At 44.0% G+C, this 67767-nt stretch overlaps 2 protein-coding genes across 2 annotated transcripts in view; one reads left to right on the forward strand and one right to left on the reverse strand.

The window, feature by feature from the left end:
• best1 (bestrophin 1) overlaps window positions 1–6312 on the reverse strand; it is a gene marked incomplete at both ends in the record, with an annotated part of 44662 nt that extends 38350 nt beyond the window's left edge. Inside the window, 3 exons of the mRNA XM_083764069.1 lie at window positions 3120–3353; window positions 3452–3546; window positions 6161–6312. Of these exons, the coding sequence (XP_083620195.1) occupies window positions 3120–3353; window positions 3452–3546; window positions 6161–6312 (481 nt within the window). The remainder of the gene's footprint in view (window positions 1–3119; window positions 3354–3451; window positions 3547–6160) is intronic.
• Window positions 6313–22340: 16028 nt separating this feature from the next.
• On the forward strand, window positions 22341–60685 carry rab3il1 (RAB3A interacting protein (rabin3)-like 1). The gene is made up of 10 exons (XM_083763598.1): window positions 22341–22600; window positions 29517–29706; window positions 30241–30336; window positions 36571–36648; window positions 37248–37460; window positions 47771–47932; window positions 50945–51054; window positions 52559–52658; window positions 54702–54768; window positions 58566–60685. The coding sequence occupies exons 2-10, from the start codon at window positions 29551–29553 to the stop codon at window positions 58649–58651; spliced, it is 1068 nt and encodes a 355-aa protein (XP_083619724.1). The 5' UTR covers window positions 22341–22600; window positions 29517–29550; the 3' UTR covers window positions 58652–60685.
• Window positions 60686–67767: the final 7082 nt, after the last annotated feature.

The raw sequence follows: 67767 nt of genomic DNA on the forward strand, positions 1-67767 counted from the left end.
TTAAGGAGATAATAAACCTGACCTTGTTAATAATATACCTTGGTGTCACATACTCTCTCTGACCGGGGATACTTGGGTGGTCAGCTCACAGCCCACAAACCCAACCAGCAGAATATTTAATATGGTCCTTCGAGCGGGATTAGCTGACTACCCAAGGGTGACATTGAGGTCCATCCAGGATCTACCCACCGTGGTAGAATCCATGAGGAAAGCTGAAACTGAGGACAACTATCAACTGGAACTCATGAAGAGCAGAATGACGGAGCTTGATAGGAGAGACGGGGAACGACGAACATTGTTAAAACACATCAGCACATGGCTGGTGTGTGATCAGCTCCAACATGGAGAACAAGGGGGAGCACCTCCCCATCACCATTTGACTGCACAGAAGCAGATCATGGTGGCCATATGCACACCGGTTCAGGTGGTGCATTCACACCCTACTCTTCCCCAGCTAAGCCCGGCCTATTCTCAGCCATTTCTGCCACTAAACCAGCTCAGTCCTCCACCTGTTCCAGCACCTCCAGCCCTGGCGCCTTTTGCCGCACCTCCAGCCCTGGTGCCTCGTGCTGCGCCTCCAGACCCGGCGTGCGCATCGCCTCCAGACCCGCCGTGCGCATCGCCTCCAGGGCCGGCGTGCGCATCGCCTCCAGACCCGCCGTGCGCATCGCCTCCAGACCCGCCGTGCGCATCGCCTCCAGACCCGCCGTGCGCACCGCCTCCAGACCCGCCGTGCGCACCGCCTCCAGACCCGCCGTGCGCATCGCCTCCAGACCCGCCGTGCGCACCGCCTCCAGACCCGCCGTGCGCACCGCCTCCAGACCCGCCGTGCGCATCGCCTCCAGACCCGGCGTGCGCATCGCCTCCAGACCCGGCGTGCGCATCGCCTCCAGACCCGGCGTGCGCATCGCCTCCAGACCCGCCGTGCGCATCGCCTCCAGCCTCGCCGTGCGCATCGCCTCCAGGGCCGGCGTGCGCAGCGCCTCCAGGGCCGGCATGCGCATCGCCTCCAGACCCGGCGTGCGCATCGCCTCCAGCCTCGCCGTGCGCACCGCCTCCAGACCCGCCGTGCGCACCGCCTCCAGACCCGCCGTGCGCACCGCCTCCAGACCCGCCGTGCGCATCGCCTCCAGACCCGCCGTGCGCACCGCCTCCAGACCCGCCGTGCGCACCGCCTCCAGACCCGCCGTGCGCATCGCCTCCAGGGCCGGCGTGCGCATCGCCTCCAGACCCGGCGTGCGCACCGCCTCCAGCCTCGCCGTGCGCATCGCCTCCAGGGCCGGTGTGCGCATCGCCTCCAGGGCCGGCGTGCGCATCGCCTCCAGGGCCGGCGTTTGCATCGCCTCCAGGGCCGGCGTGCGCATCGCCTCCAGACCCGGCGTGTGCATCGCCTCCAGACCCGGCGTGTGCATCGCCTCCAGACCCGGCGTGTGCATCGCCTCCAGCCTCGCCGTGCGCATCGCCTCCAGGGCCGGCGTGCGCATCGCCTCCAGGGCCGGCGTTTGCATCGCCTCCAGGGCCGGCGTGCACATCGCCTCCAGGGCCGGCGTGCGCATCGCCTCCAGGGCCGGTGTGCGCATCGCCTCCAGGGCCGGTGTGCGCATCGCCTCCAGGGCCGGCGTGCGCATCGCCTCCAGGGCCGGCGTGCGCATCGCCTCCAGGGCCGGCGTGCGCATCGCCTCCAGGGCCGGCGTGCGCATCGCCTCCAGGGCCGGTGTGCGCATCGCCTCCAGGGCCGGCGTGCGCATCGCCTCCAGACCCGGCGTTTGCATCGCCTCCAGGGCCGGCGTGCACATCGCCTCCAGGGCCGGCGTGCGCATCTCCTCCAGGGCCGGTGTGCGCATCGCCTCCAGGGCCGGCGTGTCCAACGCCCCCCAATCCAGCGTGGTCATCGCCTTGCCTAGTACCCCTTCTAGAGCCTCCAGTCCGGGGGCCCACAGCCACTACAGGTCCACGTGCACAGGATGCAGCAGATCCGCCTTCTGAGCCAAGCCAACCTGCCGCACTACTTCCTGCCCGGTCCTACCTGCATCAGCGACCTCCGGTGCGGCCCCGCCGAAAGCACCGGTCTCCCTTGTGGCTCCACTCCTCCAGGTATCCTACAGACCCTCCAGTACGGCCTCGCCAGCGTCAGCGGTTTCCAGTCTGGCTCCCCTACAGCGGTCGCCCGCCAGAGTGGTCGCGTCGACGGCCGTGGTCCCCTGGGTCCCAACCAACTGGTCACCCTCTGTACCTGCCTCGTCCTTCATTCCTGACTGGGGCGGCCAGTTCCGCTCCTATCCAGCCTCCGGGCCGTCCGCCCGAGGTAACTCCCTGTCACCAGCCGGAAGATCTGGTCAACACGGAACGGCTGATTGCCTCCCTTCACCAGCTCCAAGTTCTTGCTCCATGGGGCGGCTGACTGTCCGTCTTCCCAGACAACACCTGATCGTAATTGACAACTGAACATTTGTGTCCATCCCAGCACACTACACCGGTTGTCCCTGCACTACACTCACTGCCACCTCAACAGCAAAGACAATTCTCTATATTCACAGTAGCTGAGCTACTGTGGGGGCGGCTGTTGTGAATTATCTGCATGCTGTCTGACTGGCAGCCTCTGTTGGACACTCCCCATTCCCTGCATCCACAATCACACATGTGTTTGCCATCACACCACTCAACTCATTAGCCAATCACAGTCTAGGTGTGCCACATATAACCAGCAACTCACCCCACACACCTCACTCAGTCTCCAGCCTTCACACAGGCAACATGCAGCACCTACAGACCTCACTGAGTCTACCCACTACTCCAGCCATGCGTACTTGACCAAAGTAAGCCTTTGTTCCCATGTACTGTATTGACTTTAATATATTATTTGTACAACATGTTGATCGGTTATTGCTCACTTTGCCATAATGTTGAGATAATATGCTGTATTCTGAGTACTTTGCCATTGCACTAGGTGCTAATGTATTCCTTTGTTTGTTTGTAGAAACCATGGATTAAGGAGATAATAAACCTGACCTTGTTAATAATATACCTTGGTGTCACATACTCTCTCTGACCGGGGATACTTGGGTGGTCAGCTCACAGCCCACAAACCCAACCAGCAGAATATTTAATACTGCACGTACCGGCCTGCACCAGGTGCTCCACCGTGGGGAATCTCTTATAGACGGCCGTGCTGACCGAGCGGTAGATCAGGACTCCGGACAGGTTGGCGTAGCGCATCAGCGTGCGTCGCGTCAGACGTGCACTCTCGTCGGCGCCGCGCACGTGACCCCCCACCAGCGCGGCCAGCCGGTCGGGCCACGGGACGCTCTCGAACTGACCCCACCACCTGGACACCACCAAGGTCACGTAGAAACCTGGAAACAATATGGTCATATTTTTACAATTAAAAAACACACATGTAAATAATATATACACACACGCATGTGTGATGTATTATGACATCATAACTCACCTAGAATGAAGGACACAGGGATCAGTTCTCCATAATGGTTGCAGTAGAGAGAGAGCTTCTCAAAACATCTCTTCTGATCATCAGCCAACACAAACCTACAACACACGCATGCACGCACGCACGCACCCACGCACACATCATCACCATCATCACCATGTGACGAAGCACATTTCAATGTTTTTCTGCTTTATTTTCCCTATGCATGTTATTGTTTATGAAAAGAAATATGTGTGATGCTCAATACTTAAATAGTATAATCTCTATTCACTCTATTCACAAGAATGGTAATGGGCCTGTACAGGGGTGATTGACAGCTGTCAGGGACTGACGTCGTCACCCACACTAAGGTTTCATATGGAGGGAGTGGCACACAGGGAACGGGGGGGAAACTGCAAACAGAGGTGTAGGCCTACACAGGAGAGAGGAGCACCAGAGGCACCAGATAACAGTTTAATTCACAAACAGAAGTGTGAACGTAGTGTCTGCAGGCGAAAAGAAGGACCGCCGAGGCCATCGGGAGAAGTGACGTGCTGGTTGCTGCCGTGGTGAATCGTGGTGAATCATAGTTTGGATTAACCATTGCCGGCGTGCGTGGTATGTGGCGGAGCCGGCGCTAATGGTGAGATCGTTCCAAACTTTTCTAATGGGATTGTGACTAGAGGGGTACCCCAATCGTGTTTTTCCGTTGGATCATTCAGAACGGATATTTTATGTTTCTTTGGACGCCTAGGAACACACTATCGTAAACGGCCGCGGACGCGCGCTTCATTGAGGAAGAGGACGAACACGGACTTTATTTATTTATTGAATACTTAGCGCGGTTTTGCGCACTTGACTTTGGGGGGATTGTTTATTGTTTTGTGCCTTGCGAACGTTGTGGCGCAGGACGCTACAGAGAGCGTCGGGACTTGTTTGGGGCGGGAGGGGTTTTGAAAAGAGTATTGTTTGGTGATTTCAGTTTGTTTACTTTGTTTACCTGTTTATTTCTTTATGGTATAGGGAGAGCGACAGGGACAGACGCACTCTACCAAGTGCATTGATTTAAGTGTACGCCGTTTGTTTGATAATAAACTTCTGCTGCATCTCTATATAAATAATATAAACTATAATCCTACGATCCTGTTGTTTATTTTTCCTTAGTTAATGGTTTTCCTTAATTGATAAAGGGCAATTGTTACAACCATCATCATCATCATCATCATCATCATCACCACAAACCTACAACACAAACATATCCTACACAGTCCCTTCAATTCAACAGTGTCCGTGGGCTGGGCTGTGGCTCAGCAGTCCAGGCACCTTGGCCGGTATAGTCCGAATCTGGCAGTGTGCCGCGGGCTCGACTCCCGATCCCGACGGCCTTTACTGCATGTCAATCCCCCATCTCTCTCCCCCATTTCCTGTCAGTCTACTGTCTGTCCCTCTATAAAGAATATAAAATAAAGGCGAAAGCCGCAGAAAAAAAAGAACAGTGCCCGTTGGTCACCGGCCTACTCGGGAACGACGCAGACATAGGGAACACATGCCCCGCCCTATTATGCAATAGCCGTTATATCCGTTGTCAGGATGTGTGGAGACTGCACACTGAAGTGGACTGACAAACTAATCAAATGGCACGTGTGGGGAACTTGCTGAATACCCATGTATCCGACCGACTCAAGGTCGACCACTCCCTGTCGTGTTGTGGAACTTGGATTTGAAGTCGGTGGGGCGAAGGATTCTCGGGTTAGGACTACAGACGTACACATGTACTTATACATGCAGTACATACATGCAGAGATTCGGTGCATTTATTGTAAGATAGTGCCAAATCAGAGACATGCGGATCCCTTGACTCCTTCAAAACCGCTCTCAAAGGGCACCTACGGACGGCCGCAATTTGAAACTGGCCCCCGTAAAATCTGAATCACCCACCCACCCCTTTTACCCCTCACTGTATGTTTTCTCTTTTTACATCCTTTATGATGATGATTTCCTGTTTTTTGGCTATGTTGAAGTGTATATTTGTCTCTAAATATTATGATGAATTGAACAAGGTGGACCCTTTTGTAAGTGCAGTGCTTTATTGGGTTCATAACAGTTTTTTGTATTGAGTTTAAATGTACTGTAATTCTGCAAACTATTAATAAATACTTCAATCAATCAATCAAAATCAAAAGTACCTGCAGAAGAATTTCATATAATTTAATTCTACTATAAATGCGCCACGTCTGTGTGTGTGTGTGTGTGTGTGTGTGTGTCTGCGTGTGTGTGTATGGTTGTAATGCACGTAACTCGAGAACCGTTTGCCCCACCGGCTTCATATTCGACACATTCCACACCCCTGCAGGGAGTGCAGTGCCAGGTATCGAGTCGGTCGGACCCACGGTTCTCCAGAACCACCACAAAAGGCTCTGGTCAGGCTCTGCCAGTGGGCCTAGGCCTAATCAGCCTAAATCCCCTCACCTGTGCAATTTCCAGCCTATGCCTCAGCCAATTGATTGCCATGGCAACCCCACCTGCAAATTGAATACTTAACCACTCCACTTTTCACAGTCAGTTTGCACTCTTCAGAGTGACACAGGCAGACTGGCAGATACAGAGATCTCCATGTGGGACACAGACAGACAGTTAAAACGGGCGCTATGACAAGTTGTCTATGGGTATTATTAGGTTCCCAAGTTGCATCGCTCTCAAGTAGGCACGTAAGGTCTGGTATAATATAATTACCTGTAGAAGACTCCTAACAGGTAGTACAAAGAGATGAAGATGATCAGCTCTCTGTAGAGCAGCTTGTAGACGCTTCCCTTCCAGCGCAGCAGGAGGTGGAAGAACGTCCCCAGACCGGCGTCGGCCACCTGCCGAGAGTACGTCACCGTCATGACCTCTGAACTTACCGCCGCTCTGCTCTGTCACCAGTGTCAGCACACAGTTCACCTCTGTCACCGGATAGTTGTCACCACAGAGTTCTGCTGCTATGTCACCAGAACATTATTCCACTCTGTCAGCAGATAGTTCGTCCACTCTGTCACCAGATTAATTCACTCTGTCAGCAGATAGTTCGTCCACTCTGTCACCAGATTATTTCACTCTGTCAGCAGATAGTTTGTCCACTCTGTCACCAGATTACTTCACTCTGTCAGCAGATAGTTCGTCCGCTCTGTCACCAGAAGACCCACTCTGTCACCAGATGGTTGTCACCACAGAGTTCTGTTGCTATGTCACCAGAACATTATTTCACTCTGTCAGCAGATAGTTCGTCCACTCTGTCACCAGATTATTTCACTCTGTCAGCAGATAGTTCGTCCACTCTGTCACCAGAAGACCCACTCTGTACCAGATATTTCATCCACACACAAAGTGAGTTGTGTGCTGTGGTGGATGTTCTCTGAGTGCACAGTTTCCTCGTCAACCTCCTGATCACATGTCTGAAATGGAAACGTTAATGTGGTCAATAGTGCCATCTCCCTTTAGAGAACATGTCTTAAATAGAAACATTAATGTGGTCAATAGTTCCATCTCTCTTCAGAGAACCTCTAGGGGTTCAAATCCACCACCGCCATCTACACTCTATATCACTGGTTCCCAAACAATGGGCCCATCTTTGGGTCACGGGGTTATGGGTTGCGAGTAAAATATATTTTTGTCAAATGGAAAAAATACTTAACCCTTGAATTGACGGAATTGACAGATTTAATCAATAAATCCAAACCTTCCGTTGACGGAATTGATGGGTTGTCCCTATAATCGGGGGTTTAATGTGGCATAATGTAGCAACTTTTGGCTAGTTTGGTCGATCACGCACGTGTGCGGTCTTTATGTGCATCGCTGCGTAAAATGCGATATTTGGGGCTTGATTAGAGTTTAATTTGACGTAGATATAAAAATATACAATGTTAGCTTAGCATCCCGGACATCTGACTGTGTCGCTCTATTTGGTCAAAATCGGCATAATGGTGAAGTTACCGCCACCATCAGGACTGGGTATAATACTAGGATTGCCATGTTGTTCAAATGAGATATGTGTATGTCACGGATTTTTCTATTGGCATTAAAATGATGAATTAATAATATGAATAGAGCTGGCAGGAGGCACTGAAAAGCTGCTATTGGGCTGGCAGTCCGAGGGTTTAAGGTAAAATTGAGGAAATCTCCACTATTATATCTCTTGGGGGCAGACCCAAACGTAAGTATGAGCTAGGAAACTATTTGATCTATTTAGATTCTTGGCAAAGAAATGTATCTTCATTTTATGGAAGACAGATGACATACCTTCAGAACATATGTGGACGGCCCAAATAATGTCTATTACCACTGGAGAGACTTAAATATGAAATACAAGATAAGGCAGATGTATTCGTAGAGGTATGGACCCCCTTGTTGGATTATATCGAAGAGTGCAGTTGATTCTGTGTAAGACGGAACCCACCTTCACCTGCACACATGCATCACTGCATTTCACAACCCTGTACCTACCACTTGGAAAAAAATATTATAATTTTTCTTTTCTCCTGTAACTTTTCTTTTCTTTGTTTTCATTGTTGTTAGTATTTTATATGTACACTGTCTTGTACGTAAGTCTGTTGTGTTGTCCTTGTATCTATGTCAAAAAGGAGCCTCGTCCTAAATGGTGCACTTGGCTCAGCTTAGTTTTTTTAAAAGAACATTTAGTCTGGAGACAGATAGTCTTTTACTAAGCTTTTGAAGCGAGATAAACAAGCTCTTTTTCAGAGCAGCAGCTCAAGGTCTTTTCTTCTTAGATATGGAGAGAAACGTAGTATTGCTACAGTAATCTTTCAGGCATGCCAAACACCTGGCCTGTTATTTACTCTCAGCATTCTTCAGGTGGAGGTAGAGCAGAGAATACATTCTCTATTTGCTCTATGTAGTCTATATGTGGGACACAGTCAGATATTGTAAATGATCTACAACATAATTTGACGGTCCAGTTATTGTGGCTGGCCGATACTTCTTGCTGAGGGTGTGTGAGTCTCCTTATAATTATAACATGAAAACATCACTATAATACTTCTCAGTTCTCACTGAGGATGTGATTTCTCCTTGTAATTATAATGTTATACCGTCTAGTAAACATATCACACATGCAAACATTATCCTTATATGCCCGTCTACTTATCATAATGGGAGACTAACACCCAAGAAGAAGAAAAAAATGTTTCAACATGAAAACGATTCAATCAAGTAGGCGATACAGTTGTCCTGCCATTGGCAATTCAGTAGATTGTCAGTGCATTGCCAGAAACAGAACAATTCAGTAGATTGTCAGTGCATTGTCAGAAACAGAACAATTCAGTAGATTGTCAGTGCATTGTCAGAAACAGAACATCGTCAGTGAGACAGATTCCCTGAATAGATAAAGTTCCTCTGCTGGACTATAGGCCTACTTTTCAGTAGCAAAGCAGTAGAATTAGGCTTATCAGTGAATAAAACCTACATTTTCAGAAAACCTTCCAGAAAAGATCAGGAAAGCATGACGAGTTGGAATGGAACAGCTGTATATTGTTAGCACTAAAAGGAAGTCAAGCAAACAGCCGTATAAAACCAAGACCGGTGTGGAATAATTCAATAGTGAACAACCACAAGTTGAATCATTTCTACATCATAAGACACTTTGTTTTATACACTCAATACGCTTTTGTTCTTCTTGTGGTTATTAAATATAGTTTAAACCCTAACAAGAGTTTCATAATTAATTCCGATGGTGCACGCATAACACATGTCATCGTTTTGATTACATTTATTACACTCTCCGTGTTGAATGTACACAACTCCAAGGTTTTACTGATCTGACAATGTGAGTGAGTGAGTGAGTGAGTGAGTGAGTGAGTGAGTGAGTGAGTGAGTGAGTGAGTGAGTGAGTGAGTGAATGGATGGATGGATGAATGAACATACTTACTGTGACTTGATGTGTTGTTTGTTGACAGCCTCTGTAGTGAACGCAGAGGAAAGAGAAGTGTGTGGTGTGTGTGTGTGTGTGTGTGTGTGTGTGTGTGTGTGTGTGTGTGTGTGTGTCCGGTCACTTGACGTGCTAATCTGTCCTAACAGAGCTGTATTGTGAAACTATTCCAGTTAATCTGAACCGCAAACATTGCAAACACTTCACTATTATTTCACTGCTAGGTAGGAAAATGAGCCTATGATGTTCTTTAGTCTGGAGATGTCCTCATGGACACCTCGGAATGGAACCTGGGACCGTCTGTGTTTCCCAGGTAACCTCTCCCTATACCCAATCAACTATGGCTGCCTTTAGTTGAATTAGTCGCAGTTGGTAGCGCTGTCACTTCACAACTAGAAGGTCCTGGGTTCGATTCCCGCCGGGGACGCTCATACCCAAGGTGTGGTTGGCGAAAGGGCCTTTCTGTGTGGAGTTTGCATGTTCTCCCCGTGTCCCCTATAGGTATAGGTACCCTCACAAAAAAAGATTATGGTAATCCTGGTCTCTAAACTACCTCCCCCTGGCCAGCCGAGGCGCCTGATGGAGGGGAAAGGAACTGGTCAGAATAATGTGTACCTTCCACGTGCTACGTCCGGCCAGGTAAACTCTCCCCTGAAAAGAAAAAGCTTGGACCTCTCATGCATGGAAGGAAGCATGAGGTCAGTCCGCTGCCCTCCCCAGGTTGGCAGAGGAAGTGTAGCGCCCAGGAATACATTAGATAATTGACACTTGGTGAAAATTGCAAAAATTGTGGGATAAATATTATTAACTCACTAGGTGGTAGCATAAGCACACCTAACCGTCCGCTCTCACTCTACGATCCTTGTGTAATTTCCGGGTTATCAGTGAGGTGGGGGCTGTTGTTGTGAGGACATTGATCGGTATCCGTAAGCTCATACCGCTTAGCTCTCGTTAGAAGCAGTTACACGTCCGCAGCGATGTTCACAAATAAGACGATGATTTACAATCGTCGGGATGCAGCTCACCATGGACAGCGCTCGAAGCTTTAGCAATACAAGGCTTTGAAAATCCTGTTATAATGGAGGCTCAATGGATCTGGATTTAAAAATCCCATAGCTGGTGGGGACGGAGGCTCTCCATTCAGTATTTAAGTCCGACGTCATTTTGTAGTGCTACGTTACGTCCGGGTCCAAGTGGCACCAGCTCCCGTCCACATCCCATTGTAAATAGAATATCTAAACGCGTGAATCTTTTTAAATTGACGTTATTTTTCAGAAAGGAAGCCATAGAGGGTTAAAATGGGTCTTAATGCTTCCAACTCGAGTAGAATTATTAATGTTTTGTACAAGTGTCCATGACAACAAAAATATATGATGTGGAGACAATAAAGACTATTATTTTCATTATTATTGAAGGTGGCAACAGTCCATTTGCTCGGTAAAATATTTCGGGGGATATTTACAATGTGTGCAGGCTTGAGTATGTTGAATCTAGTTTGCATTAATGAGGATTTAGTTGACACAATCAAATAAAATGGCGATAGTATTCCATGTGGGGCAGACGGCCTGTCAAAGCCAGATTTTGGAGAGCAGCTTTGTTGTTGCGAGGAAAGCGGTAAAATGAGACTTTCGTGGTTGTTTTCGTCTCAGATTTAGTCCGACGGAGCGTCACAGTATAACTCCATGGGGACACAAAAGCGACACAAAAGTAGGACCCGGAAGTATCTCAGGAGGGGGCGCTCACGTCACAGCTAAAATACTGAATAGCAACCGGAGCAATACTAAAAGGTTGTCTACGAACATGTACGTAGTTAGCACATTTATTACCCTAGCCTAGGGGGTAGGCCTACGATTATAATTGTAGATTGTTAAAAAGTAAAAAAAAAATAATAATAATAATAATAAAATAAAGTGTTAACGAAACGGTAGAACTGTAACTTTTGAACTGTAACCAATGTGGGGGGGGGGGGGGGGGGAAGCTTCACAAGAATCCATAGATTCATAGATGAAAGGAAAGGAGCCAGAGTCTTTGCTGCGCAACCTCATCATGTACATTAGCAGTCAAGTCAATGTGCAGGGATTCTTTTCTCCCTTTCTTGGTATATTGTTGTAGTTGAATGGACTTCACATTGTGTGTTTTTACTGTGGGTTTCAGTGACTTGCTCAAGGGAACTTTGACACGGAGAGGGAAGGAGGGAGGAGCCAGGCAGGGATTGAGCCGGTAACCCCCCCCCCCCCACACACACACACACACACACACTGACACTGCCAACCTGTTTGATTCCTGGACCAGAGCTCCGCGGAGACGGCCGTACCCGGTACCAAGCAAACTTCCTGTTAGGTGTGTGTGTGTGTGTGTGTGTGTGTGTGTGTGTGTGTGCGTGCGTGCGTGTGGGTCTGTGCATGCTTGTGTGAAGGAATGCGTCCTGCAGACGCAAACTACAGTGTTATCCATTATTAACCCTTAGTTTCCTCACAAGGCTGAAGGTTAACCTGCTGAACTGTAGCTGCACTTCAGAGAGAACTTCCAACAAACCTCCTTCCTCCTCCTCTTCTCTTCTCTACATCTCCTTGCTCTTGGTGAGTTTAAATCGTCCATATTTATAACTTATCTGGTGTTTTAATACTTTTCTAACCTTTGCTAAACATTTGTGTTGAGATGTCAACTACTGGGTTTTAATTGCAGTAAAAATGTTTTGTGTAAAACAATGGATGTGTTTTTGGGCGAATCTAGGGACGAAACAATGAGCCACTGACTGCTCTGTGGTAAGTTAAACCCTGACGGAGTCCCTCGGGGGTCTGTACTAAGCCCCCCTCCCCCACCTAAACCTGCATCTTGTAGATCTGCTGTGTTCGTCACACAATAGCGACACAAGGGTTTAAGAGATCAAGTCGACCTTACAGAAACGGCGCTGTGTTAAACATCGAGCTAACAGCTGAACCACTTGAACTTTAGCTTAGCATCGCTGATCCTCGCAATGCATGGCGTGGAGGGACCAAAAAGCATTATGTTATACATAGCTATCAAAATATAGCAGATCTACAAGAACAGATTTTCAGATGGGGGTCCGCGACCAAATACATATAATTCTGGGGGTCCTTGACGTGAAAAAAGGTTGAGCACCACTGACATAGAAACATAGGTTTTTGTGAAAACTTTTAGGATTTAGAAGACTTATTTATGGACTTCTAAATGGGTTCAAAGAATTAAAAGAGGCAGCAGACCTGCCTAGTTTGTTCCAGATATGTGGAGCATATTTAGCGTATTCACTGTATTTTTGTTTTTGTCCTCAAGTAACCTCAAGGTTCAAGGATACTTCAATTTGTCTCCCGAAGGAGAAATTTGTCTTGGAGGACCCGCACTGCAGCATACATACATACAATACACATACAATATACAATACATTGCAATTAGTATATCGAATTAGTATATCGAAGTATATCGAAACGTAAACAGCAAATATTGTATGGTATCGTATGACTTTGTATTGTTTTAAAATGAAGATAATCGGTATCGAATCGTTTTGCAATGTAAATAACCAATTGTATCCATACTAAGTATTTGTGCATTGTATTTAGCAATTTTAAGAAGAAAAAAATAATTTGTTTATGTCAAGGCGTGGGTTTGTCCATATGTGTTCAAATACAATGACCATCTATTTGCCAGAGAATCACTGTGTTTACTCATTTATATCCGCAATAATAAATATGTCCTTTAAAAAACCTGCACTATACACAAGTTTCACACATTTGCTAAATTGTTACTTTATCGATTTCAAATCATTGAATCGTATCGTATCGTATCGCCATAATGAACCAATATCATCCATGTATGGTATCGTCAACCGCATGTATTGTGATACGTATCGTATCACTGTTAAAATGTATCGTTACACCCATAATTACAATACAATACATTTCAATACAAGACAATAGAGGTACACAGTAACTCGTACAACATTTAAATAACACACACACCGACATACCAATAGTGTGTGGAATAATATGGAAAAATAGAGCACTTAAAAAGGGGGGGGGGGGGAGATTCACACGCAGAGCTCATGCACTGCACCTGTGCTCGGTGTAGCTATGGGTAGCCATTGATTATTGCGGCAGGGTTCCGTTGCGGAATCCCTGCTTCATTTCTTCTGTCAATGGTCTGTGTTACAACATTGCCGTATGATCCGGTCAGAGGTGGACGATATCGTTACGTCATGTTGTAGTCATTGTTTTGTAGTCATCAGGCCAAACCAATCAATCTGGAACTTCCTTTCCCTCAAACAAATCAAATAAAAGTGTGGCATTTATCGGGAAAAATCGGTTTGAGGGAAAGGAAGTTCCAGATGTTGGTTCTGCATGGCCTAAATGACTACAAAACAAAGACTACAAGATGACGTATAACAATGTGATCCGCTCCCGACCGGATCATGAACCCGAAAAGGAATGGTGCCCTGCACTGCCCAGGCTATAGACCCCCTGACCAGTCTGACCACTGCCCTGCAGACCTGGAAGAAGACAAGCTGCTTCTGAGCCATGGAGTCTCTGGAGGGTCTCCACAGCGTGCAGCTGTCGTCCTCGCCTCCGTTCAGACCCTCGGCTCCGTTCTGCCCCGCGCCCAGCCGCGGCTATGAGCTCGTCAGAGCCGGAGGGGCCGGAGGGGTCTCCGTCTACTCCAACAGCGCCACGTTCTTCACACGCTCCTCACAGGAGAGGTGCACTGTGGGAAGGTAAGTGTCACGCCAGAGGAGTGGGAAGGTAATCATATGGTGGCGCGTGGGTTTTTATACCTTTGACGAGGTTGTAAATTGCATTGGGGACAAATATCCCGAAATCATTTATTTATCTATTTATTCCCGCAAGAATTATTTAGCATAATTTGTCCAATTCATTACCAATCTCGTACAGTACACCATTGCTCACGAAAGCAAGATCCTTGACCCAATTATAGCCACTGCATCTATACCTTTTTAAAGTAGTCTGAGGAAAAGGAACGGCATGGCCGTGGGAAGATATTTACAGTAGGGGGTGCTGGATGGTCAGCAGGGGTGCGTGCATTTTAACGCGGAGAAGTGGCTTAAACTTTCCCTCTCCACATGCATGAGCAAAATAACACAGGCAATTAACCAGGATAAGGTGCCGATACTGTGATACAGCATATTCATATAACAGAAATCTGTTATATGAATAAAATAAAAATAAAATAAAATAAAATAAAATTATTTTTTCCCCCCCTCCTGTCCGGGGGGGGGGGGGGGGGGGAGGGGGCACCAGCACCCCTACTTCCCCCAGCCATGAGGAACAGTTCTGTTTCCCCAGGAATATGTTGGCTGAGATGGGTCTGTCTGTCTCTTTCTCAAGTCTCAGGTCAGTGTGGAGATTACCCGGCGGGGCGCGGCACTGTGGCTGCCCCTCCCGGCTCATGGCTCCACACTTGACATCCAGGCACGTGCACACATAGACATCACTGCCCTTTTACCCCATTCTGTAAAAACAACTGCCCTTAACCAGACCACGAATGCAGCATTTACTATGGTGAAAGAAATGCAAATGCCCCTCCCTCTCCATTCCATGCCATATACCGGAAGGCAGGATAATTGCCTTTTTTTTAACTAATTTGTTTCGAAATCCATGTTTTGTGCAGTTACACCTCATCTCCAGTAAATAAAGACTGCTGGGTTTGCGCCCCCGAAAATAGCTGGTTCTACAAGCTATCAACGCGCCGCATGCAACACGTTGCGAGCTTATGCTGTAGATCTACTATTTTCGCTATTTTTATTCAAAAGTCCCTGCAGCACCCTACAGACAGCAGCCTCTCCGCTGACCGTGTCCGCTGACTCATATGCATATCGTATATCCATTTAGCTTTTTGCTGTTTTTGCCAAAACAAAACGGCCGCCGCACTATACTGTTTGCTGCAAAACGACTGGAAGGTGGAGGTTTACAGACATAGTAGCCAATCACAATCCTGTTCCAGCCGGTTGCTGTATTATTACCCGATTGTCAGCAGCAACAACACGCACGCGCGCACGCTGGCACGCACGCACGCACGCACGCACGCACGCACACACACACACACACACACACACACACAGGTCACACACTATAGCTTATATAATGCTGTGCACATCATTGTATATATTTGGGGAAAAAAATCACACCCGTGTGAAGTGAGGAGCACTCTTATTATCGTACATCATCCAATAAAAAATGAACTTCCTCATTAATTCATTTGTACGTATGTTATTATTATCTTTTAACCATTGTCAATGACATTTAATGTTTGTGGTACTGTAGCCAGCCTGCATGGATGGAAATCCCTGAGGCCATCAATAATAAGCCCATATATGGGAATGCCCATGTATGGAGAACACTGATCATCAATATTGGCCAACAACTCTACATCTGACGTCAAACCTAAAACCCTTAGATCTCCATATAGTATAGAGCTGACCTGTTCTGACATTCCATATGTTGATCCTTCCCCATCCATCCTTCCTCTTCGATGTCTTATCTCCCTTTTGACTGAAACCTGTCCATTTAAACTCTAGAGGGGCTGGCCCAAAGTTATTAGTGCAGCCGCGCCCGGCAGCCAACTAAAGTTGGCTCAACAGGCCCGAAAATTAAGGACCGGCCCTACCAGGGCCCTCATCAAACCCCGTACACTCAAGACACTGCCCCCGCTGCCACCCATAGATCTCCATATTATATGGAGCGGATCTGTTCTGACATTCCATATGTTGATCTGACCTCATCAAACCCTATACACTCAAGACTCGCTCCATACATGGCCAGTACATAATTCATTCTATATGTTGATCTGACTCCCCATGCCAAAGCGCCACCAACGTAATCAAAAAAGTCAATCAAAGAACAAGATTCCTTTACAGGATCTCCTCACTGGTCAGCAAAAACACCTTGAAGACCTTAACAGGAGCCCTCGTACAAGGTTTCTTTGACTATGCATCCACCTCTTGGTACCACAGCACCTCAAAGGCCCTTAAAACAAGGCTCCAGACCTCCCAAAACAAACTGGTCAGGCTCCTACTTGGCCTCACCCCCCGAACCCACCTCACCCCTGCCCACTTTGACAGGCTGGGATGGCTTAGGGTCGTCGACAGAGTACAGCATCTTGCAATGGGTCTGGTCCACAAGATTCGATACACCACCAAGATACCCATGTACCTGTCTAAATACTTCCTTAATGTAAACGAAGTCCACACCCACAACACCAGAGGGAGTGCAACAAACCATGTACAACCCAGATTCGGCACAAACAAGGGACTAAATTCTTTTCGCTCCTATGCCACCAAAATGTGGAACGCCCTACCAACAGTCATTAAGACATGTGAATCCCTTGACTCCTTCAAAACCGCTCTCAAAGGGCACCTACGGATGGCTGCAATTCGAAACTGGCCTCTGTAAAATCTGAATCCCCCCCACCCCATTTCCCTCACTGTATATTGTATATTTTCCCAGTGCTTGTATATTTTCCCTTTTTTGCTTCCCATATGATGAATTCCTGTTCTGTTCTTTAGCTACATAGAAATGTCTATTTGTATGTCTCTAAATGGTTGTATGTCTTTAAATGTTTTGATGAATTGAACAATGTGGACCCTGTTGTAAACAAGTGTAATGCTTAATTGGGTCGTCCACTCACAGTTGACAGTCTTTGAATTGAGTTTGTGCTTAAAATGTACTGTAAATTCTACAAACTGTTAATAAATATTTCAATCAATCAATCAATGCGCTTGCCCAGCAGTCTGCTGTCACCCAGGCGTGCTTCTCGCTCTCAGGGCGTCTTACGGGTAGATCTACTATTTATTTATTTTGTGCTAAAAATATCAATCCTGCAATATATAAAAAAGCCTTGACGATCGTCTATTTTCAAAATAATTATAAAATAATCATATTTATGGCTGAAGTGGTTAACGTATGTTTTCTAATACTAATACAAATCTACAAAGTAACTGCGTTTTCAAATACATATAGTGTATACAGTGGATCTGAGATGTAGTGGAGTAGAAGCAAAAGTACTGGAAATTGGAAATACTCAAGTAAAGTACAAATACCTAAACATTTTACTTAATTAGAGTACTTAAAGTAAATGCACTCAGTTACTTTCCACCACTGGTCAAAGGTGGTGTATGTGATTTGTTGAGTTATACAGAGTTTGTCCAGCAGGGGTCTCCCTGTCCCCGCCTCTCCAGGTTCATTTTCAGGTCAGGATACCAATGTAATTTAATCAAGAGAGATAACTCATAACAGGATAAGTGACTTTGGATTAAGTCAGGGGTTCTTAACGTTTTTGGCTGGGGACCCCCGGAAATGCTTTATTGGCCATGTCTCGCAATTAGACTCCAAATCCCCCTACCAGACGGCAATTCTGGTCAAAACAACACTCACTGCATGGAGCCTGTTAAGTCTCAAGAAGGATAGAGACTGAAATTATGTAAAAAAATATAAAAAAAAAAGTTTTATGCACATTGTATGCACATTTTTTATAATGATTAAAATAATAATAATAATAAATTAATAATTTACATTTGGGAGATATCTTTCACAATAATAAATAAAACATGTGCTAGACATTCTAATGATCACAAATACAAGGTTACTACAGTGGTTTTCAACCTTTTTCATATCAAGGACTGTAGTATTTGAGGCACAGACCACCATTTTACATTCTCTAATTGTGCAGACTTCTTGTAAATTAACTAAAGTAATGCATGTAGTGTTTAACAACCATTGTACTCTTGAGTGTGAAATGAAACCAAATGGACCTGTAAGTGAAATAGACAATTTCTGGAAGTTTCCGCCATGTGATGATGATGACGCAACATTGTAGCATTACTGAACAGAATGACACTTTGAAACATGTGACTGCCAAGCATGTGTGTGTGTGTGCGTGTGCGTGTGCGTGTGCGTGTGCGTGTGCGTGTGCGAGTGCGAGTGCGAGTGCGAGTGTGTGTGTGTGCGCGCGTGTTCATTTGAGGGACAGAAGTATCACTTTTGTGGGACAAGTGGGACGGGGTTAGCAACGTATCTTAATTTGCTATTAAATTACTTGATTTATAGCAATTCATTTTGTTATTAAACCGCTCTTGCGTCTCACGTTTTGTTTTAAAATATAGGTTTTGGTCATGGGTGTTATTCTAACAGGCTTAAAAACACATGTTGCTGGAAGAGATGGATGAGAGAGCCAACTGTTAGTGGACTAACTATTAGGGAATTTGAACACTGTGATGCCTGCCAGTCACAATGTGGCTATGTGGGATGATGTGTGGGATGCCTGAAAAGTCTTGGAAATGAGGCACTGCGTGTGTGTGTGTGTGTGTGTGTGTGTGTGTGTGTGTGTGTGTGAAACATGTGACTGGTCACTGGCAATCATTGTGCATGTGCATGTGCATGTGCATTTGCATGTGCATGTGCATGTGTGTGAAGACATGTTGAAACATGTGACTGGTCACTGGCAATCATCAATGTGTGTGTGTGTGTGTGTGTGTGTGTGTGTGTGTGTGTGTGTGTGTGTGTGTGTGTGTGTGTGTGCGTTGCGTGCGTGCGTGAGTGAGTGATCATGTGACTATTCTCTGTCTAAACCAGGGGGTCAGTGAGGCTGGATTTGTGTGAAGCCAGTAGGAAATCCTGACTTCCTGAAAGTTCATATAATGGCCTGTTGTGGCGCTGTCATTGGGCCCCAAAAAACCCCATAGCCCCATAGAGGTCCATGTATTTGGGCCCAACTTCACCTAGACTGTATTACCTTAATAAACATTAAACATGGTCATGAATACTTTCTGCTTCCAGTTTAAAGTCTCATTTCTCATGTCATAATATTCTTTTTGGAAAATGATGTTCCCATTTATTTAAAAAATCACAATGAACTGAGTGGTGCAGCTCCCCCCCCCCCCCCCCCCCCCTCACCACCACCTCTCTCTCTCTCTCTCTCTCTCTCTCTCTCTCTCATCAGCAGGCAACATTGCAGCACTATCTCTCTCTCTGTTTCTGGCGCCCCCTACTGGTACCCTATAGTCATATACTCGTGCTCATGGCCACATACAGTAGGTGGGCACATAGGTAGCCACATACATAGGTGTACACGGACATTGCTGGTTGTAAGAGTGGTTGCACCACTCAAAAAAATGACCATAAAGTCGAGTATGTTCTGAGGGGCGTGGCTACCGTTACAGTCTATGATCGGGACCACCTCCCTGCTCGAGTCAAAATAAAAACCAACGAAGGAAAAGGGGGGAAGTCCCGCCTCGTTGTCTGGGCCAGCCCATGGCCAGCTGGGCCCAAACGGATCTAGAAAGATGGCGATTTACTGACAGGCTTCATCTTACGTCCATATCAGATTCGGAGAACGCTTTGTCCATATTTTTTTACAGTCTTCTATGGTCTAAACAAAGTAAACAGGAATATGTTAAAACGTATTTAAAGGCGTAGTGAAATGAAAAAGACGTTTTTCACACTTTTAGACCATATCCGTGGTCATCATATGGGCATACCTAACAATGGATGCCAAAAAAATTGAAAAATTCTCATTTCTGTGTGTTTTTATATCAAAAGTCCATAAAACGATTGTATTATTTATTTATTAAAACGAAAACGTGCTGCGTGATGACGTGTAGAGATACACATCGATAAAAGCCAATAAAAATGAAGCTCACCCGTTTAATTCCCCATATCTGCGCAATCGTCCAACACAGCTGTTACTGATTGAAGAGATCCTCAGTTTTTATTCCCATTCAAGATAACATCCAGACAGTGTATTACTCGGTTTCAACTTAATCATCACGCTAAAATATGTATCTGAAAACATTATAGGGTAGAAATAAGCCACATAACAGTAAACTGGTTGTGCTGGCTGACCATATGATTTATAAACAAACACACGCCACGCTGTTGCGCATAGCTACCGTCCCTAGCTACCGTCCCATCGCCTGAAGGGATGCGACACTCTGATTGGTTCAGAAACTTCAGACCGGTGTTTCATGTTGAAACACCATTTTCATGTTGTTCACCATTTCCATTTCACTACACCTTTAAAGGGATTGTGACATTAAAAAAAAGGTTTTGGAATTGTTCTTATTTTTTTTTAGGTTTTCTAATCTCAATTGCACCCAAAAAACATGAACTTTTAACATTCAGTAGATTTTCTGTGATCTGGGGTTTTCTGGCTCAAACAGGTGCTCTGATTTGCCGGCAGTAAGTGATGTAAGACCCTGCAAATCCCTATATGTCAATGGGATTTGCCAGCAGATGTCACTGTTTTCACTGTGTTGCCTGTTTTCATTGTAGCTCAAAAGGCTTCCAAACCCCAAAGAAAACTTCAGACCACAGAAAATCCAGTGAATGTTCAAAGTTCAGGGTTTTTGGGTGTAATTGTAAAAGGAGTAAAAAAAGGTGTAAAAAAAGACTGAGCTTCTCTTCTTCCCAGCTAAGTCCTTCCCTATGCAGGAGCTAACTATTTCCGTAGACAACGCCCTGGTAACGTCTGTCCCAACAGCCAGGAATCTTGGTGTTGTCCTGGACAGCCAGCTCTCGTTCAAAACTCACATCACAGCTGTCACTCGATCCTGTAGGTTCACACTCTATAACATACGACGAATTAGACCGTTCCTCACCCAGGAATCAGCCCAGCTCCTAATCCAGACAACAGTCTTGCCAAACTCGACTACTGTAACTCCCTACTGGCCTACCAGCATGTGCACTTAAGCCTCTCCAGCTGATCCAAAATGCCGCAGCTCGCTTGGTCTTCAACCAGCCAAATTTCTCACATGTCTCCCCCCTGCTCCGCTCCCTCCACTGGCTCCCGGTCGCTGCCCGCACAGAATACAAAACTCTGATGCTGGCATTCAAAGCAACCAAAGGTATGGCTCCCCCATATCTTGCAAGTATGATCGAACCCTACAAACCCTCCCGCGCACTCAGATCAGCCAACGCAGGGAAGCTGGAAGTACCCTCACTAAAAACGCCGGGACAACGCTCCACACGTCCCAAACTCTTCTCCCTTCTGGCTCCAAAACTGTGGAATGCACTTCCCATTGCAGTCAGAACTGCAGCATCACTCCCAATCTTCCGCCGTAGTCTGAAAACCCACCTTTTCAGAATCCATCATGGCCCGTAGCACTTACCCCACCCCCTTAGATAGCATTTCTGTAGACGTAGACAGCATTTGATACAGACTTATAGCATGTTATGTAGACAGCACTATAATTGCATTGTATGTAGTCATAGCACATCATAGTACATAAGTATAGCATAGTAGTATAGATGTATACTTTATATGTATAGTTTCATCATATAGATATTCCACTGTTACTTTCTTAGCTTAAGCATGTTTCATGATAAATGTTCTTATGTGATGTATTCCCATGCTTTTTTGTTCTTGCTTAATGTAAGTCGCTCTGGATTAAGAGCGTCTGCTAAATGCCTAAATTGTAAATTGTAATTGAGATCATAAAACCTAAAAGAAAAAAGAAAAAGAAAAAGAAATTAAAATGAATGTCATAAAACCTTTAAGGTAAATATAATCATGTAAAAATAAATTAATAATAAATGTAATGCAATGACACCATCAAATAGCTATAACATGTCTGGATTTACATAATAATAATAATAATAATAATAATAATAATAATAATAATAATAATAATAACAATAATAATAATAATAATAATAATAATAATAATAATAATAATAATAATACTTTTATTTTGATAAAACATTTGTGTAAACATTCCTAAAAGCAGACAAAACAGATATTGATAATAGAGTGTCAAATATCATAATTTTCCAACTAACAATGTGGAGATTCACCGGTTGTCCTGACAACCACATCTGAGCCAATCACAGCGCAGGGAGCAGAGAGCCTCCCTCTGGGCTGATGGGATCCTAGCATGGGCTCCACCAATCACAGCTGAGCAGAGAGCCTCCGGGCCGATGGGATGGGACTCCCACCGGTATGTCCGCATTCCAGCGGATCGCTTTCACCTTTCAGTTCCTCCTCTGTGAGAAGAGCAGATCTACAAGCTGTCTGAACGGCGCCACGCGACGCGACGAGAGCCTTGTAGATCTGCTCTGTGGAGAGAGAGCGAGGGAGAGAGAGAGAAAGAGAGAGAGCCGAGAGGAGTGGCGAGATGTGATTTAAACTGATCCTAGAGAGAGTAAAGACAAGTTCTGTGCGTCTATCTAACTGTCTTTCTGCTTTGGGTTGCTGGCCTGGTTCTGAAAAACAAACAAAAAACACACAGGGTAAGCAACGCACGCACGCACACATGACACACACGTACACACAAACTCACAAACGCACGCACGCACACACACGCACACACACACACACACACACACACACACACAATCACACAGGGCGTGGGGGCATTGCATTGTTTTGTTGTTATGGAATATGCATTGTCGGACACAGTGTGCCACATTTAGGCTCTCTTTGAGGACACAGTGTAAACATCCATTGTAGCACTAAAGGACACTTTGTAACTTTATTAGGACTGATTGTGACTTTATTAACTTTGGCACATTCAAGGACAGATTGTAAGCTTGACTCATATGACTTCATTAACATTGTAACAATAAGGGACACATTGTTCCATTGTGACATTACATTACATAATGTGTGACATTAAGCACACACTGTAACATTGTGGCATTACATTGTAACATTACATTGACACTTTTTAACATTGTAACAGTAAGGAGAGATTGTAACAATGACAGTGTAACAGTGTAACAGTAAGGACACAGTTATATTTACATTAAATGGACATTGTAACACTGTGACATCAAGGGCATTGCAACATTAAATTGACACTTTGTAACATTGTGACATATTGTTACATTACACATTGTGACATTAAAGGTATATTCAGTGATTTCACTCAAAAAACCTTAGGTTTCGCTTTTGGCTGTGGGACCCAGCCTTTCGTCCAATCAGGATAGAGAGTCAAAAACGAAACCTACGGTTTTTTGACCCCCAGGGGACAGGGAGGAACTCCTTATATGGCCAGCACACTCTATAGTAGGGAGGATTGTCACAACAAAACAAAAAAATAAGTGATATTTGAATTAAGTGAAATCACTGAATATACCTTTAAGGAGCTTGATTGATTTAGTGACCTGTGGCTGTATTTTGCGTGTCTTAAGTACCAGGTCTTATTACTTAACTTAAGACCTGGCGGCGTGGTCAATGCTCTTTGGCCACTCAGAATAGCCAAATGGCATTGATCACTCCTACAGGTCTTAAGTTAAGTAATAAGACCTGGTACTTAAGACACACAAAATACAGCCCCTAGGGTACTAGGTGGTAGTACTTGTGCTTTGGCACAAGTCCATGGGTGATAGTCTTTGGGAGTCATTAATATCACTCAAATTTAAAGACCTGGTGCAATGGCTATTTCGGTCATTGTATTTTAAAGTTTTAGCCTGAAAAGGAAGGCTGTACATTTCTGAACCAATCAGAGCATTGCATCCCTTCAGGCGATGGGACAGTAGCTCTGCTACAAGCGTGGCACATGTAGTTTGTTTATTTATTCACAAGTCAGACAGTCGGCCAGCTCTACCAGTTTGATGCTATGTGGCTTGTTTCTAACCTATAATGTTAGGAGGATGCTGATTAAGTTTAAAACGAGTCTGGATGTCATCTTGAAAGAAATGAAAGGTAGAGTAGATCTGTAATCTGTAGTTCTGTAATCAACAACAGCTGTGTGGAGTCAACTGCAGCAATGGGAATCAAACAAGCTTCATTTTTCGACACGTCATCACACCACACGTTTTTGTTCAAAGGAAGTAATTCAAATTGGCTTTTTATGGACTTCTGATATAAAAATGCACAATGGAAATGTTCCCATTGTTTGGCATCCATTGTTAGGTATGCCCATATGATGACGATTGACCACGGATACGGTCTAAAAGTGTGAAAAACATGTTTTTCAATCAACTAGGTTTTTAAGGATGGAGTGCAGTGAATTTTCTCCACCCTAAAACATGATCAGCAGGTATTATTATTGCAGAAGGAGGAATACAGTTTTTTTTTTTTTTTAAGATATTTTTTTGCGGCTTACGCCTTTTATTGATTTTTTAAGGGACAGATAGTAGGCTGACAGGAAACGGGAGAGAGATGGGGGGATGACATGCGGTAAAGGCTGTGTCGGGTTCGGGAGTCGAACCCGCGGCACACCGCGACTGGATCACCAGTCCGGTGCCCAGACCGTTACGCTACGGCCTGGGCCGGAATACAGTATTTTGACACGCCCACCAGTTCATTAAGTATGCCTGGTTTGCTTGATGGGTGGTGATCCACCTGAACTGAAGCCACACCCACAGCTGTTTTATGATAAAGGGGTTAGGGGAGGGGATGATATTGTGATATCACTATATCACTGTTTTTTTCATTGGCACATTTGACTGTCAAGGTTTCAGCCTCCAGCAAGAAACACTAAATACAAAGGGAAGACATCATTGCACATAACAACCACACCAAGGGATCTATTGCAGTACTGTCACCTCAAAAACAGTAACACATGAAAACACTTTAAAGACATACAAAAATCACGGCACTCCATCTTTAACCTCTTCAGATCCTCTTAGTGAAATGCCCTGTGTTGCTGTGTAGGCTACTTGGTGAGCTCTTCTTCCTTCACCAAATCTCCCAATAGTAGATCTGTGGCAGCAGTGGCTCAGGGGTAGAGTGGCCCCGTAGAGCGGCCGGGTGGAAACCACAAGGTTCCCAGTTGGATCCCGGGCTGCCCCCTGGCAGCATGGTGCGTCTCTCCCCATGACAGGTTCATTATGTTCCAGCTCTTGTGTCACCAGGTGGTTTTGGGCCTCCCAGGTTTTCTGTTGCCTGGCTGGTAGTGTAACCTGACTTCACCAGATGGTGGCGGTATTGATTCACAAGTTCACTACACGGCCTTCCTCTGGGATCACTCGCGGAGTATGGCGATGAACCGAGCTGGCTGCGGCTCGGACCAATCAGTAGCAGCTACGGGCGGGATCTGCCAATCAACTGCCAAGTAGCACAACAAAAGTGCACGCCTTCTTCAGCGATTGGGCTACAGTGATTCCCAGAGGGAAATCAGTTGTGAAACATAGTGTCCTTTTCCATCTGGCGGAGTCAGGTTACTGGTGTGGTGTCCAACTTAGCCCACACCGCACCAATGATTTGCAATACTTGCAACCATTATCCCCAATGGCAGGTGTAGTTGAAACTGATTTGTTGCAAATAGTTGCGGCTAATTGCATTGGCACAGTTTGGCCTTAGTGTTATCTCCTTGGCTCCCCGGGATACGAACTAGTGAAAATGGCAGATCTACAAGCTTGCGTTGTGAGCTTGTATATCGGCTTAATTGAAAAAGTTTAATTAAGGCCTGAGCACTGTACAGTAGTGCGAAGCCCTATTGAAATTGCAGTGATTCTTTATTATTCCCCCGAATTAATCGCATTTTTTTAGGCGCTAAACATACTCGAAAAGTATGGTGCGATCCAAACGGCAAGTCAGCCACATTGAATTTATTGTGGCATTTTGGCGCGATTTGTGCGATTTTCACGTGTCACACTTTAATGAACACCTCCTAGCAGGATGGTCAGTTCCAAATCAAACTCGGTCAGCGTACAGGCGGGCAGCAAGGCTTTATCCATCATGTAACTATATGGTTTCCATACGTTTTGGTATATTATATTATTGCAGTTGTTCATGTCGCAAAAACGAGGGCGAGGCCTGATTTCATAGTGTGTGCCAGATTGATGTCAGCCGTCACATTTATTAACGCTCGGAACAAAATTAAGGAAGGATCAGCTGTTTGGGATCACTTCATAAATGCCATGCCGACGTGAGTGTACTCCAAAACAGACGCTCGAATTTGAGGCAGATATTACACTCGATTGATCAATGAGGGCCTATGTATGATAACAATTTACAATTTACAATTCAAGCATTTAGCAGACGCTCTTAATCCAGAGCGGTTTACATTAAGCAAGAACAAAAAAGCATGGGAATACAAACTATACATATATACTATACTATGCTATACATATGTACTATGACGTGCTATGACTACATACAATGCAATTATAGTGCTGTCTACATAACATGCTATAAGTCTGTATCAAATGCTATCTAAGTCTACAGAAATGCTATCTAAGGGGGTAGGGTATAGTGCTATGGGCCATGATGGATCTTATAGTTTACTTATAGTTTACTGAGACACTACACTGTCTCTCTGCATTCTATGATCCTATAGTTTACTGAGACACTACACTGTCTCTCTGCATTCTATGATCCTATAGTTTACTGAGACACTACACTGTCTCTCTGCATTCTATGTGATCCTATAGTTTACTGAGACACTACACTGTCTCTCTGCATTCTATGTGATCCTATAGTTTACTGAGACACTACACTGTCTCTCTGCATTCTATGTGATCCTATAGTTTACTGAGACACTACACTGTCTCTCTGCATTCTATGATCCTATAGTTTACTGAGACACTACACTGTCTCTCTGCATTCTATGATCCTATAGTTTACTGAGACACTACACTGTCTCTCTGCATTCTATGATCCTATAGTTTACTGAGACACTGCACTGTCTCTCTGCATTCTATGATCCTATAGTTTACTGAGACACTGCACTGTCTCTCTGCATTCTATGATCCTATAGTTTACTGAGACACTACACTGTCTCTCTGCATTCTATGATCCTATAGTTTACTGAGACACTACACTGTCTCTCTGCATTCTATGATCCTATAGTTTACTGAGACACTACACTGTCTCTCTGCATTCTATGATCCTATAGTTTACTGAGACACTACACTGTCTCTCTGCATTCTATGATCCTATAGTTTACTGAGACACTACACTGTCTCTCTGCATTCTATGATCCTATAGTTTACTGAGACACTACACTGTCTCTCTGCATTCTATGATCCTATAGTTTACTGAGACACTACACTGTCTCTCTGCATTCTATGATCCTATAGTTTACTGAGACACTACACTGTCTCTCTGCATTCTATGATCCTATAGTTTACTGAGACACTACACTGTCTCTCTGCATTCTATGATCCTATAGTTTACTGAGACACTACACTGTCTCTCTGCATTCTATGATCCTATAGTTTACTGAGACACTACACTGTCTCTCTGCATTCTATGATCCTATAGTTTACTGAGACACTACACTGTCTCTCTGCATTCTATGATCCTATAGTTTACTGAGACACTACACTGTCTCTCTGCATTCTATGATCCTATAGTTTACTGAGACACTACACTGTCTCTCTGCATTCTATGATCCTATAGTTTACTGAGACACTACACTGTCTCTCTGCATTCTATGATCCTATAGTTTACTGAGACACTACACTGTCTCTCTGCATTCTATGATCCTATAGTTTACTGAGACACTACACTGTCTCTCTGCATTCTATGATCCTATAGTTTACTGAGACACTACACTGTCTCTCTGCATTCTATGATCCTATAGTTTACTGAGACACTACACTGTCTCTCTGCATTCTATGATCCTATAGTTTACTGAGACACTACACTGTCTCTCTGCATTCTATGATCCTATAGTTTACTGAGACACTACACTGTCTCTCTGCATTCTATGATCCTATAGTTTACTGAGACACTACACTGTCTCTCTGCATTCTATGTGATCCTATAGTTTACTGAGACACTACACTGTCTCTCTGCATTCTATGATCCTATAGTTTACTGAGACACTACACTGTCTCTCTGCATTCTATGATCCTATAGTTTACTGAGACACTGCACTGTCTCTCTGCATTCTATGATCCTATAGTTTACTGAGACACTACACTGTCTCTCTGCATTCTATGATCCTATAGTTTACTGAGACACTACACTGTCTCTCTGCATTCTATGATCCTATAGTTTACTGAGACACTACACAGTCTCTCTGCATTCTATGATCCTATAGTTTACTGAGACACTGCACTGTCTCTCTGCATTCTATGATCCTATAGTTTACTGAGACACTACACTGTCTCTCTGCATTCTATGATCCTATAGTTTACTGAGACACTACACTGTCTCTCTGCATTCTATGATCCTATAGTTTACTGAGACACTACACTGTCTCTCTGCATTCTATGATCCTATAGTTTACTGAGACACTACACTGTCTCTCTGCATTCTATGATCCTATAGTTTACTGAGACACTACACTGTCTCTCTGCATTCTATGATCCTATAGTTTACTGAGACACTACACTGTCTCTCTGCATTCTATGATCCTATAGTTTACTGAGACATAGCCCCGCTCTGAACCCAACGGTACGTAAAGTTTCTGACATTTGGATGACTTTACTACCCCGTAGGGTCCCGTGCCATCGGACACCGGCTATATGGTACGCAGACATACATAACTTCGGAAACGTCCATTGCTGCGCATTCCTGATGGGGGTCAGATGGTCCAAAGGAAGCATAATAGGAGCTATAGGAGACAACGGAAACGGCTGAGAAATTTCTTTGACCATTTTGGCAGCTCTGAAATGCAGTCTCTTCCTTCCTTCCTTGACTTCCTTATTGACATCCCATTGTACCGCCTCCCGCACGACAGTGGCTAGCTGTGACAGAGCAGATCAGAGGCAGGAACGTATAGGGACGCACGGCAAGCCACTGTCGGCGCGGGAGGCATTCTATGTCTCTGCATTCTATGATCCTATAGTTTACTGAGACCCTACACTGTGTCTCTCAGTGGCGGGACAACTTTGTACTGGGCCGGGGGGGGGTTGACCGCACGACCGGGCCTCGCCGAACCTGACTCCCAACCCCCCTTGTTTAATTAACGAGCTCCATACCTATACAATATGACTACAGTGTAATTGTTGTTTTGCGTTGTAAAGGTCATTACACACTGGCGAATTAGCGACGCGATATATTCGTGCGAATAATTCGCATTTAAAAAAAAACTATTGAAGTCCATGCAAGCTTCCACATCAGTGGCGAATGTGCGAATGTGCGAAAATGCGACCGTTTTCGCTTTTATTTGTTCGCTCTGGTGTCGTATTTTGCAGAGATTCGCAGGCGAACTGCAACATGCAATATTTCGCATTTTCAGATCGCTTATTCGCATCGCGTTGCTAATTCGCCAGTGTGTAATGACCTTTACTGTTGTCCTTCCAGGTTGGTGGATCTGGACCAATCGGATCGGCCCAGCATGGATGAGGGGGCGGGGCCAGGCCACCTACAGGCGGAGCTTCATCGTGAGGATGACGATCACCATGGCAACCTGTCGCGTCTGCGCAGCTCCTCGCTGGAGATCCGAGAGAGAGGCTCGGAAATCCTCCGAGAACAACTGGATACCGCACAGAAGGTGTCTGTATGCACGCACGCACGCACGCACACACACGCACGCACACACACACACACGCACGCACGCACACACACACAGACACACACACACAACTGGGCATTGTGGAACAAGACAATCACAACAAAACAATGTATGTAGAATTAAATGTGAAGAAAATGTGTAAACAAAGCTGTGTTTTCATATCAAGGTCTATTATTTGTTCAGCATTTGAGCCATGGACCACCAATGGATGACATTTAGCCACTCAGACCCAAGACTGTACTGTACCGTACCGTACTGTACTGTACTGTACTGTACTGTACTGTACTGTACTGTACTGTACTGTACTGTACTGTACTGTACTGTACTGTACTGTACTGTACTGTACTGTACTGTACTGTACTGTACTTTCACCTGGTATAAAATCACTCAATATCTTCCACTCACTCACTCACTCACTCACTCACTCAGAGCACCATGTAACGTGTGTGTGTGTGTGTGTGTGTGTGTGCGTGTGTGTGTGCGTGCGTGCGTGCGTGCGTGCGCCCACATAAGGAGTTGCAGGTGAAGGGGGAGGAGTGTCAGCGTCTGTCTCAGGTTCGAGAGCAACTGGAGGCGGAGCTGGAGGAGCTGACCGCCAGTCTGTTTGAGGTCAGTCAGCTGACACTGCAATGACCTTTTGACCTCTGTCTGTGTGTCTAGAATTTATGTTTAATCTGTCCATTCAGCAGTGTCACCTAGTCCATCCACCTGTCCATTCACACATTCACCTGTCCATTCATACATGAATCTGTCCTTTCACACATTCACCTGTCCATTCATACATGAATCTGTCCATTCACACATTCACCTGTCCATTCATACATGAATCTGTCCTTTCACACATTCACCTGTCCATTCATACATGAATCTGTCCATTCACACATTCACCTGTCCATTCATACATGAATCTGTCCATTCACACATGAATATGTCCATTCATACATGAATCTGTCCATTCATACATGAATCTGTCCATTCACACATTCATCTGTGCATTCATACATGAATCTGTCCATTCACACATCCATCTGCCCATTCACCTGTCCATTCATACATGAATCTGTCCATTCATACATGAATCTGTCCATTCACACATTCATCTGTGCATTCATACATGAATCTGTCCATTCACACATCCATCTGCCCATTCACCTGTCCATTCATACATGAATCTGTCCATTCACACATCCATCTGCCCATTCACCTGCCCATTCACACATTCATCTGTCCATTCATACACAAATCTGTCCATTCACACATTCACCTGTCCATTCACACATTCACCTGTCCATTCACACATCCATCTGTCCATTCACACATCCATCTGTCCATTAGAAAAAAGCAATGCCTCTTTATTCCAAAACTTAGGAATGCACCTTTATTTAAATGTTTCCCATATCCTGACGTAAACAGCTTGATTGTAGTATTCTTATTAAAAGAAAATCACACCCGTGTGAAGTGAGGGACACTCTCATCATCATACATCGTGACCTCACTTTTTATCCTCAATATGTACTTTGCTCAGCCAATCAAATCATCGCTAAAATTATAGAATTATAGAATTTGCAGCCTTCATCATTGCAGAATTGCAGTCGCTGTACCACACTGTTGTGACGGAAAGAGAGCTGAGCCAGAAGGCAAAGCTCTCCGTCTACCAAGCAATCTTTGTTCCTACTCTCACCTACGGTCATGTGGGTCATGACCGAAAGAATAAGGTTGTGAATACAAGTGGCCGGAATGAGTTTTCTTCGACGGGTGGCTGGCGTTTCCCTTAGAGATATAGGGTGAGAAGTTAAGTCACGCGAGAGAGACTCGGAGTAGAGTCACTGCTTCTTTGCCTGGAAAGGAGTCAGCTTAGGTGACCAGATGCTCAGGCATCTGGTCAGGATGCCTCTCGAGCGTCTCCCTAGGGAGGTCCTCGAGGCACGTCACACTGGGAGGAGACCCCGGGGCAGACCAAGGCGCCAGATAGAGGGATTACATCGACTCACTGGCCTTGGAACGCCTTGGGATTCCCCCAGGAGGAAGTCACTAATGTTGCGCTGGAGAGGGGAGTATGGAGCTCTCTGGTGGAGCTGTTGCCCTGCGACCCAACTACGGATAAGTTGTTGAAGATGGATGAATAAAATATAAAATTTTCAGGCATAAAAAAAACATAATTCAACATGATTATTATAAAATAAAATGTCTGCTAAAACCGATATATTATGTTGATATCGATTTGATACCGATTGCATTTAGCATTTTAAGGCCAATATTGGCCATCCCTACTCCCTACTGTCCATTCATACATGAATCTGTCCATTCATTATCCCATTCAGGACGGGAACCCCTTTTGGTGTATTAAGCATTTTTATACAGATACTTTAGTTATTGAACAATAGCAGATTAGTCCGGCAGCCGACTGGCTTATTTGGTTTAAAGTGGGAAATTTGGTATATAGTCTTTTTTATTGGCCTAAAATATTGTCTATATACATTTATGAATCCACTTGCTGACTGGCTGTCACTATAGGGCATTATTTTTATTGGGGTTTCTTGTGACCCTCCCATTAACATTCTATGGCAGGAAAAAATGTCAAAGATGTCAGTTTACTTTTTCTTTAAGTAGCATGTGACGTGTCAAACTAGGGGGTTTTCATGATTCTGAATGCATTCCAAGCATTAGTTCTGCACAAAAAATACTCCTTGGGCTAAAACGGCCATACGCGTAATGCCAAATGTGATGAGGTCAGCACAAAATGTGATGAGGTCAGCACATTTGGGCAAGCGCTTATGGCTGTTTGGCATGTGCTTATGGCAGTTTGACATGTTACATGCTACTTAAAGCAAAGAGAAAGTTTGACTTTTTTGTCAATAAAAAAATCCAACAGCCATTCAGCAAGTGGATTCATGAATATATGTATATAGACAATATGTTAAGCCAATAAAAAAGACTATATATCAAATTCCCACCCGTCCACCTCGACTGCCGGACTAGATCTACAAGCTACAAGCTACAACCTTGTAGGTCTGCATTTTTTTTTTTTAATAGTGAAAATGTGGCGCAAATCTTTATATATTCTTTCAGAGCACACATACGTTTTTAAAGGACAACTTTAGTTTTTTTCAACCAAGGTTCATGTTTTAGGTTGTTATTAGAGAAAGTAAAAGATGAGTCTTAATTTTTTTTTAAGTTGCTGCTTTCTTTCGTTTTAGGAATTTTTGCTCTTTTTGACAGGGGCGGGGGCATTACAGCATGGGGATAAATATGTATTTTTTTACAACATTTTATGGTGATTTATTTTTGTATTATTTACTTTAGTCCTAATAAACCCCAGGTATAAGCCTTATACTGTGTGTATAGGCTCAATATGTCAGTTTGTCACATTCAATAGATCCTGTGATCTTTTGTGGTCAGATGTAATTTCTTGGGGTTTATTAGGACTATAGTAAATAATAATAAAATGAATCGCCATAATATTTTGTAAAAGAATACATATTTAGCCCCATGCTCGAATGCCCCCGCCCCCCTGTCAAAAAGAGCTAAAATCCCCAAAACAAAAGAAAGCAGCAAATGAAAGAAAATTAACACTCACCTTTTAGTTTCTCTAATAACAACCTAAAACATGAACCTTGGTTGGAAAAAAACTAAAGTTGTCCTTTAATTCAAATCTTTGCTTTTGGGGTGTCCCTGGAACAACATATTTTCAGATGGGGGTCCGCGGCCAAATACATGTCATTTTTGCTCCTTTGCTGGTTGCTGTCGCTTATGTGCGAAGTTTGGAGCTGCGTGGGGTTGACGGCAGTGCGCTTTAGGAGGTCTTTGGTGTAGTCCTTGTAGCACCTATTTTGTCCGCCAGCGGCACTCTTTGGTGGGGCAGGCGGATGGTGTGGGGGGGGGGGATCTGCAGACAAATGCATATTATTTTATTTGGGGGTCTTTGGTTTAAACAGCAAGCCTGAATAAGCTCCTACACAGGATCATTGATTCGGAATGTTTTTTTTACTAACCCTTGAAGACTATAGACAGCCGGTCATGGCCATGCTGGCTTGTGGTGGACATTTTTGAACAAAATTAAGTTTTTTGCCACGGACTGTGACGGACATACAAAATGAGCAGACGGTAACTAAAAATACATCGCATGGATGCACCTGGGACGTATCCTCAGTGATGTATCCTGAGGTAAACGGGGTTTCGGGTCTTCCAACATCATCCCCCTCAGGCGACCCAGCCGGGAGTGATCAAGTCCCGACTTACTTCCCGGTAGCTACCCTCAATCAGTCCCACTAGGGCAAAACCAGGGCCACACAATCTGTTGGAACTACTCCAGAACTACTCTGCCAGGGCTGGGAGGTGCACTTCTGGTGCATGGAAGGACTAGGCTCTGTGGGTTGTCTCCTGTCCGGGCCCCTCCTATGTCTCACCAGGTCCACTCCTGCTCTAACCAGGCCCAGGACCTGTGCGTTGCACCAGACAGTTCATTCAGGAGTGGTGGGCAATGTTTCCGCAGGGAAATGGTGCTGCGGCTCCTCTTGCTGCTTGCATGGCCCTCCTAAAGGCCTCACCGAGGGTTGTTGGGCTTCCTCCTCACGGAAGACACTGGCTGGGGCGCTAACCCATACTGCTCACCCGGGTGCCGTCTACATTCCGGCTGTAATATTACCAGGAACACAAAGAGCTAGCCCCCAATGACCATAACGGCTCTGTGACTGTAAGTGTTCAAATAGATTTTTTTTCAATTTTTTCCATTTCCATCCTTGAACATTTGAGAACCACTCGTACTAGTTGGACTCCTACTGTGCCATACATAGTAGTACATCAGTGTCATACATATTCTGAAGAAAAGCTGGATACTGACATCCAATAATTGGGTCTAATTGGGATAACCCATGCATGGACATTTTGATGACCTCTGCTTACAGATGTGCCATTTGAGAACTTCACACGTCGTCATGCCCATTGGCAAGACAGTGGATTGTCAGTGAATTGTCAGAACAGCGTCAGTGAGACAGGAGGGCATTTCTAAAGGTTAAAGGTTGTACCTCATGGGTCCCTGGGTCTGTCCCTGGCTGGGTAGCCTCGGAAACCCAGACGTTTCCAGGGAGGGAGAGAGACAAAAAAGTCTGGGTCTGAGACCACCTCAATTCGGCATAGAGTAGTGCAAATGTCGATCACTCTCTGCTGATTTCTGATCGTCTGCACCTTTGTTAAATTGACGCACACACGTACTGTACACACACACACACACACACACACTCTCTCACTCCAACTAATTAGTCTCATAGTATCACAGCTGTGTTTAGATTCTCCCAGCTGATCCTGCCGGGAGCTGCCTATGCCATATAGAAAGCATAGGTGGACCCCAGACTACTGGCTGGGTGGCTGGGTCTGTCAGCGTTATAGCGTTTGTTCACCACCAAGTGTCTAAGAGCTTAACATACACACGCACACACACACACACACACACACACACACACACACACACACACACACACACACACACACACACACACACACACACACACACACACACAAAGGCCTGCAGGGATGAGGGCTTGTACAGTACGTAAAGCACAAGCACAGTACAGCACCAATCACTTCAGACAGGTCTGATTTTTACAACGGAAAGAGCATTAGCAAGGCCAAACAGTGAAAAGAACCGTGGGAAAACAAGTGCAAAAAAATGCATATTTCATAAAACCTTAAAGGTATATTCAGTGATTTCACTCAAAAAACCTTAGGTTTCGTTTTTGGCTGGGACCTAAGCCTTTCATCCAATCAGGATAGAGAGCCAAAAACGAAACCTAAGGTTTTTTGACCCCCAGGGGTTAACTGGGGACAGGGAGGAACTCCTTATATGGTCAGCACACTCTATAGTAGGGAGGATTATCATAACAAAACAAAAAAATAAGTGATATTTGAATTAAGTGAAATCACTGAATATACCTTTAAAGGGATATTCAAGTATCACTTTCAAAACCATTTTGTGTCATTTCATCGTCTACTCAGTCTTATGTGAACACCCAAGTTGCTCGATTCAGTATTTAGATATTTGATATTAATTTGATCAGACACACCCCCTTCCCATACAAACCCATTGTAACTTCAAACTCCATTTTAACCACCATTAATGGAGAAAAAAAACTTCCTTTTTTTCTGGTGACTCATACCAGAATATGTAAGGGGGCTGTGTTTTTTTTAGGGCCGGGACTAATTGTGATTAATTACGATGAATTAACTACAGAAAAATGAATGCATTAAAAAAATTAACACATTTTAATCGCGCTATTTATTTCACCGCGGAACGTTGTCACTGGACAGTTTTCAGACGGACCTGCGCACCAAGTGTCCGTGTCCTCTTCAGACAATAACACCACCAGAAACCGCAGACAGTTCACCAGACTGGGGGAAGCCGCTGAGATCACTTTGCTTGTCCCCGTGGATTGGAAATAGGATTTAAAAGGCTATCCGATGGTAGCGTGGATTACAGCACAGTTGTGTGCAATTATTCAATAAAGAATTATTACCCCTATTACTACAAAAACAATGTTTTATTGCTTAAACTTATGTATTCACTATTCATTGATTCACTAGTATACCAAAATCCATTTGAAAAAATTGCTTTCTCACTGTTCTCAGGTCAAATAATGATATGCGATTAAAAGGCGATTAATCTAGATTAATTCATCGCAAAGCCTCTGATTAATTAGATTAATTTTTTTAATCGAGTCCCAGCTCTAGTTTTTTTATTACTTTTTTTCATTTATTTGTAATACTCTCCTCTCCTCTCCTCTCCTCTCCTCTCCTCTCCTCTCCTCTCCTCTCCTCTCCTCTCCTCTCCTCTCCTCTCCTCTCCCTCAGGAGGCTCATAAGATGGTGCGTGAGGCTAACATCAAACAGGCAGCAGCAGAGAAACAGTTGAAAGAAGCTCAGGGAAAGGTCTGTTTTCCTGTAACTTCACCCCTGATGATTTAACATGTTTGCATGAATCTGTATGCACGTCACAAACAACAACAAGGTTATAATAGTTATGTTTTTTTTAATGGAGTGGTGCAACCACTCCATTACACAGCTATGTGTGTCCCTGTGTCTGTCCCTGGGTCTGTCTGTCCGAGCACGAACATTGCAGATCTACAAGCTTGTAGCACAGCACCCGGTGCCGCGCTACAAGCTATGAGCTTGTAGCTATGAGCTATGAGCTTGTAGACATGCTAGTTTTCAAAATCTTAACCCATTCTGAACGGGAACCCATTTTGGTGTTAGCATCATGTTATGCTTTAGCTATTGAAAAATAGCAGATCTACAAGCTCATAGCGCGCCACCGAGTGGCGCGCTACGAGCTTGTAGGTCTGCTATTTTTGAAAAATCGAAGAACGACTGACATTTTTAGAATCTGATCTCAGGTCAGAATGGGTTAATCAGACCAGTGTGTGTCCAGTGGAAAACCTCGTATGAATCTGATCTCGGGTCAGAATAGCTTAAAGTATAACACAATGCAGAATGGGTTAGAGTATAATTATGTGTATCTGTGCATTCAGATTGACGTCCTGGGATCAGAGGTAATCGCTCTGAAGGCTCTGGTGCTGACCTCCACCCCGTCCTCTCCGAACCGCCAGCTGCACCCCCAGCTGCGGTCCCCCGGGCTGGGCAGCAGGGGGCCTCACAGGGGCCGCAACAAGAGCGCATGCGGTGGGGGGTCCCCGGACCCCTCGTCTGTGTCGAGTTGGACCCCCGACACCGAGGACAGAGAGGTGAGACGATTGGTGTGTGTGTGTGTGTGTGTGTGTGTGTATATGCAACAGCAAGGTATATGCAGTGATTTAACTTATTTCGAATATCACTTATTTTTTGTTTGTTTTGTTGTGATAATCCTCCCTACTATAGAGTGTGCTGACCATAGACATATAAAGGTAGACGCCCCTTTCCGGAGCGTACTGTATGTGCTCAAGGGAGGGCAAGAAATTCCCGAGATTCCAGGCGAAGCCCTGCGGAAGCATGAGTGTGCCTCACAGAGTGCATGTTCGGGTCTGATAAGCAGTGTTGGGACCGTTACTTTGAAAAAGTAACTAGGTACAGTTACTAGTTGCATCATTTCAAAAGTAACTTAGTTACTTTACTGTTACTTAAACCAAAAAGTAATGCGTTACTTTGAAAAGTAACTTTTTCATTACTTTTCGGCTCGCCCCGCATCCAAAACAAATATGCTATTTCCGTGCTCAGACCCAGGGACACAGCCAGCCAGCCAGGGACACACATAGTTGTCTATATAGGAGTGGTTGCACCACTCAAAAAGAAAAACGGGCTCCCACTTCCAGGCCATTCATTCATGCCTTCAGTTCAGTACAGTGATAATAATACCAATAACAGGGGGGACTGGTGTTGATTTTGATGATGCTATGTAGGCCTATCAATACATATTTATAGCAAACAACAAAATGCAAGTAGCCTACAACCAACACAACATGAGGGTTCCAGTTCCACTGCTCCAGTGAATGTTGTATACTGTGCAGATAGGCTGAGATAGCTCATAGCTGCTCTTATTGGTGGTGGTGGCAATACTAATTTGATTCTGGATTTATAAACAAAGACCAAAACCAGAATTAATATTTGATTATCAAACACACGCGCAAAGTCTCTTTCAGTATCTGTCTGTCTCTCTCTCTCTCTCTCTCTCTCTCTCTCTCGCTCAAAAGTAGGCTACGCACACTGTCACACACACACACGCACACACACACAAACACACACACACACACACACACACAAATGCACGCACGCGCAGCCTCTTTCAATGTCTGTCTATCTCTCTCTCTTTCTCTCGCTCGCTCGCTCACATGATGTGCATACGCACAGCGCACACGTCTCACACACACACACACACGCGCGACCGACACAAACAAACACACGCACGCACGCACGCAAAAGTTGAATCCCGTCACAGTGCCAACAGGCAGAGCAGGGGAGGAGGTATAGCCGGTGGGAATAGGATCATAATCTGCTGGGACTCAACAACTTACTTTGACTGTTCTTTGTGCTGGATTGGAGCAGCTGAAGGAAATAAGGAGGAATATATCCATTTGAAATGCGATATGGGCTCTGCCATGACAATAGTCAGACAGTAAACAAACTTGCGCGTCACCATGTGTAGTACACACACACACACACACACACACACACACACACACACACACACACACACACACACACACACGCACACACAAACGCACACACACACACTCCTCCTCCACCCAAATCACTGAATGCTCCTTTAAACAAGAAATGGCTCATTGTCTCCACCAGGCCGAAGGCATGTCTCCACCAGGCCGAAGGCATGTGGGGAGAGTATGTTTTGCACTCCGTCCGTCCGCGTGTCCGTCCGTCCGTTTGTGTGTCCGTGTGTCCGTGAACAGCTAATCTCGGCCACCGTTAACCCGGTCGATGCCATATTTTGCACACACACTCCCTGGATGCCAACGATGAACCTCTGCCCCAAACTTTCCAGAACGGCCTGTTATAGCGCCACCAGGAGGCCGCTTTGTGCAAAACAAGTTTTTGCACAGTACACCTACAGATTTTGTCCAAACATCACGCAAATTGGTACACAGTCTCTCTAGAGCCATTCAACGAAACGGGTCTTTCAGATTTATCAGACTCCATCCTGATTGGTTAAGATTGGCTTCCAAAGTTCACAGGAGTGCTCAGTTTCAAACAAAATGCTGCAAATCATGAACACATCGCGTGATTTCCGTGAAATTGTGCACCCACATTCCCACTAGGCCGAGGACGAAATGCCACATGAACAATTTCAACTCAGCCTCAAGGTGGCGCTATAACTGGCCGAAAAGTGTTTTTACCTCTAACTGCACGGATCTGTGGATAACCTGGTGGAGACCTGTGCCCGGAAGGGCACTTTTTCTAGTTATTATTATATTATTATATCAGCTTGCATTTTCATGATTCTGAATCCACACTCCTTGGGCTAAATTTGGCCATAGCCACTTGCCCAAATGGGATGACCTCATCACATTTGTGACGACAACTACGATTTTAGCCAAAGGAGTGTTTTTCGTGCAAAACAAATAACCTCTAGTAAACTGCCTCCCCTTGGCCAGCCTGATGGAGGGGAAAGGAACTTGTTGGAATAACGTGTTCCTTCCACGCGCTACGTCCAACAAGGGAAACTCCAGGTGTAAAGGAGCAACTTGGACACTCACAAAGGAAAGCATGAGTTCAAGTCCGTTGCTCTCCACAGGTGAAAAATGGGTTACAAAAATCGTCGGATAAACATTATATAAAACAATAATAATAAAGAATAACCCCTAGTTTGGAACGTCACATGCTACTTAAAGCAAATTCAAATTAGTTTTTTTTGCCTTTATATAGGTTTTTAATGGTAGCCCGGCTTTCAACCCCTGAATTTACCATGATCCACCATTTTTCAATACAACAATTTTAATGTTATTTAGATGACCCTAAAGGATCATAAAAAAAACCTTGAACGATTTCTGTTGCAATTTCTTTTGGGTCAAACCTCAGATTGACTGGCCTAATTGTGTACTGTATTTTAGTATATAGCTCAATAGGAAGAGCACTCCCTGGGCTCCCCAATCTGGATTACAAGAGCATTGTGAATGCCATGTGAAAGAAGGGAATCATGGCTTCAAATTGAAATATCGGCTGTGCAGTTTGACCCACCAGTGTTGGAGATATAGAGCAGGGGTCCTCAACTAGAAATGATGAAGGTCCACAAATATCTTTTTGAATAAGACCGAGGTCCGGTCCCATGTGCGGTGTCCATCGGAGAGCGGGGCTCTATGCCCCTTTAGTATGGTCAAGCCAAGCTTATACAAATCAGATCCCCTTCCAACCAACCAATAATGGGGTGCAGAGTGCAGGCCCGGAGTGGAACTCCAAATCCAAATCACACTGCGAATTTTGGGGGCCCTTGGGGGACATTTTGGGGGCCTTTGCAGCAATTTCACATGAGAAATGTACCATCTGATGTTATTTATATTATTAACTTCTTCCCCCATTAATATAAGACACACAATGTAGTTGTGCTGCAGCAACACTGCCTGAATTGAATTGAAATTGACTGTGGCTGGCCTGGCCTGAGCTTAGGAGAGATTTATTTTTGCTGGCCTGACCTGATGCAAAAAAAAAAAAAAGAGAGGTGGTCCGCGGTCCGGTCGTGGACCGCGGTCCGCCAGTTGAGTACCCCTGATATAGAGTAATGTCTCACAGAAAACAGCGAGTTGAGAAAACAGGCTTGAAAGGTTCACTTCTGTGGTCACTAACATTACACCTAGCTACATGTTTAAGCATTTATTTCCTATTTACATGTCGATTTCAGCTCTGACATTTATTTCAGACATGCTCTAGTATGTGAAGAGTCTGCCTGTGCAATTAACTAATTTTTGATTAAAATTTAATTTTCTCCTCTCCTGAACAGTTAAAGAGTGCCGTGATTTTTTTCCACACTTAAACATGATCATCAGGTGTATTTAGGTGTATATGAGGTATAATTTTTTCACAAAAGTGTACAGTATTTGTTAAAATGATGGTTTTATGTGGACACACCCACCAGTTCATTAGGTATGCGTGAGTTTAACCATAGCACCACCCACCTAATCCAGTCCCTCCGCCTCCTCCTTTAAGACCACCCACTTGTCCTAGTCCCTCCCCTCCTTATAAAAGGACAGCCCATGGCTCTGCCCTTTTGTTTACAAAATGGCAAATTGGTGTCTGTAATGTAACAAAAACTCATGTTTTTGTGAATGTTAGAAGTGAACACTTCCCATATTTCTGAGATATCGTATAGGCACCATTATGCACTTATACTGCCACCATCCATGTATAGGCATATAATCCATGCATCCATACCATATCAGATCTGTTTTTTCTGATTTTTTATAATCGTTTATTTATTTCCTCCAATTATATTGACCCTATTGTCGCAATCAGCTCAGCTCATCATCCAATTCGATCATAGTTTAACAGCAGAAACAATTAGTTTGATAGATCATTTAGCCTACAATATATTGTAGGCTATTGATTTCCTCCAGCTAAGCACCCTGGCATTAAAACTGTCCTTTATCTGACTGCATTGAGTTTCAGCAAAAGTCGCCAGATCTAAAGAAACAAGCGGCCAGGTCCACAAAAATAAGTCACAGAAATTGCAGTGAATATTTATGAAAACGTTTCAACAACACCAATCCTTTTAACAACATATTAATCTGAGGGTCCTTCACATGAACCATTGGTCAAGTCAACCACATCTCCCCTGAAAGTTACTTATATGAAAACAAGCCCAAGTCGCTTGTAATAGCCAGACATGGCAACATGGCTTCCAGCGCGACACAACATACTTCTAATTCTTGACTTTACAGCCTCATATAAGTATTAGGACCTACATACATATTGACTACAACAGCCAACAAGAATGCACACTGTGACACTACACTCTGTATCAAAGCCCGACCACTGTGATTATAAAAGAAACAACCTACTCCTTGAGAACAACAAGAGCAACTATACAGCAGAGCAGGAAGGAGGCTGGTTGTGTTTTCCTTGATTAATCCTGAGGACCCGACGTGAACATTTACTTGCTTCCAATCTAACGAAAAACAGTCTGCTCTGCTGTGAACTGGTAATGTGTGAAATGACTGTTTGAAAATCTGCCACACAGTTAGACACACACAGAGCAGCAAACTGGCTGCGCTGTTCAGTTCACACGTGTGTATGTGGCAGGCAGCTCCGCCCACAGAGGTTGTCGTATTTAAAAAATATGTATAGAGGGGGAGGTGCGTGTGTGCGTGCAATATTTTTACGTCACACTATCCGTGTTTACTTCATTGGCCCGTTTGACCGTCAAGGGTTCAGCCTCCAGGAAGAAACCCTAAATACAAAGTTATTACACCATTGGACATAAAAACGACTCCAGGGTGTCTAATGAAGTACTGTCACCCCATAGACACATGAAAAGCTGGAAAAATACAACAATTGTGGCACTCCATCTTTAAGTCTTGCAGCCATGGATCAAAATGAGTCACATATAATGTGACCAAAAAAACAAAAACAAGAAACAGCCCAAAGGAGTGGGGACTATTATATTCTCTTCTGTTCTCTACCACTTGCTGTGTGTCTTATTTGTGTACTATTTCTTAACTCTTGCCTTTGATGTCTTGCCTAACCATTAGACTCCATCGCACAAAAGTGTCGCACAACCCACACCTCCATCAAAGTGGCATTGTGCCATTTGTCTGTCTGTCTGTCTGTCTGTCTGTCTGTCTGTCTGTCTGTCTGTCTGTCTGTCTGTCTGTGTCTCTCTCTCTCTCTCTCTCTCTCTCTCTCTCTCAGAGTGTGTCTACTCTGATGTCTCTCTTCCAATGTGTGTTTCCCGCCCATTCTGTGGTCAGGACCTCTATGGTCAGGACCCCCAGGAGGGGGGCGGGGCATCAGCCTCTCGTCACACAGGTAACCATGGTAACCACACAGGTAACCATGCCAGACCAGGTGCCACAATGTGACCGCACCCCTTCACACTGTGACCACACCCCTTCACACTGTGACCACACCCCTTCACACTGTGACCACACCCCTTCACACTGTGACCACACCCCTTCACACTGTGACCGCACCCCTTCACACTGTGACCACACCCCTTCACACTGTGACCACACCCCTTCACACTGTGACCACACCCCTTCACACTGTGACCACAACCCTTCACACTGTGACCACACCCCTTCACAATGTGACCACACCCCTTCACACTGTGACCACACCCCTTCACACTGTGACCACACCCCTTCACACTGTGACCACACCCCTTCACACTGTGACCACACCCCTTCACACTGTGACCACACCCCTTCACACTGTGACCGCACCCCTTCACAATGTGACCGCACCCCTTCACACTGTGACCACACCCCTTCACACTGTGACCACACCCCTTCACAATGTGACCACACCCCTTCACACTGTGACCACACCCCTTCACACTGTGACCACACCCCTTCACAATGTGACCACACCCCTTCACACTGTGACTGCACCCCTTCACACTGTGACCACACCCCTTCACACTGTGACCGCACCCCTTCACACTGTGACCGCACCCCTTCACACTGTGACCACACCCCTTCACACTGTGACCACACCCCTTCACACTGTGACCACACCCCTTCACACTGTGACCACACCCCTTCACACTGTGACCACACCCCTTCACACTGTGACCACACCCCTTCACAATGTGACCACACCCCTTCACACTGTGACCACACCCCTTCACACTGTTACCACCAGCGCTGTCACAATGATGGGATCTGAACGTAATTCTTACGTTCGAACTACCGCTCGAACATGCACTTCTCCCGTGCTTGCGGTTATGGTTAGGCTAGGGATAGGTTGTCGGTCCAATGACTGTCGGACCAAAAAAAACGTGTCAGAACTTAGTACAATTATTATGTAATCGTGTCATCGCAATTGTTTTTGCATAATCGTCAAAATGTAAAAACCACACCCGTGTGAAGTGAGGGGCGTACACCATCATCGTACACCATCATACATCATCTCATTCCGGCCAATCACAATTTGCTTCCTCAATCTTTGGTCTTCAATGTTCGTGCTTACGCAAACACTCAAAGCTGGCCATTCATTGTCAATGGCATTCAATGTTTGTGTTAACACAATGTTTGCAAACCCTCCAAAAAGATATAAGACAAACACACTTAGAATGGGAAATAGAAGGGCAAAATGGAATTGGTAGGTTTTATAACGTTGTAATGTTTGTCTGCAACGCTCTTGAAAACAATGTATTGCTTTGAGCTGACAGGTCCTATATATGTCAGTCAATCAAGTCACCTTAATTCAAGTGGCAGATGCAAAAAATAGTTTTTTTTTATGTTACTGTATGTGGTCTACTTGCACAGCCTATGTGATCTACTCTACCGCTAGATCGTGATCTACGGTATAATCAATAAAGTATAATTTAAATGGTTTGGTTTGTTAATAAACATCAGACACGTCCACATACTTATATGCTTTTATACGACGTTCATATAAAAAATAACATTAAGCAGATAAGCGTCCTGAATCATAGCCACGTTGATAACGCTTGTAATGAATCAACCCGTTTGTAATACCGTGAGTTATGACTATTTTTGATTGAGCTGCCATAGAACGTAATGTACTGTAGCCCCTCAGCAAGATGGCCGCCGGGTGTACTACGTCAGAGACTCCGCCTTGAGCCATCTAGACTGTATATATGTCTATGTGTGCCGCTGCCTCTGCCTCAGCTCACGACTTCACGTTGCGCCATTCAGAGTATGGGTTTTATGGGTACATCTCACCATTGGCTTAGGGCCGATTCATAGGCTACTCCTATTTTACCGCTGTAGTGCCAAAATGATTTCGGCTCGTCAGCACTGAAGAGCCGACTTTGGGACGGTACCCGCCCCCCCCCGAACCTCAAATGACGTCACATTGTAGGCTCTACAGAGCCGAACCGACTTTTATTCGGCTCTAAAATAGGAGTTTGAATGCCGCCCTAGAGGCAGCCTAGAGACGAGGCAGCCAATCATGTAAAAGTATCCACTACGGTCTCTACCAGAGGTATAGTAGCAAAAGTATAATAAGCACCTGGCAAAAAGAGGAGGGTGGTCTCTGGACCCTACATTGAGTAACATTGAATTGTTGCTGTAAGCCACACTGTTTTGACTTGAGAACTGCTTTTAAAATGACTAGCTCAATAATACACTGTATATCTGCTCGGTACAAGATCTACCCACCCCAAAAATATTGATCCCATGCATTGCTGAAAATACAAAAAACGTTATTCATGATTTAGTCTTTCTCCCATTATGTATGGAAGTGGTTGTTTTTTTTGTGATCCTTGTGCTACTGACGTTTGCAGACTTTGCACACACCACAATCTTGAAAACAAAGCGTTGCATTGTGGGGGTTTGCCATGAAGAGGACTTAAGGCCCATACATAGTCTGGATGTTCGGTGGTTAGTTTACCACCGAACTACAACATGACATCACGAGCCGCGGTGAAGAGCAAACCACCGCCACCGCTCCAGCCCTTCTCTCTGCTTTTAACCAGTGGTGGAAAAAGTAAAAAAATATTTTACTTAAGTAGAAGTACTGATTCTCTACTTGAAAATTACTTAAGTAAAAGTACAAAGTACCCATGAAGAAAGTTACTTAAGTGAAAGTATAAAAGTACCTCAAATTAAATGTACTTAAGTACAAAAAGTACCCGGTGTATAAAAGTAAAAATTACAAAGTAAAAAGTGTTTTTATTTTAACATTCTTTTCAAAATGCCTACAAAGAAATTAAGTCCAAAAGTGGCTTTATTTCAACACTCATCTCAAAACTGGCCATTCATTATCAATGGCATTTAATGTTTGTGTTGGAATAAACACTAGAAACTGGCCATTCATTATCAATGGCATTTAATGTTTGTGTTAGGATAAACACTAGAAACTGGCCATTCATTATCAATGGCATTTAATGTTTGTATTGGGATAAACACTAGAAACGGGCCATTCATTATCAATGCCATTTAATGTTTGCGTTGGGATAAACACTAGAAACTGGCCATTCAATTAGATCTGTGTGTCCTTCCGTCTGTGAGCAATTTACAATGTAGGCATTTAATTAGAATTACAGTATAGCAAGAACAACACATGGTAATTCATCAAATACATAGAAATAGTCATCATCCGTGTGACTGTAGAATATCTGTACAATGAAACTATAACTATAGAATGATATGTCTAGATATAACATGCGTCACATGCATAACAGCTAAATTAAGTTGGGCCTTTGCTACGGGCTAAGATGGACTCTGAAGAGGTGAGCATGATCAGCTCATCTCCGACACCGATTGGACGGATCCAATCCGGTGCACACACTCCCCCTGGTGGCCAAGTAAAAACCTCTACCCCATTGGCCTGTTATAGCACCACCAGGTGGCAAATGTTTGCAGAACACATTTTTTTTTGTTTTACTACCACAGATTTTGTCCGGACATCACGCAAATCGTTACACGGTCATGTGATCGAGACAGATCTAATAATAATAATAATAATAATATCTCAAACTTATATAGCGCTTTTCTGAGTACCCAAAGACGCTTTACATGGGGGGGCTTTACAGAGGTAACAACAAATTAAAAACAACTTTAATAGAAAAAGGAAAAATAACACTAAAAGCTAAAGAACATTAAAAGACAGTGAAAAGGGTTAGCTAGGGAAGGCAATTTTGAAGAGGTGGGTTTTGAGGGTGGATCTGAAGGTTTGAAGGGTAGGGGCATCTCTGAGTGCCTTAGGGAGGGCATTCCACAGGGTTGGGGCAGCAAAGGCGAACGCTCTATCCCCCCACGTACGGTGTTTGGTTTTGGGGACATCGAGGAGGTTTGCATCACCAGACCTGAGGGAGCGAGAGGGGGCATGGCGTTTGAGGAGGTCACAGAGGTATTTAGTGCTTTGTAGGTGGTCAGGAGTGTTTTGAAGTGGATTCTTTGAATCGCATGTCGCATGTTTCTTATTCCTTGCTTCCTTGCTTCCTGGCTTCCAAAGTTTTTAGGATTGGCTCATTTTTAGCCTGAGCTAACGTGTTAGGTTTCTGGTCTAGAGGGGCGGGTCGCGGCTGAGATTTGCGCACGCCCTGATTGGATCTCATCAATCTGTCCGTCACCCCCGCCCCCTCCTCTCCCCCCTAGTGCAGCGCTACGTCACATAATTTGGAGCGACGCCCACCCGGAAGGGTTGACTCCCACTTTTAGACCAGAGCGGCCAATGCGTTCCTCCAGGCTTTACATTTTTGCACCAACAAAAATGAAAGCCTGGTACCGAGGCTACTCGTTTTGAACAAAATGCCTCAAATCATCAACTTCCGACTGCCGTGAAACAACACATGTCTAATCGCAAACCATCTAATCATCATATTGGTATGTGCGTGTGTGTGTGTGTGCGCGCGCGTGTGTGTGTGTGTGTGTGTGTGTGCATGTGCATGTTTGTGCGTCCGTGTGCGTGTGTCTCTCTCCAGATGGACTCTGTCCTCTACGCAGAGTTCCTCTCCTGGAGGGAGTGTCCGGCTGTGGAACATCCCTCTGCCTTCCTGGGGAGGCCCCACCGAGAGGACTCTGCCTTCCTGGGGAGGGTATACCGAGAGGACATCAGACCCTGTCTGTCCTTCACACGCTCTGAGGTGACTCCCTCTGCTCCACTGGTTGTATTATTATTATTATTATTAGTGTGGTTGCCCCAAAAGGGGCAACCAGACTCTAGTAATTGTAACACTTTATTCTTTTTATTATTATTTCACTGTAGTCTTTTTTTTGTCACTTTATACCTCCCACACTGTACGCTGTACGCACTTGAGCCATATGTCAAATTGACCGGAAAAATCGGGAATCGTGTGCTTGTATTTTGTTAAGAGAAATGTTGTATAGTTTAATTGATATGAATTTATTAGTGAATTAAATTTCCCCATTGACATGAATGGGAAAAGGCAAAAAATCACATTCAAGTATTTTTTCCTCGGAGACTGTAATCACTATAGTTACAAAACTTTTAGGGATATTTCTTAATTATGACTAAAATTAATTAAAATTATAATTTTATAGGTCGGCCTCATGGTGGCGCTATAACAGCCCACTTTACCTTTTGGCTTATAACTCTTGAACCGTAGGTTCAAGAGTCGAATCCCCTGGATTCCTTGGGTCATGACGCATCTCCCCATATAGGCCACGCCCATTTCCGCCATGATGGATTTTCCGCCATTTTGAATTTTGTCCAAAACACACTTTTTGCTTTTCCTCCTACAGATTTTGTCCAAATCTCACAGAAATCGGCACACATGATCTCTGGACATATCCGATTAAATCACCAACTGCAGAATTTTGGTAGTGCGTATCGTTCGGCCGTAATCGTCTTCCGAAGTTAGTAGGAGGGGCCTATATCACAAAAATGCCATAAATCACGAACGGAATGTCCAATCCATCCCAAATTTGAATCACATGTCCGGGGTGGTTCAATCGACCAAGTTCTAAAAGCAATTCCATTTTCATCCATAGGGGGCGCCGCAAATGCGAGAAATGTAACCGTTTGTCGCAAAAACATGAATTTCGGGGGTTAAAGCCCCTCCGAATGACTTACGCATGATCTAAGGCGTGACTTGAAATTGTAATTGGCTGGCAATACTAGTGGGAGGGGCATATGTAAGCCACTGCGGCAACCACACTCTGCAATTTTTTAAAATTGCGAATTTTCTAGTTATTATTATTATTATGTTTTAGTAGTGCCCTCGGTTCATCTGCGCTATAGAGCACTGACGACATTTTCCATTCTGAATTCCCATAGACCTTTTTTTCACGTCAAATACGAACTGTGTTTAAAACCCATTTAGGCCTGACCTCAAAATTAAAAAAAAATCTTCAAAATCCTCCAATTTTCTGAAATAAATATTTTCACGTTTTTTCAAAAATAGCAGACCTACAAGCTTCAATAGCTAAATTATAACAATGTTTAAAACAAAATGGGTTAGGAAAAAAAAAAAAAAAAATCCGGCTAATGTATACCGCCGCCGAATTAGTCGAGAGCCCAGAACGGAGCCCAGAACCCCTGCTCTATACCAGGGGTTAAATAACCTAATAATAATAATAGAGAAAATATATCATAAATGAATACTGAAACCAGATATAATCATTAAGGAAAGTTTATGCATGTACTCTGCATAAACCGCCCGTGAGCAGCTAATCTCCGACACCATTGGCCCGACAGACCTGATGCCAGAGCAGAACCTCTGCATCAATTATTTCACAGATGTCTGTTACTAGAGTTTCGCGGCCCTGACGGGCCGCTCATCCCAGTTACGTTGCAGCGCACTATGGGAAGAAGGAAATTGCGGGAGTTGACTCCACATGTAGTAGTCATTATGACCTATTCTGTTATCCATGCATCCGCAACTCCCGTCTATTGGTTCTCTGTATCGTTCCAATTTGTATCGTCCAATTTCTTCTCTGTATTGTTCCAATTTCTGTGAGTTAAATAGGGCTGTTGCATTTCCATTGTGCCATGGCTCCACCTATTGACCATGTATGATACTGTACGTGCACTGTATGCGCTGACGGTGACGTGACGCTGCGTGTGTGTGGGACTGAGTGTGTGTGTGTGGTTGTGCTTAAATAGCCAATGCGAACTGTATAATCCTAATACTTAGGCACAAACCAACTACTGTCGAAGAACAATGTTGATGTAACTAAGAGATTTGCTGAGTGAGCTATATTTTATATACAGAGATTTAGAAGGAATAAGCAAAATCGTGAGGCGACAATTCCTCTCCTTCCGTGTTTCTCTTCTCCTGCGGACTTGGAGAGGGTGATCAGATGATTCAGATTACAGCAGCCAGAGGGGGAGTGGCTGAGAGCTAGTAGCCAATTAGAAGACGGGGTAGTAGTTGCCAGGTTTGCGAATTGTAAGCGAGTCGTAGTGTGTGTAAGTTGGCATTTGAATGGCATTTGTGGGCTTGTGAATTTTGCTCACATGTTGTCATAGACCTGGCAAATTTGTGCTCACTTGCATAAATTAGCCTTTTTGGCATATATTATCTTTTGCACTTTACACTTGTGATAATAGATAACACCACTAGGAGGCCGCTGTTTGCAAAAAATACTCTGACAGATTTTGTCAGAGTATCGAATCGGTACACATTACCTCTATAGTCAAGTGATCGAGACGGATCTGTCCGATTCTTCATATTCCATCCTGATTGGCTAAGATTGGCTTTCAAAGTTTCCAGGATTGGTTTGTTTGGAACAAAATGCCTCAAATCATAAACACAGTGTGCGATTGCCGTGAAGCTTTGCACGCACATTGCCACTAAGCCAAGGAAAGAATGCCACACAACATTTTTCAAATTGGCCTCATGGTGGCGCTATAACAGGGCATTCCCACTTGTAACTGGACCGATTGGTGTGAAACCTTGCACGCACACTCCTTAGAGGCCAAGCAATAACCTCTGGCCTGCATTTTTCACACCAGCCTACAAGAAAACTGTAATAGATTACAGTTATCCCAGCTGGTCCAGAGTGTATTCATTAGCATTAATTAGTATCCGTTATGCTAATTGATATGTTAATTACAGTTATCCCTGCTGGTCCAGAGTGTATTAATTAACATTAATTTGTATTAATTATGCTAATTGATATGTTAATTACAGTTATCACAGCTGGTCCAGAGGGCGGTGGAGAACAACTCTCTGACCATTGAACCAGTGGGCGTGGCCTCTATACCTGTGGTCAAAGCCAGTGGCGAGTGTGGAGGACCTGAGTGAGTGAATACACATTACATAATCTATTACACCTGCTATCACTATGAAATAAAACATAGTTATTATACATGTAAAATAATAAAACATGTGCATTACTCGTATAAACATAAAGACATGTCTCTATTATGTTGTACTGTGTTATACTATTACTATGAGGGACCCAAAGAGAGTCTTTACCATAGAAATACACAGCAGAAAGTCTCTGGCATTGTTTTCGATGTGAAATGTATCCCCCTATAGTGGCTATAGAGCATTGGTCCCCAAAGTGTGGTCCTTGAGGGAGTTCCAGGGTGTCCCCAGCTAAATGATAGTTTGGAACCATACAAACCCGTACGGGTTCGTATCTCTCAGAGTTAAAATAACATTGATTGGGGGGGGGGGGGGGGGGGGTCCTTGGCATATCTTTTCTAATGGGGGTCCGCAGGCTAATCAGTGTCATTTTGGAGGTCCTTGACATGAAAAAATGTTGGGAACCACTGCTCCAGAGCACTTCCTTATGGGAGAGGTTTCTCTGTGTTTCTGCTGGGTTCATGATTGACCACATTTTACTAAAATTGGCCAAATTGGATTAAGGGACTGCCATTGGATTTTATTTTTTTACCAAAATTGGCCAAATTTGACTAAGGGAGTAAAGGGACTGCCATTGGATTTTATTTTTTTCATATCTAATCATAGCTTCAAATTGACATATTGGTTGTTCAGTTTGACCCAGAAGTTTTGGAGATATGGCTTGAAGAACACAGCGAGTTGAGAAAACAGGCTTGAAAAGGTTCACTTCTGTGGACTCTAACATTACACCTAGCTACATGTTTATGCATTTATTTCATATTTACATTTCAGCCCTGACATTTATTTCAGACATGCTCTAGTATGTGAAGAGTCTGCCTGTGCTATTAACTCATTTTTGATCAAATGTAAATAAATTTAGTTTTTTCTACTCTGGTGAAAAGCTGGAGGTTGCACGATGGCAGGCTCTCAGTCAAATCTGGTCACGTATGCAGACCGCGTCCATCTTGCCCGCAAGTTGATAACAACAAACGTGATTATATTAACACTTTTGACTGCTAAAACCATAGATATACGGGTTTAGCAGAAAACAGACGTAAGCATGTGGGTTGGTGCTTCAAACTAACTGTGTGAATGAGGCAAACTGGTTATCAATGTTATGTACAGTATACAGGTCTTACAGGAATCTGTCTTACAGGAAGTGTGTCTGTGTCTCACAGGAAGTGTGTCTGCGTCTTACAGGAAGTGTGTCTGTGTCTTACAGGAAGTGTGTCTGCGTCTTACAGGAAGTGTGTCTTGTGTCTCACAGGAAGTGTGTCTGCGTCTTACAGGAAGTGTGTCGTGTGTCTGCGTCTTACAGGAAGTGTGTCGTGTGTCTGCGTCTTACAGGAAGTGTGTCTGTGTCTTACAGGAAGTGTGCTTGTGTCTTACAGGAAGTGTGTCTGTGTCTCACAGGAAGTGTGTCTGCGTCTTACAGGAAGTGTTTGTGTCTTACAGGAAGTGTGCATTAAGCGGTCTGTCTCGATTGTGTCGTCATCGCATCAAACTGGGAGACAAAGGAAACTACTATTACATCTGTCCTTCCAGCAGAGCACGGGTATGGCCTTTACCGTTGACTATTACTTTACCTATTGCTACTACTGTATCTTTGCAGATTACTATCAAAACCTGCAAAAACCTGTCAGTCTGTCGTTCCGTCTGTCATTCTATCCGTCACACCGCCATATATGGCCGTCAGTCCCTCACGTCTCGAGACACGTCATGCCACCAGATCTAGTATCACGACACTGACCTCATCAACCCCTGGATAACCATACATGGAGAAGACTGGATCATTACTAATCTGCATATGTGACCAGATTTGACTGAGAGCCTGCCATCGCGCAACCTCCAGCTTTTCACCAGAGGACTTGGTCCCTGATTGGCCAATGGACACCACCGACATACAACCGACATACGCAGCCGATTACAGTACTTGTGCGCTCTGCTTGCGCAAGTAACAAATAATTATATAAATAGCCGGGACAGGACAGGACATGGGGAGAGAAATGGCGGGAAGGCAGTCTACTTTCATCCTATCAATAAAGGCAGAAAAAAACATATATGACGTAAATTCTCCTGTCATTATCAATGGCATTTAATGTTTGTGTTAGCACAAAAAGCTGATTTGCTGAGACACATAACGTAAATTATTCTTTCAATGTCAATGGCAAATGTGACACGAGTTAGGACAAAGAGATATATTGCCCCTCAATAATTGACCTTAGTTTTAAACCAGCCCTCATCTGACTGGCTGGGACCTAAACCAGGGCTCATCTGATTGGCTGGGCTCTAACCAGCCCTCTTCTGATTGGCTAGGCCCTAAACCAGCCCTCATCTGATTGGCTGGGCCCTAAACCAGCCCTCTTCTGATTGGCTGGGCTATCATCATCATCATCATTCATTTAACTCACGACCATGATCACATGGTTTGGAGCACAGATTCATATCAGCCCTTTCAATCAGCCCTCTTCTGATTGGCTGGGCCCTAAACCCACCCTCAGCTGAATGGCTGGGCCCTAAACTGGGCCCTAAACCAGCCGTCATCTGATTGGGCGGGCCCTAAACCAGCTATCTTCTGATTGGCTGGGATTTAACCAGCCCTATTCTGATTGGCTGGGTCAAAGCATGTCCGGGGGTCCCCAGCCAAAAAGCTTGAGGACCTCTGGTCTAGGGGAACATATACACCCTGTAGTACCTCTGCGTACGCCTAGGGGTACACATACCCCTTGTAGTATCTCTAGGTACCTAGTCTGGGAAGCATTCCTTTTCAGGAAACCACAAACCGGAAGTACCCAACATTCCCCGTGATCAAGGGCATCATAATTTTAGGGCCTACCCAATAAGCCTTTATGCAGGGTATGAATCCGACAAGTTTCTTCAAGTACTTCTTGGGATAGTTTGTTTGGTGTATCCATTCTTAAGGGGCGCTAGCCCCTTTCTATAAACGGCTTTGTCCCCACACGTCTCAAGATTTGCCCCTATTAACTTTTTCAGAGCAGTAACTATAACTATAGCCTGAGCTAACGCTAGACATTTCTGGCCTAGATGGGAGGGCCGCGGCTCAGAAAAACTCGCACCCTGATTGGTTCACCGATCTGTCCGTCAGCCCCGGTCTCTCCTCCCCCCCCAGTGCAGCACTGGTATTGTGTCGACCAGAAGCAGAAACCACTGGTTGCTGGAGTATACCATTCTAACGGACTGTCAAAGTTATTTCCACAGAGTCGGCACACGTTGGTTTTTTTCTTAGACGGTGTGGTGGGTTATTTAGCCATTCTCCTCATTTTCCTCGCATAGCCTCGTTTGAAGTTCCACTGGTAATGATTTCCTCAGTGTTATTTTGAGGTGTGCACACTGCTCAGAGCCCTGACGTCACGTAATTTGGAGCGACGCCTATACGCGGAAGGGTTGACTCCCACTTTTAGACCAGTGCAGCCCATGCGTAAATCCAGGCTTTCATTTTTCGCGCAGACGAAATGAAAGCCTGGGTATCGAGGCTACTATAACTATAACTAATTACCTTTTAAAAGTAACTTGAACAACACTGGATGTAAATGATGTGATCTGGTTGAAACTTCACGTCACGTCTCTCCTCCACCAGATCACGGCGGTGTGTAATTTCTTCACATATATTCGCTACATCCAGCAAGGCCTGGTCAGACATGACGGTAAGTTAAACATATTTATTGATTGATTGAATACTTTATTAACAGGCTTTGGGCCAAGCCCCTATAGGGTCTACGCTTGTTTCCATTGTGGTCCTCTGTATAATATTGGAATCGGTCAGAATCGGTAACAGCAAATAATCAGAGATTGGATATTGGTCATAATTGTGTGCACCCCTATTATATTCGCTACATCCAGCGAGGCCTGGTCCAACACGGTGAGTTAAAAACAACAACAACACATCTGGTAATTGATATTATGTTATGAAAGCACTATAAATAATGCAGTATCATATGAAACCACAGTGAATCCTGTATCTATAAATATAACGACCCGCGTCCGAAACGGTTGAGAAATGACAGAGTTCCCGTGGGGGGTCCCCAGTGGGTCCCTCTACTGTACTGTCACTGTACTGTACTGTCACACCCAAAATCATCATATATACGTATAGTTAATGTGTGTGTGTGTGTGTGTGTGTGTGTGTGTGTGTGTGTGTGTGTGTGTTAGGCTGCACAACAGTGACACTTGGTGATGAAAACCAACCAAACGCTATTTCCAAAGCCGTTTTTTCCCCATTTAACAAATAAAACATTAATCATGACTTTATTAGTGCATTAAACTTTCCCCATCTACTTACAGCTTTATTGTCACATCACATCTTTCCAAGTGAAAAAGTTGGGTGAAATAGGGGGGGGGGGGGGGGGTTGTGATAATATAATGGCACATCCAAGTAACTGACAATATACAAAGTCAGAATACCAACCTTGATGAGGCAGAATTGCTTTGTTTAAAAAATATAAGGTTTTCTTAAAAATATATATATTTTGTTTTTTTTATTTCCTGACAAATTAACATCTTGGACTTACCACGGCCATAGAGTTAAGACAGAGTTACGACAACTCCGTTCACGTCATGGGGGCCAGTCCAATGGCGGCTTTTCCACATAGACTTCTGTGGTATATTCTCAGCGTGCGGCAGTGAAGAAAGAGAGCCCAGGATACCGATGTATGTAGGTTACAAAGCAGGCAGCTTTATTTGTATTAAAAAACAGTCCAGCAGTCAAGGCAAAACGATAGACAAAGGAAATCCTTTGTGGTTCTCCGGATTGAACAACACACAGTACACTCGAGCCGAAATGAGTTAACCGGATCCAGGACCCCGACAATCAGTCCGAGCCTTTGTTTATATCCTGTAACCTAGTCCCTCCTCTCCCGGACATACGGCAGGCGTTTCCTGACTCTTGACCAATGATAAAACTCTTTCCGGTTGGAGAGAGGCGGGACTTAGGACAAAGGACTGGTCCGTTTCAACCGGGGCGATAACTTTTAGATGATAAAACAGTTATAATAAAACTTAACAAAACTTAAATGTAAACTGTGAACAACTTATAAACATGGTTAATCATACCTTAAGTATGTATATGAGTATATGAAAATGGAAACACTTGTAGTTAAGAAATGTTTAACGGAACTATAAAATAAAACTGAACACGGTGACGCGAAACCCTATGTTTTTATCGTACCTTTAAAAGGAGACGAGTTAAACTCACTTATTAATAGTTAGTCTCATCTTTCTATAGTGACAGATTGTTTATAAAATCATTGAGTTTTAACCTGTGGAATTAGTTTATAAGTAGCAAATGGTCACAAATGGTTCTGTGGTAATTTCTAAAACCCCAGGGGACCGAGCTTCAAACAGTTGGCAACAATGACCCTTTGTTTTCAGGTGTGAATCGTAACTGCTCCCTAGATCTCCCTAGGTCTCCTAGATTTTGGAGAGAGAGAGATATACTTTACGCTGTAGTGAAACACAATTTAGCCAGTTAATTTATCTAAAATATACGACACTTCTATTGGCGAAGAGCATTGCGAAGTTGGCAGAATGCACTTGACTCAGGCAACAGCCCAGCTTTAATGATCTTAAATCCTGTTTTTTAGTAATAGTACAACATAAACATTACAGAGACTTTTAGTTTTCACTGTACAATACTTTACAGTTGTCATGTTGCACACATGCCTAAAATAACTGATATTCTGGTCACTCCTAATGTCGTTGAAGCGGGACTGACATTAGGAGTCATATTTTGTCATTTTTACAAATTGCAGCATTTAAAGGTATATTCAGTGATTTCACTCAAAAAACCTTAGGTTTCGTTTTTGGCTGTGGGACCCAGCCTTTCGTCCAATCAGGATAGAGAGTCAAAAACGAAACCTAAGGTTTTTTGACCCCCAGGGGTTAACTGGGGACAGGGAGGAACTCCTTATATGGTCAGCACACTCTATAGTAGAGAGGATTATCACAACAAAACAAAAAAATAAGTGATATTTGAATTAAGTGAAATCACTGAATATACCTTTAACTCCCATTTCATCTAGTGTGGTTATAAAATGGTTATATTCACATAAAGAAATGGACACAATTCTAAATATTCCAAAGAGTTATGCAAACAGTGCAAAGTATATGCAAACAAAGTACATTACAGTGCTGAGTGCGTTCATGGGACCCCCAGAAAGGTAATAATAATAATAATAATAATCTGTGTTTTGGGATGCAAAATGCACCCTATTAGCATCACTGTATATATTCTACTGTCTAGACTGATAAAATAGTTCTTGGATTATCTATGGTCCTAGATTACTAGACGTCTAAAACATGTCTAAATGGCCGTCTAAAATGGGTTATGTCTACAAATTAAATAAAAAAGCTGAAGATTACACGTTGAAAACACTTATATTAGACGGTCTATATATAGATGTTTAGATCCATGGTTGTACTTCTACAAGATTTTTATTTTATTGTATCACCTAAACATCATCATTGATGTTCATTGTTTAGTCTTGCAATGCCATTGGTCATGATATTTGCGTATAAATATACCCCCACAGAGGCAGAAATTCATACAACTTCAAACTCTCTGGGCAATTTAATACATTTTAACCTTTGACCTTTAACCCTGAAAAAAGTAAGTAGCCTGCCCTGTATATATTTTGTGATCATTAGAATGTCTAGAACATGTTTTATTTATGATTGTGAAATATATCATCCAAATGTAAATTATTAATTATAAATGTGCATCAAATCTGCATAAAACTTTTCCTCTGTAAAGTACTAATAGTGTAAAGTAGTAGTAAGGTTGAAATCTCTTATTTGCAGGTAGAAATATATCCGGGTCTTAAAGGGTTAAAAAAAAAAACTGCTAATCAACGTCTAAGCTAAGCCTAGACCGCTAAAACATGTCTGCTTTTACATGGACGTCTAAGTAAGGAAAAACTCCCTGTCAGTGAATTATTTCCCGACAATGACCATCTAGCCAGATATTATCCCGCTTATTACATGGCTACCTAACATAAATTAATATATTGACCCAAAACACAACAAAAAAAGTATTCCATGAACTGGCTGCGTCTGCCCAGCTGCAGGGCTGGAAAACAAGGAAGTGAGTTGATCAAATAGAATCCATTTTCGGGTACTGCTTTGTGTATTTCTCGCTCAAATGTTTTCAAAAACATTTTTTAGAGCAATGTTTAGCTGTAAATGACACTGTGTGTGCGTGTGTTTACATGGCTGTCATGTTGGAAACAGCAGTGAATCAAGTGGGGCGCAGCCACACAGCTGGTGCTCAGAGGGTTTGATTAGGCAACGGTTTGTTATACAGCGGAGCGGTCATTATCAAGAGATAACTCAACTGATAACTCACCGCTGAATTCAACAATTGACCAATCAGAATCAAGCATTCAACCAAGCCATGTAATAATAGCCTATAATTCTCAGTGGGTCCTGTCTCCTTGTCTCCTTGCAGCAGAGCAGATGTTCTGGGAGGTGATGCGTCTCCGCAGAGAGATGACCGTCGCTAAGCTGGGCTTCTACACCACTGAGCAGAGCTAGCTCCTCCCCCTTCTACACTGCTGAGCAGAGCTAGCTCCTCCCCCTTCTACACCACTGAGCAGAGCTAGCTACTCCCCCTTCTACGCCTGTGGTTTTCAACCAGTGGTCCAGGGACCAGTGGTCCTTGAGGGGGTTCCCAGGTGGTCCCCCCAGCTAAATTATGGGAGAGCCGGTAACCAAATTGACCTTTTTATATAGATATATGGCGTTCCTTAAAATAAGTCTACACAATTCATCCTTTGTCAAGTCCCGCCCATGGCTGTGCCCCTCTTCACACCCATTGGTTGCCGTTTCGTGTTTGGACAAAAAAACCTTTCTCTCCATCCATACCATTGAAATAAGGTGTTTTTCAGTTGCTTAGTATTGATATTCTGTGCATTCAATTCTTATTTTAAACTTGGTGTCGGTAAAAAGGAACATCACAGGTGCAGCATGGTGACTGCAGGGCATATCCTGTTTGTTTTTAGTATTTTTTCTCCAAAAATGATGTTTTAGCAAATTCAACATCAATAAGGCGGAACAAGGCAGAAAGAGCCTGCTGGTTAGTCAGTCAGGGACCAATCAGAAGGCTGACAAAAAATGGTGAATTAGAGAGTGTAGAAGAATTGTTATTTCGATCAATGTTTGCCTGTCATATCTCCTAATGGTACCAACATCAACACAGCATGGGATTGTGGACAAATGTTTTGGCTGTGAGAGTCTAAATATCATCAAATGGTGGTCCGTGGCTCAAATGCAGAATAAATAATGGGCAAACACATGTTTAACCCATTCTGGGCGGGAACCCCTTTTGGTCTTTTAAGAATTATGTTCTACTTTAGCTATTGAAAAATAGCAGATCTCATAGCTCGGCGCCGAGTGCCACGCCACGAGCTTGTAGATCTGCTATTATTTTTTAATCGTGAAAATGTGTTACAAATCTTTGAATATATATTCTTTCAGAACTGAAATCTTTGCTTCTGGAAGGTCCCTGGAACAACATATTTTCAGATGAGGGTCGGCGGCCAATTACACAATGTTTGAGAAAGACTGACACTGGTCAGGATTTAGAAGGCCTTTGTAGAATATTTTCTCAGGTCTAAATGGGTTGGGCATAGTGAAAACAGCCGATCTACAAGCTCACAACGTGACACGAAGCTAATCCAGTTTGGGAACCATGTGTTCAACAGGTCTTATGTACATCAAGCAGCTGTTGTTGGTATGAATGGAAAACCTGTATGAAATAATCAGTAATTCATAGAAGTATGACGGCAGCATCAAATTTACCCATTTAGACCTGAGGCCGATTCTAAAAGAATTGCTTCTAAATCCTAAAAGTTTTGTTTTTTCTATGTCAGTGGTGCCTAACTTGTCAAGGACCCCGAGAATTATCTGTATTTTTTTGGCCACAGGGCCCCCCATCTGAAAATATGTTGTTCCAGGGAGCCCCCAGAAGCAAAGGTTTGAGTTAAAAACATGCGCTCTGAAAGAATATATATTCAAAGATTTGTGCCACATTTTCACGATTTTTCAAAAATAGCAGATGTACAAGCTCGTAGCAACGGCCCCGAATGCCGCACCATGTGCTTGTAGATCCGATATTTTTTAACAGCTAAAGTATAACACAAAGCTTAAAACACCAAAAGGGGTTCCCGCCCTGAATGGGTTAAGCCTTAAAAACCCTGAAGAGCTCTGACAATTATATGTTGTCGGTCTGTGTTCAGTTTCACATAATCTCTCAAGGAAACAAACAGCAGAGGGCGCTGTTTTTCCATATTTGACGATGGGTTCACAATGAGTTTCACAAAGACAGTTTATGAAGGTAGAAATGAAGAATAATATTTTGTCACACACTAAGTGCAATAATTTGTATAAATGAATACATGAATTCCATGTATAATTATATACAGAATATGTAATTAAATACATTAATTGTATTCCATATAGAAATTTATGCAGAATATGTAATTAAATACATGAATTATATTCCACGTATAATTATATATATAACTACTGTATACAGAATAACCACTCCATTAAAAGAGGATCAAACCACAGTGTACTATGTTTGTGTGTGTGTGTGTGTGTGTGTGTGCGTGCGTGTTATTTTTTATTGGAATCCTGAAAAGTAGCATGTTCATTTTAAACATTTAATTTTAATTGCATTTAGTTAACTTTATGAACTTGAATGCAAATATATGAAAAAAATCGTCGCGGCTGCGCAGTGTCGTACCAAAACACGGAAGTAGCCTATACCCGCTGCCATATTATTATATCGCAACATGATCTTACATCATGCAGGTCAATGACCATGTCATTGATCCTGGTGCTGCACGGTTATAGATTCTTGAAATCTATAGAATTATAGAAAACTTCCCTTTCCTGGCGTACCATACCAGCACAGGTACACGTACCAGTGGTTGGCAACCTCTGACCTGGATGACTGGGCACTATAGGGACATGTGGACACCTGTACGACTGGTCACCTGGACAATGGATTTGGCAACTCTCACCGTTGATGAACTAGCACGATGTACGAAACTCCATGACACTATGTTATTGTTGCGCAACGTTTCACCAGAACCGCGATGTGATACATTACTTCCCCTTATCACTGTGCGCACACCCAGCACATGACACACGCACGTGCACGCACACACTGGTCACTATGGACATGTGGCCACCTGGACGAGTGACGTTTTATCTAAAGGGGCGAGGTCGCGCGCACACATCCGCCTCGTTGACGACAGACTGCCGCGCGCGAGCGCTGGCGCTTTGGCATGGGGGAGGGGGGGGGGTGGGGTCAGATCACCATATGGAATGAATTATGTACTGGCCATATAAGGAGCATGTCTTGAGTGTACAGGGTTTGATGAGGTCAGATTAACATTATGTAATGTCAGAACAGGTCAGCTCCATACAGTATATGCCAGAGATCTAAAGGTGGTAGCAGATACATTCTCTTGAGTGTACAGGGTACCGGGAACCGGTTCAGTTCTTTTTGGTTTTTAGTCCATGAGCCAGCGCTCCAAAATTGAAAGGTTAATTATGAATTGAGTGGGCAAAACCATACCTATATTAGATTATTATCACCATGAAATTTCCCCAATTGAGTACTTACACGAAGACAATGATTTATTGTATTACAAATGTTACATGTTTAAATATGCAAATGAGGCATTACGTAGGAAAATATGCAAAATAGTCGAAAATATGATAAAGCTAAGGGTTATCATGTATTAATTTACTTGTATTGATCCTATAAACAATTTAATATAGGGTATAGTTTTCCCACCAATTTTGGAGCTCGGGCTCATGGACTAAAAACCAAAAACTGAACCGGAACACACACGCTGATGGAGGGTCACATCGGGTCGTATATATATTATATAGTATTATAAAAGTAAAAGTACTAGTATGTGCAGAATGTCCCATTTCAAGTTTTCAAATGTATAGGAATGTTTTTGAAATGATGCGATGCATTGTGAGCTTGTAGATCTGCTATTTTCAAATGGTCAAAATGTATATAGGGTTGTATGTTTTGTAATAATAATAATCAAAATCTACAAAGTAAATAGTAAATAAAGTTGCCAAATAATTGTAGTGGAGTAAAAAGGGAGTAAATGATTGTGAGTGTGTGTGCAAAGTTGGGCATCAACCGGGTTAACGGTGCCAGAGATTCGCTGGTAACGGATGGACGGACACACACACACACACACACACACACACACACACACACACATACTCACGGATGGATGACACACAGACACGGACGGACGGAGGGTGGAGTGCAAAACATAGCCTACTCTCTCCCCACATGCCTTTGGCCTGTACTGGTGGAGACAAAGGCCCTCATTTATCAATCGAGTGTAAAATCTGCCACAGATTCGAGTGCAGGTTTCGTAGTACACCCACGTCGCCACGGCATTTATAAAGTGATCGCAAACAGCTGATCCTTCCTTAATTTCGTTCTGACGTTAATAAATGTGACGGCTGAAAATCTATCTGGCACGCCCTATGAAATCAAGCCTCGCCCTCGTTTTTGCGACATGAACACATCTGTGGAAAACATGGTTACAGGGGAAAAAAAAATCTCCCGTGCCTTGCTGCCCGCCTCACCCCCCTCTCTCATACACACACACACACACACACACACACACACACACACACAGACGCACACGCAACTTGCAGCCCAACTAACTGGTGTCTTGTTAAATAAATAAAGAACGAACACCTGCATGAATTAAATAAAGTTGTAGGCCGTCTGTTTCCCTCTCACCTCGCTTGCCTTGCTGTCATGTCCATGCACGCACCTACATGACACATCGACATCGCATCGCCATGAATGGAATTAGTTTGTAGGCTGGCCTATATAAATTTTACCCATTTGTGCGCAGTGCACGGCGAAGGCGTGACGCACTGCTGTGATATTAAAGTCCTGTGGGTGACTCAGTGATGCCTGCATGAGAGATAGGCTATCATGTCGTCAAGGCAGTCATAATCAACGTTTATGTATTGATTGATTGATTGATTGATTGAAATATTTATTAACAGTTTGTAGAATTTACAGTACATTTTAAGCACAAACTAAATACAAAGACTGTGAGTGGACGACCCAATTAAGCATTACACTTGTTTACAACAGGGTCCACATTGTTCAATTCATCAAAACATTTAAAGACATACAGACATTTAGAGACATACAAATAGACATTTCTATGTAGCTAAAGTACAGAACAGGAATTCATCATATGGGAAGCAAAAAAGGGAAAAGATACAATATACAGTGAGGGAAAATGGGGGGGGGGGGTGGGGGGGATTCAGATTTTACAGAGGCCAGTTTCGAATTGCAGCCATCCGTAGGTGCCCTTTGAGAGCGGTTTTGAAGGAGTCAAGGGATTCACATGTCTTAATGACTGTTGGTAGGGCGTTCCACATTTTGGTGGCATAGGAGCGAAAATAATTTAGTCCCTTGTTTGTGCCGAGTCTGGGTTGTACATGGTTTGTTGCACTCCCTCTGGTGTTGTGGGTGTGGACTTCGTTTACATTAAGGAAGTATTTAGACAGGTACATGGGTATCTTGGTGGTGTATCGAATCTTGTGGACCAGACCCATTGCAAGATGCTGTACTCTGTCGTCGACCCTAAGCCATCCCAGCCTGTCAAAGTGGGCAGGGGTGAGGTGGGTTCGGGGGGTGAGGCCAAGTAGGAGCCTGACCAGTTTGTTTTGGGAGGTCTGGAGCCTTGTTTTAAGGGCCTTTGAGGTGCTGTGGTACCAAGAGGTGGATGCATAGTCAAAGAAACCTTGTACGAGGGCTCCTGTTAAGGTCTTCAAGGTGTTTTTGCTGACCAGTGAGGAGATCCTGTAAAGGAATCTTGTTCTTTGATTGACTTTTTTGATTACGTTGGTGGCCATTTTATCACCGGAAAGATTGGCCTCCAGGATGGAACCTAGGTAGGTAATTTCATCTTTTCGTGTGATAATATTGTCACCCACTCTAACCAAGAAGCCATCTGCCTTGCTGAGTTTACTATTTGATCCGAAGAGGATGGATTCAGTTTTTCCCAGGTGTAAGGATAGTTTGTTATCAGCGAGCCAGGTGCAGATTCTACCGAGTTCAGAGCTGAGGGTCTTTTCAACCTGCAGTTTGTTCCTGTCTGAGACCAGCAGTGCTGAGTCATCTGCGAACAGGAACAAGTTGCAGTCACAAGCTGAAGTCATGTCGTTAACATAAATTAGGAACAGTAAAGGCCCTAGTGCCCAGGCCGTGGCGTAACGGTCTGGGCACCTGACTGGTAATCCAGTCGCAGTGTGCCGCGGGTTCGACTCCCGAGCCCGACACGGCCTTTACTGCATGTCATCCCCCCATCTCTCTCCCGTTTCCTGTCAGCCTACTGTCTGTCCCTTCAAAAAATCAATAAAAGGCGTAAGCCGCAAAAAATATCTTAAAAAAAAAAAAAAAAAAAAAAAAAGTAAAGGCCCTAGTATGCTTCCTTGTGGGACGCCACAGCTCACTGGGAGGGGAGGGGACAGTGTTCCGTTCACCTCCACCATCTGTTCTCTCCCCTCCAGGTAGGATTGCATCCAGCTCACTGATGTGCTATCAAAACCAATAGCTTTAAGCTTGTTAACCAGTATGGAGTGGTTCACGGTGTCAAAAGCATTTTGGAGGTCCAGCATGACCATGCCGCAGTATTTTCCAGCATCCACCTCGTGTTTGATGTGATCGCTCAAATAGACAGGCATGTGTCAGTGGAGTGGGATGTTCTGAAACCAGATTGGAACTCGTACAGCAATTTATTAGAGGCAAGATACTTTTCAACCTGTTCATAGACTATTTTTTCCATCACTTTCGAGATGGAGCTTAGAATAGAAATAGGGCGGTAGTTGCCGGGTTCTAATTTACTCCCTTTTTTGTACAAGGGGGTTACTTTGGCCAGTTTAAAATCTTGGGGGACCTGTCCCTGTTTGATGGAGAGGTTAACTATGTGGGTGATGACTGGAGCTATGGAAAAGGCTGAGTCTCTGAGAAATTTGGAGGGAATATTGGCCAGTGGCCAGTGGCCAGTCCAGGCAAAGTAGCATTTCCAGACAGACTAATTAAAATAGAATTTTTTTCACCATAGATCATCTCTATGAGGTGTCTAGAACAACATACTAAAAGTCCTAAGAAATCCTAGATGCAGAAATATGTTTAATTCTCATCAATTCAAGATGTGTGCTAATACCTCGAGAAAACTAAACACCCTAATGGGCTTTTTTTTATTCTTTTGTCCTATCACAATGAAACTTTCCACAATGAATCTTAACATGAAAACTAAACTTTTTTGTATTACAAGTTTCTCTGAAACTTAATTTGAATATGCAAATTAGCTTAATATATATTGCATATGCCCACATTTGCATATCACGGAAATTTATTTTCCCCAAGATGTATAATATTTACATTGTTGTTTGTTAATGATATCAAACACACTGATCAGACTTTCATGAACCATTTCATCGAAATATTGTGACTTCATAGAATAACATCAAAAACACCATTCATATGTATGACAAATGCATAAATCCGTCAAATCTTCCTCCAACCATCCTACTGCTAATGGTTGATGGCAATGCTGCTTTTGGACTGGCCTCTAACCTGAAACCTGCCGGGCTTGGTTGTACCTACCGGGGGCATAACCCCCACCGGTATAGTCCTCAGGGTCACAGAGGCCAGGTGACCTACCTCTGGGAGGTCATCCCCTGGCTGTAGCAGTGTCTCAGTCCATCCCAGTCTTCTTGTTCCTGTACTCTGCAGACGCGCCTGAAGCTGTTGCAGGCCATCTCCCACCTCCAGGTAGACTCCATCACACATCTCCCACCTCCAGGTAGACTCCATCACACATCTCCCACCTCCAGGTAGACTCCATCACACAGCTCTGTCACCTCCAGGTAGACTCCATCACACAGCTCTGTCACCTCCAGGTAGACCCCATCACACAGCTCTGTCACGTCCAGGTAGACTCCATCACACAGCTCTGTCACCTCCAGGTAGACTCCATCACATAGCTCTGTCACCTCCAGGTAGACTCCATCACACAGCTCTGTCACCTCCAGGTAGACTCCATCACACAGCTCTCCCACCTCCAGGTAGACTCCATCACACAGCTCTCCCACATCCAGGTAGACTCCATCACACAGCTCTGTCTCCTCCAGGTAGACTCCATCACACATCTCCCACCTCCAGGTAGACTCCATCACACAGCTCTCCCACCTCCAGGTAGACTCCATCACACAGCTCTGTCACCTCCAGGTAGACTCCATCACACATCTCCCACCTCCAGGTAGACTCCATCACACAGCTCTGTCTCCTCCAGGTAGACTCCATCACACATCTCCCACCTCTAGGTAGACTCCATCACACAGCTCTCCCACCTCCAGGTAGACTCCATCACACAGCTCTGTCACCTCCAGGTAGACTCCATCACACAGCTCTGTCACCTCCAGGTAGACTCCATCACACAGCTCTGTCTCCTCCAGGTAGACTCCATCACACAGCTCTGTCTCCTCCAGGTAGACTCCATCACACAGCTCGGCAGGTTTCAGCTCGGCAGGTTTCAGGTTAGAGGCCAGTCCAAAAGCAGCATTGCCATCAACCATTAGCAGTAGGATGGTTGGAGGAAGATTTGACGGATTTATGCATTTGTCATACATATGAATGGTGTTTTTGATGTTATTCTATGAAGTCACAATATTTCGATGAAATGGTTCATGAAAGTCTGATCAGTGTGTTTGATATCATTTAACAAACAACAATGTAAATATTATACATTTTGGGGAAAAGTAATTTTCGTGATATGCAAATGTGGGCATATTCAATATATATTAAGCACATTTGCACATTCAAATTAAGTTTCAGAGAAACTTGTAATACAAAAAAGTTTAGTTTTCATGTTAAAGATGGAGTGCCACAATTTTTGTATTTTTCCAGCTTTTCATGTGTCTATGGGGTGACAGTACTTCATTAGACACCCTGGAGTTGTTTTTATGTGCAATGGTGCAATAACTTTGTATTTAGGGTTTCTTCCTGGAGGCTGAACACTTGACGGTCAAACGGGCCAATGAAGTAAACACGGATAGTGTGACGTAAAAAAGTTGCACGCACACACGCACCTCCCCCTCTATATATAATTTTTAAATACGACAACCTCTGTGGGCGGAGCTGCCTGCCACATACACACGTGTGAACTGAACGGCGCAGCCAGCCAGTTTGTTGCTCTGTGCCTAACTGTGTGGCAGATTTTCAAACAGTCATTTCACACATTACCAGTTCACAGCAGAGCAGACTGTTTTTCGTTAGATTGGAAGCAAGTAAATGTTCACGTCGGGTCCTCAGGATAATCAAGGAAACCACAACAAACCAGCCTTATAGTCTACCTGCTCTGCTGTAGTTGTTGCTCTTGTTGTTCTCAAGGAGTAGGTTGTTTCTTTTATAATCACAGTGGTCGGGCTTTGATACAGAGTGTAGTGTCACAGTGCATTCTTGTTGGCTGTTGTATGTAGGTCCTAATACGTATACGAGGCTGTAAAGTCAAGAATTAGAATCTGTTGTTGTGTCGCGCTGTCATGTTGCCATGTCTGGCTATTACAAGCGA

This window comes from Protomyctophum parallelum (assembly GCF_964188405.1).
Source record: "Protomyctophum parallelum genome assembly, chromosome: 4".
Taxonomy (NCBI): Eukaryota; Metazoa; Chordata; class Actinopteri; order Myctophiformes; family Myctophidae; genus Protomyctophum; species Protomyctophum parallelum.

What these genes read in the sequence shown, in the direction of transcription:
- rab3il1 (XM_083763598.1), top strand. Translation starts at nt 29,551, where the DNA reads ATGGATGAGGGGGCGGGGCCAGGCCACCTACAGGCGGAGCTTCATCGT. An exon ending in CCGACACCGAGGACAGAGAG is followed by an intron (nt 37,461 to 47,770) that starts GTGAGACGATTG and finishes GTCTCTCTCCAG; the next exon opens with ATGGACTCTGTCCTCTACGC. An exon ending in AGGCCTGGTCAGACATGACG is followed by an intron (nt 54,769 to 58,565) that starts GTAAGTTAAACA and finishes GTCTCCTTGCAG; the next exon opens with CAGAGCAGATGTTCTGGGAG.